At 45.7% G+C, this 62,633-nt stretch overlaps 1 protein-coding gene across 1 annotated transcript; it reads left to right on the top strand.

Moving 5' to 3' along the window:
- The first annotated feature begins 20,558 nt into the window (after positions 1 to 20,558).
- On the top strand, positions 20,559 to 61,873 carry LOC136624521 (zinc finger protein 271-like). The gene is made up of 5 exons (XM_066598505.1): positions 20,559 to 22,916; positions 23,487 to 23,666; positions 23,756 to 23,879; positions 24,245 to 25,119; positions 56,679 to 61,873. The coding sequence occupies exons 1-5, from the start codon at positions 22,839 to 22,841 to the stop codon at positions 57,414 to 57,416; spliced, it is 1,995 nt and encodes a 664-aa protein (XP_066454602.1). The 5' UTR covers positions 20,559 to 22,838; the 3' UTR covers positions 57,417 to 61,873.
- Positions 61,874 to 62,633: the final 760 nt, after the last annotated feature.

Here is a 62,633-nt window from a genome sequence, read left to right as displayed (position 1 = left end):
GGAGGAGCAGAGCCATTTGTGTAGTGTACATGTAGGGGCCGTATGCTACTCCCTACTGATCCTCCTCGATCTCTCCACAGGGCAGATACTAGAGTATCATCTTTTTCGAGTACCTGCCTGCTAGTCAGAAAAGATTCGGGTGCCAGCGGGGTGAGTGGTGGGTTGCGGGAGTGAGCGGGAAGGGGGAGAGAGAGATTTTCCCCCCGCCGGCACCCGAATGCTTTCTGAGGAGCAGGCAGGTACTCGAAAAGGATGATACTCACTCGAGTATCTGCCCTTAACAAGTATGCTCGCTCATCTCTAGTAGGGGGAGATATGTGTGTAATCTACACATGGGGTGGGCGTATGTGTGTGTGTAATGTACACGTAGAGGGCCATATACATGTGTAATGTACACATAGGGGCCGTATATGTGTGTAATGTACATGTAGGGGGCCGTATATGCGTGTAATGTACTCAGAGGTGGACGTATATATGTGTAATGTACATGTAGTGGAACCTATATGTAGTAAAGTACATATAGGAGGCCAGCAGTTGGAAGATACCTGGATTAACAACGCGAGCTACCGCTTGTGGAATCCGACCCGGTCACGTGCATCCGGCCTTAGAAATGTAGTCAAGTATGTAAATGGATGTCAGCAGCACACTTTTAAACACCCGCAAGGGATGGACACACAAATGCAAGAGCCACCTTACAGATCCTGACCTATCGCCTTTACATTTCGCCTTAGAAATGTAGGTCTGTTCTACAGCTGTCTCACTTTCAAACTCTCTAATTCCATATAACTTGTGTTGGAACAAACTGCATTACAACCCCCTCTAGGACAGGATTTGGACAGTTTGCTTTCATAATGGCAATAAAAAAGCAATTCATCCGAGAAGACAAGAAAAAAAGGTCTCATGGAGTAATGAATCAAAATTTGACCTATTTGGTACATCACGCATGGTTTTTGTACACCCTTAAGTACCACAGTATTTTGATACGCATGCAATACCCTCTGGTGTACGCCTAATTGGTCAGGTGTTCATAATACAGCAGGATAGTGATCCAAAACACACTTCTAGGTTACGGCCCTACTTAAGAAAACAAGGAGTAAGCTGTAAAGAATGGAATGGCCCACACAGTCTCAGGACTTAAACCCCAATTGAGCTAGTTTGGGAGGAACTAGATGAAGCAACCTCCAAGTGCAGCACATTTATGGGAACTTTTGCAACAATTTGGCGAAGAAATTTTATGAACAATATCTGAATGCAATTGTAGAAAGAAGGCCTCGATTGGGTAAAGCTGTTAGATCAGCTAGAGGGGGCGACTGTGAAGAGTCAAACATCTAGATTTAATTTGGTGAAACAAAGTTAATCCATTATTTTTATTCATCTTCACTTGTTCTATGCTTAAATGTCAAAGTACATTTGAGACATTAAACTGCAAATATCAATTAAGTGTTTCACTGCGGCAGAGGAATTATTGGGCTTAAATCAGTGCAGAATTCCTATAAATCGTAACTTATTAGTTTTGATAAAATGACCAAATACGGGACAGACACACAAAAACAGGAGAATTTTTAGCAAAATCTTATTCTATCATAGGATACACTCAAAAAGGAGTTAATGGTTAATAGTCCCATACTCCGTTAAAACGTTGGTCTCTGACCTGATAGACTGTTGTGAATGAAGTATCCAGGGAGATATAGTTCTTTGAACGCACCACATAGATACAAGAATATCTGAAAATCATGTGGTGAAATAGTGTCAAGAAGATAATTGGCACTGGATCAGTACAATGGTCCACACTATTGCGCACACAGAGATGTTTTGCTTCGGCTCTATATGATATATGAGGGAGTAGTGCCAGGATATTGATTGGCACTAAATCAAGCAGCATGTAACGTTATGAGAGATGAAAATTAGCTTTAGGCTCGTATGACATGTAGCTCGTTATATAGCTCAACGCGTTTCTGCCGAATAAACGGCTCATCAGGAGCATAAATGGGCCAAATAGTAATAGTGTTGTTTCTCCGCAATTTAAGCAGGTTTAAACTATTACTTAAAGGGGTTGTCCCGCGCCGAAACGGTTTTTTTTTTTTCAATAGCCCCCCGGTTCGGCGCGAGACAAACCCGATGCAGGCATAAAAAAAACAAACCGTCCAGTACTTACCCGAATCCCCGCGCTCCGGCGACTTCTGACTTACCTTGGGAAGATGGCCGCCGGGATCTTCACCCTCGGTGGACCGAGGTCTTCTGTGCGGTCCATTGCCGATTCCAGCCTCCTGATTGGCTGGAATCGACACGTGACGGGGCGGAGCTACGAGGAGCCGCTCTCCGGCACGAGCGGCCCCATTCAGAAAAGAAGACCGGACTGCGCAAGCGCGTCTAATCGGGCGATTAGACGCTGAAAATTAGACGGCACCATGGAGACGAGGACGCTAGCAACGGAACAGGTAAGTGAATAACTTCTGTATGGCTCATAATTAATGCACAATGTACATTACAAAGTGCATTAATATGGCCATACAGAAGTGTATAACCCCACTTTGTTTCGCGGGACAACCCCTTTAAGTGCGCCAAAAATGCTCTAATGGCTAGATAGAGGGAGACCTATTTTCTATTATATGTCTCAATGCTTATACCTGGTTCAACGACAACTTGGGAACAGGGGTACGATATCTCCGCAGGGAGTGATGCACGCATACCAATAGGAACTTAATTCCCACAGTTCACGAGGGACGGCCCTTCGTGGATCGGACTGAATGAATAATAGCCTTCCTCTTCCGGGAATTTAAGCCAAATTAATGGCAATCCCAAGGGAGTACTACCTTGTTTCCCTGAAAAGAAGACATACCCTGAAAATAAGACATAGCATGATTATCCAGAATTTTTGAGGATACTTGAAATATAAGCCCTACTCCAAAATTAATCCCTGCTAACAGTTAATTTAAAAAGTCAATTTAAATAGTGTCCAGGCAGCTATACATGTAAAAAAGTTAAACCTTTTTGAACAAAAATTAATATAAGACACTGTCTTATTTTCAGGGAAACATGGTAGCTATTGAGTTTTTTATCCCAAGAATTCAGCAGGAAACAAGATTCCCCCGGATAATTTTCAGGCCCCCACCTCTCTCTATTGCTCATATAGTAGCATGCCTAGCAGAGTAGAAGAAATTGTTGGTGAGGTTCACCAAAATAATAAAGCAGGAACCAGTCTGGAGGCTATGCTCTTTGGTTCCTGCTTCATTATTTTGGTGAACCTCACCAAGAATTTCTCCTACTCTGCTAGGCATGAAGATCATTTTTTTCTATCAGGTCAGAGACCAACTGTTTAACGGAGTATGGGACTATAAACCATTAACTCCTTTTTTGAGTCTACCCTATGATAGAATAAGATTTTGCTAAAAATCTCTTGTTTTTCTCGTTTTTGTGTCTGTCATGTACCAAGTCATTTTATCGAAACGAATAAATGTTACATTTTGTCAAAAGTGACAGACCTCGTGAACTCACTTTTACGGCCCCCATTATCCATCAACCTGGACCCTAAGGTGGCGCTGTTTGGCCTGCTGGAGGAGGTGTGGCCATACTACACTCGCGTCTTTCTTGAGAGAACACTGTTCCTGGCCCGCAAAGAGATAGCCATAAAATGGATGGCAACAGAGCCCCCCTCAATCCCACAGTGGATCCAAACTGTTAATACTGTAACCTCATATGAAAAAAATCATATACCAAAACAGAGGCTGCCCGACTAAATTCCGAAAAAGTATGGGGAGCCTGGCTAGCTTCTTACTCTACTTTGATCACCTGAAAACTTGTAACTTTCCATCTTCAGGATCCGGAACAAAGAAGAACAGGACCCGAGTTTATTGTTGTTTTCATAAGTTCAAAAGTTTATTGTTACAAACATATAATCAAATACCTTAAGGAATACAGTATCAAAATCCGGGTTAAGTCAAACCAGGACTCTGACTATATTCATATCACTATGTACCGAACATATTTCTTTCTATTCTGTATTTCACAAATTGCCTATCAATAAATAAAACGAATTAAAAAAAAAAAATGGTACATTTTATAGGAATTCTGCAGTGATAGACAAATATCAATTAAAACTGAAAGAATTGAGGTGTGTAAATAAATATATATATATATATATATATATATATGTATGCGTTCGCATGTGTATGTGTGTGTGTGTGTGTGTGTGTGTGTGTGTGTGTGTAATGTACTACATGTAAAGAGTTTTTCTCTCTCCCAACAGGTACGTTCATTTCTGCATCATCCCACTCCAAGCTGAACTCCCTCTGCTATCTCCCTCCGCTTAAATCATCTGTGCTGCTTGCTGGCTGTGAATTGTGTATTTTGCATTTCATCTGTTTGCATCGGTACATTCATTTATGGCTAAATGAAACTTTACTTTTAGTCATTTCTGCCATCCACCTCCCCAAAATGGCATCTTTCACCCATCCTTGTTGAGATGCTTACCTTATCTAAGGAGAGCAATAAATTTCACTCCATCCCCCCCTTTGGTCATTAGGTTTGTAATGCTAAAGTCAGATGGCTAGTCAATTGGAACCGGATTAGCCACTCCCAGCTGTTACCTAGTCGTACTTTAACCTTTCACTATAATATCAGTGTAAGCATGGATGCCACGCCAATATGAGCTGCATTAAGTATGGCTGGATGAAGTATGATGCAGTTTGACTATGGCAGTTCGACAGGGTAGGAGACAGGTAGGCCTCAAACTCTGCCTAAATACCTTACACTTCAAAGCTATCACTAATGCTCTCACCTCTGTTCTCATCCTTGCTCTCAGTTACAGAACTTCTTTCAAGTGCCAACCTCTGGGGCACTCTATTCACATTAGCCCCTCTCTCCTGTCCTCACCTATGCACAGCTCGCATGCACTCTTTACCTTCTTGCTTAGCCTCAAACCCCCTAACGCCACTAACAAACATAACAGTCGTCCTCATAAATCTCCTAACCATCTGCCAACACTCTCTATCCTGCTGCTACTAGCTGCTGGGGATATCTCTCCCAATCCTAGCCCACCTCCTATCTGACTCACTAATAAAATCCCCAAGCCCAACTGCTAGCCCATGCATACTCTCCCCTGACTCCTGTAAATGTGCGCTCTGGAACTGCCAGTCAGCATGTAATAAACTCCCCACCATCCACGACTTTTTTACTGCCAAATCTTTAAATCTGCTCGCTCTCACAAAAAACGTGGATACAGCAGTCTGACATGGCCTCCCCTGCTGCACTGTCTTACAATGGCCTGCAGTTCTCCCATACCCCGAGACCAGATGACAGGCGTGGCGGAGGAGTAGGTGCTCTTCTCTCCACAAAATGTACCTACCAGGTCATCCCCTCTGTACCCTCACTCACTTTGCCATCATTTGAAGTACATATGCTACGGCTTTTGCGTCCGCTGTCCATGCGAGTAGCAGTTATATACCACCCCCCAGGTGCTCTTTGCCTGTTTTTGGACCACTTTGCTGCCTCGCTCCCCCACTTCCTATCCTGCGAAATTCCAACCCTCATCTTAGGGTCATTAGTGGCGATGGTAAAATCACCTATCTCCCCATCTGCCTCTCAGCTTCTTTCGATCACCTCCTCCCTTGGTCTCTCTCAACTCACAGCATCTCCCACTCACAGGAATGGCAACACTTTGATCTGGTCTTCTTCCGTCTCTACTTCCAACTTCACTAACTCCCCTCTCCCGCTCTCAGATCATAGCCTCCTCTCTTTCTCTGTCACGCTCCCTAACGTCTCTCCAGACCCACCTACATACCATACCTATAGAAACCTTAAGGTTATTCACACCCAGGACTTTGCTGAATCCCTACAGTCCTCTCTGTCGCCTATCTCTCTCTCCGCCTGCCCCAACCTGGCTGCCACTCACTACAACACAGCTCTCAAACATGCCCTGGATGAAGTGGCGCCCCCCCATGACTCAAGCCATCCGATGTAGAACGCGGCAACCCTGGCTCACGCCTCAAACACACTTCATCCGGTGGTGCTCTAGAAGTGCTGAACGGCTGTGGAGGAAGTCACAAACGTTTGCAGACTTCCTCCACTACAAATTCATGCTCAGAACCTACAACCTTGCCCTTCACCACTCCAAACAAGTCCATTTCACCTCTCTCGTCTCCTCACTATCGCACAACCCTAAACAGCTCTTTGATACTTTTCACTCCCTTGTCAGCCCTAAACCGCAGCCCCCTGTGATGGATCTCAGTGCTGAAGAGCTGGCTGCTTACTTCAAAAAGAAAATTGATGACATCCGTCAGGAAATAACTTCCCAATCCCAGACTAGCCCTGACCCTAGTCTTGTCAGCACTGCATCTAGCTCCTGCTCATTGTCTGTACTCAGACCAACCGCAGAGAAAGAAGTCTCCAAATTGCTCTTCTCTGCTCGCCACACCTCCTCCGATTCCTCTCCCCAGTGGTCATCTCCCATCTCACCACTATATTCAACCTCTCTCTGACCTCTGGCATCTTTTCCTCTTCTTTCAAACATGCCATCATATCCCCACTGCTAAAGAAGCCGACTCTGGATGCAACTGATGCTGCCAACTACCGACCCATCTCTAATTTCTCCTTCATCTCCAAACTACTAGAATGCCTGGTTTACTCCCACCTTGTAAGCTTTCTATCAGAGCACTCTCTCCTACACCCCCTACAGTCTGGATTCTGACCTCAACATTCGACAGAAACTGCCCTTACAAGGGTATCCAATGACCTGCTGACAGCCAAATCCAGGGGCTATTACTCCCTACTGATCTCCTCGACCTCTCCGCAGCATTTGACACTGCTGACCACAAACTCCTCCTCTGTATACTTCGCTCCATCGGCCTAAAGGACACTGCTCTTTCCTGGTTCTCCTCCTACCTATCTGACCGCTCTTTCAGCGTCTCCTTTGCTGGCTCTACCTCCCCTCCTCTTCCCCTTGCTGTTGGGGTCCCCCAGGGCTCGGTCCTCAGCCTCCTCCTTTTCTCTATCTACACAGCCCCTATTGGACAAACCATCAGGAGATTTGGCCTCCAATACCGCCTGTATGCTGATGACACCCAGCTATATACCTCTTTCCGTGACATCTCTGCACCTTTCCCCTAAAACATCACCGACTTTCTGTCCGCTGTCTCTAACACTATGTCCTCTCTCTACCTAAAACTAAACCTCTCTAAGACTGACTTACTGGTATTTCCGCCCTCCACTAACCGACCTCATCCTGACATCTCCATCTCAGTGTGTGGTGCCACCATAACTCCCAGACAATCAAAACAATGTGGCAGCATCCAACGGTGCAGTAAAGATGAAGTGTTTTTATTTTCCCATAAAAGATACAGCAACGTTTCAACCAGCGGTTTGGTCTTTATCACCGTTGGATGCTGCCAAATTATTTTGATTGCTGAATTGTTGGGACTGGATCCACGTCCTGGTGGCTGCTGCATCATAAGTCTGTCCCACCGCTGCTGGGATACAAGTGCTGCTGGTATACAATATTCTATCTACAGTGGGGAAAAAAGTACTTAGTCAGATACCAATTGTACAAGTTCTCCCACTTAAAAAGATGAGAGAGGCCTGTAATTGACATCATAGGTAGACCTCAACTATGAGAGACAACATGAGAAAACACATCCAGAAAATCACATGGTCTGATTTTTAACGAATTTATATGCAAATTATGGTGGAAAATAAGTATTTGGTCACCTACAAACAAGCAAGATTTCTGGGTCTCACAGACCTGTAACTTCTTCTTTAAGAGGCTCCTCTGTCCTCCACGCATTACCTGTAGTAATGGCACCTGTTTGAACTTGTTATCAGTATAAAAGACACCTGTCCACAACCTCAAGCAGTCACACTCCAAACTCCACTATGGTGAAGACCAAAGAGGTGTCGAAGGACACCAGAAACAAAATTGTAGCCCTGCACCAGACTGGGAAGACTGAATCTGCAATAGGCAAGCAGCTTAATGTGAAGAAATCAACTGTGGGAGCAATAATTAGAAAATGGAAGAGATACAAGACCACTGATAATCTCCCTCAATCTGGGGCTCCACGCTAGATCTCACCCTGTGGGGTGGAAATGATCACAAGAACGGTGTGCAAAAATCCCAGAACCACACGGGGGAACCTAGTAAATGACCTGCAGAGAGCTGGGACCAACGTAACAAGGGCTACCATCAGTAACACACTACGCCACCAGGGACTCAGATCCTGCAGTGCCAGACATGTCGCCCTGCTTAAGCCAGTATATGTCCGGGGCCGACTGAAGTTTGCTAAAAAGCATTTGGATGATCCAGAAGAGTATTGAGAGAATGTCATATGGTCAGATGAAAACAAAGTAGAACTGTTTGGCAGAAACATAACTCGTTGTGTTTGGAGGAGAAAGAATGCTGAGTTGCATCCAAAGAACACCATACCTACTGTGAATCATGGGGGTGGCAACATCATGCTTTGGGGCTGTTTCTCTGCAAAGGGACCAGGATGACTGATCTGTATACATGAAAGAATGAATGGGGCCATGTATCGTGAGATTTTGAGTGCAAACCTCCTTCCATCAGCAAGGGCACTGAAGATGAAATTTGGTTGGGTCTTTCAACATGACAATGATCCCAAGCACACCGCCAGGGCAACGAAGGAGTGGCTTCGTAAGATGCATTTCAAGGTCTTGGAGTGGTCTAGCCAGTCTCCAGATCTCAACCCTATAGAAAACCTTTGGAGGGAGTTGAAAGTCCGTGTTGCCCAGCGACAGCCCCAAAACATCACTGCTCTTGAGGAGGCCTGCATGGAGGAATGGGACAACATACTAGCAACAGTGTGTGCCAACCTTGTGAGGGCTTACAGAAAATGTTTGACCTCTGTCATTGCCAATAAAGGATATATAACAAAGTATTGAGATGAACTTTTGTTATTGACCAAATACTTATTTTCCACCATAATTTGCAAATAAATTCGTTAAAAATCAGACAATGTGATTTTCTGGATGTGTTTTCTCATGTTGTTTCTCATAGTTGAGGTCTACCTATGATGTCAATTACAGGCCTCTCATCTTTTTAAGTGGGAGAACTTGTACAATTGGTATCTGACTAAATACCTTTTTCCCCCACTGTATAACTCCTAGACAACATTGCTGCCTTGAGTCATATTCGACTCTGATCTATCATTTACCCTCTACATCCAATCTCTCGCCCGAACATGTCAGCTGCACCTCAAAAACATCGCAAGTATCCGCTTTTTTCTCACTGTGGACACACTAAAAACGCTCACTGTTGCCCTCATCCACTCCCGGCTCGATTATTGCAACTCGTTGCTGATCGGCCTTCCCTGCACCAGACTCTACCCTCTCCAATCCATCCTGAATGCGGCAGCCAGGCTCATCTTCCTGTCCAGTCGCTACTCGGACGCCTCTGCCCTGTGCCGGTCACTGCACTGGCTGCCCGTCAAATACAGAATACAATTTAAACTCACTACTTTCATCCACAAAGCCCTCCACCCCCCTATATTGCCTCCCTCATCTTAATCCATCACCCAGCCCGGGCTCTCCGCTCTGCTAACGAAACTAGACTGCGCACCCCTCTAATTCGAACTTCTCACTCCCGCCTCCAAGACTTCTTCAGAGCAGTACCAGTCCTCTGGAACGCACTACCAAAGGCTACCCGAGCAATCCAGGACTCGCAGAACTTCAGGCGTGCTCTAAAAACGCACCTCTTCAGGGAGGCATACCGCATTCCCTAAACAAACCCCTCTGTACTCCGCCTGATAACATGCTCCCTGACCTACTGACTGTAATCCCTGCTAGCCATCATAAACTGCTCCTGCAGTCATACCGTTTCTGTCGTCACACGGCCAAATGTCTGACCATTGTCTATATGTATAGAATCCCTCGCTCTCCACCTCGCCATACCGTGTACATCTCCAGCCCCTTTACCTTCTGTATCACCCCATTAATGGAGTATGTAAGCTCGTTGGAGCAGGACCCTCATCCCTATTATTTCCACCAACTGATTACTATATAACCGTGGTTCTGTAATTTTTGTATTTCTGTACTCCCTCTGTCTATGTAAGCGCTGCGAAATATGTTGGCGCTATACAAATAAAGTTTATTATTATTATTATAATATATGTAGTGTGCATGTAGGGAGCTGAATATGTGTGTAATGTACATGTAGCGGGCTGTATATATGTGTGTAATGTACATGTAGCGGGCTGTATATATGTGTGCAATGTACATGTGGGAAGCTACAAACATGTAACTAGCCCGGGTACCAGATACAGAACGCGTGCAATACAAAACGTAACATCTAAAACACAAAATTTGTTTGTTTGTGTTGTATACAAATCCCCACTTCTGGTCCGATTTGAGTAAAATTGTGCATTTTTTTTGTTGCCAATAGCAACCAATCATAGCTCAGCTTTCATTTGTTATTCTGCTGAGCTAAAATGAAAGCTGCACCATCATTGGTTGCTATATATTATACGGCTGAGGTAAAACACAAGCTGTGCTGTGATTGGTTGCTATAGGCAACAGCTTTTAATCCTCTTAGTGCTGAGGTAAAATGAAAGCTGCTCTGTGATTGGTTGCTATGGGCACCAAAAACTGTGTTTTACTGTTTGCTGATTTTGATAAATGAGGCCGGTGTTCATAAAGTTGCTCCTGTATTCCACACGGACATCCAAGGTGGAATTAGGAAGGACAAGATGGGCAAATAAGTGGCGGCTCCAGCAGGGTTAGACGGGGGCTAAAAAGCAGTCCTGAAGCACAAATGTTCAACACTCAGTCTGACTCTTCTAGTGGGAATCACTTGTTGGAAATAACCAGGATTGCTAAATCAATTGGTGAAAGCAAATTTGGGGGTTCCTGCATTAAAATTCAAGGAAAGGCAAAAATATGCAAATAAGGTTGTCAAGACAACAACATTCCAAATTTTTTTAGCCTATAAGCCTTTCTGGGCGAGATTATATTGTGTGAAAAAGGCCATGTCAGCCGGTCATACCGTTTGTGCATGACGCTCCAACAAGCAGACATTGACAAATATATAGAAGATATGCATGTAGGGAGCTGTATATGTGTGTAATGTACACAGAAGGGGCCGTATCTGTGTGTAATGTACACAGAGGGGGCCGTATATGTGTGTAATGTACACAGAAGGGGCCGTATCTGTGTGTAATGTACACGGAGGGGGCCGTATCTGTGTGTAATGTACACAGAAGGGGCCGTATCTGTGTGTAATGTACACAGAAGGGGCCGTATCTGTGTGTAATGTACACAGAGGGGGCCGTATCTGTGTGTAATGTACACAGAAGGGGCCGTATCTGTGTGTAATGTACACAGAAGGGGCCGTATCTGTGTGTAATGTACACAGAAGGGGCCGTATCTGTGTGTAATGTACACAGAGGGGGCTGTATGTGTGTGTAATGTACACGGAGGGGGCCGTATCTGTGTGTAATGTACACGGAGGGGGCCGTATCTGTGTGTAATGTACACGGAGGGGGCCGTATGTGTGTGTGTAATGTACACAGTGATCTAAAGATATGGAGACATCTGAATAAATGGAAAACGGCGGTTGGGAACGCCATCCTGTGTGTGGCATATTACTAAGGGGAAGGGAGCAAATCTGAAAGGGGTGACGTCCAACACAAGTGACTATTCCAAAACCCACCACCTTGGAACCAAGTTGATATTTTAAAATGTGAAGGGATGCAAATTGCCCCATGTATCTGATATAGAGTTTGATGTTGAATCCAAATCTGTGCTTGAATGTAACGTACCTTTATTCCTGCTAAACTTACTATCCGCTTTCTCTTTATTGCAGGCACACATATGGCTGTGAGAGTAATATGTGGGAAAGGACAGAGATGATGCTGATTTCCAGGAGCGCAGCACCCGAGTCACTGCAGCGGAGTTCAAAGATCAGCAACCTAACAGACCAGCCATCCACCAAGGCACAGTTGGAAAATTGCTTACCAAATTTTGCCAAACAGATTCAGTGTTGGATCTGCTGAAAAGTGGACGTACAAAACTGCCAAAGATAAATTGCCAAAGCCCACATCATAGCGCCCGGTGTCTGTAACAAGGGGTGAGTTGAACCACCATTGGGCCTGTACTGGCTACGAGAAGGAAGCAGGATGTGACGACACACAGAGAGCAGCAGCCATCTTTGCAGAGAAAGAACCAAGTGTCTGTGCTGTATTAAGAGTGTGTGGAGATCTTAGAGGACTTTCCTGTGCAGCTAACCTGTGTAATTCAGTCCAGAGGCAGACAGAGTATAAAGAGACAGAATGTTCAGTGCAGCCATGCTGAAAGGACTGTGCCCAGTGGGTAACCAGTAATACTGACATTGTGGCTGTGGACATTGCCACCAAAGTTATAGACTGGCAGTGCTGTTGAGTACCAGACGGTAACTGCAAAACCCTGGCTTATATCACACTGCGGTGTATGGATTCTGCAGGACTGTCAGTGTGCTGAGCTACTTGCTGTTGGATTTCATTGCCTCCATTTTGTTTTCCTGCCTGCTGAGAAGAATCTTATTGCCTCGGATGTTGTGATAACCGTGAGGAGAGGACGCTTCACTATACAAGAAAGGGATGACATTGGGCCCCAACGCGCGCTTCTACACACTGTAAGCAGTCCACCCGGACCACTGGTAAGAGGGGTGCGCACCCAAATGTGAAGTTAGGGTCAGTTAGGGATAGTTTTGGGACTATTGTTCTTTCAGTGTCCGTGCTGTGGAGGTGGACATCGTAAACGTGGAATATATTGTGAAATCTAACTTGAATTGTTCAAACTATACTGTGTATTGTGCTTGTCCTTATTCCTGTTCTTTTACCATTAACTTGCCTTTATTAACCTGTAGTAAATACATTTTTCTTAACTTGACCACCCTGTGTGCGTCCTTTCTGGTTGCGGAGACCAAGCCACCTGCCTTGCTCTCGGTTCACATATGCACAAATGGCACTTGTAGAAGATCCAGTTGCTCCATCATCTTAATGAGAACAATCCCGATCAACATGTTAATATTGAGGAATGGGTATCACAGCAATTGCAATGGGACCCACAATTCAAAGATGGCACGGTTCACTGATGAAGTACATTTCTACATGAATGGGGGAAGTGAATGAATAAAATCTCTGCTACTGGTCCGAGCCAACCCTTCACTGGACAGATCCCTCCAAGAAAGTCATGGCGTGCGGAGTGCGAAGATAGTGGGCCCATTCTTCATCAACGGTAACCTTGCTGTTACCAAGTATCTGCAATTAATATTTCACAAGGTTTTCCAGTCACTGCGCAATAAAGATGGCACACTCCCAGTGCTTCTCTAGTGGGATGTTGCCCCCCAGATTACAGACATGATGTCCGCATGTTTTTGGATCAGCGGTTTCTGGGTAAGTAGATTGGGCATCATGGACTGGTGGAGTGGACCCATGCTCACCGGATCCCGGCGTGGTTCACATGCAATATAATGTGTATAATGTTCATGTAGAGAACTAAAATGGTGTCATTTGCATGTAGAGACCTTGTATACATGTGTGTAATGTACAGTATATGTAGGGAGTCGTATATGTGTGGAATGTCCAGTATATGTAGGGAGCCGTATATGTGTGTAATGTCCAGTATATGTAGGGAGCCGTATATGTGTGTAATGTACGGTATATGTAGGGAGCCGTATATGTGTGTAATGTCCAGTATATGTAGGGAGCCGTATATGTGTGTAATGTCCAGTATATGTAGGGAGCCGTATATGTGTGTAATGTCCAGTATATGTAGGGAGCCGTATATGTGTGTAATGTCCAGTATATGTAGGGAGCCGTATATGTGTGTAATGTCCAGTATATGTAGGGAGCCGTATATGTGTGTAATGTCCAGTATATGTAGGGAGCCGTATATGTGTGTAATGTATGGTATATGTAGGGAGTCGTATATGTGTGTAATATCCAGTATACGTAGGGAGCCGTATATGTGTGTAATGTACAGTATATGTAGGGAGCCGTATATGTGTGTAATGTACGGTATATGTAGGGAGTCGTATATGTGTGTAATATCCAGTATATGTAGGGAGCCGTATATGTGTGTAATGTACAGTATATGTAGGGAGCCGTATATGTGTGTAATGTACAGTATATCTAGGGAGTCGTATATGTGTGTAATATCCAGTATATGTAGGGAGCCGTATATGTGTGTAATGTCCAGTATATGTAGGGAGCCGTATATGTGTGTAATGTCCAGTATATGTAGGGAGCCGTATGTGTGTGTAATGTACATGTAGAGAGCTTTTTATGTGTAATTACATGTAGAATGCTGGATGTGTGTACTATATGTGTAACTAGCCTTATATATGTAATGAATATATAGAGAGCTGAATATATGTATAATGTCTATGTAGGGGGCCGTATATGTGTGTAATTGTCTAGAGAGCGCTGGATATGTGTAATGTATGTGTAAGGAGCTGCATATATGTGTGAAATACATTTAGGGAGCCATATGAGTGTATGATGTATACATTATTATTAGCATATAATTATTCTTTAATTCATTCATTATGCAGATAGCCACCCCCCCACCCCCGTATATATAATTGACTAATTTTACCATGTTGAAAATGTGTCCTCAGTTGCATCATGTGATCTGATGGTGACCCTCCTATGTCTAACCTGTATCTGAATGGGCTCACTACTAGAGCTTCCTGTGGATGGCCTGTACCACACATGCTGCTCTCAGGGGGACAGAAACACATGACAGCTGATGATTAGAGGCTCCGTTCATGATATTTAGAACAATATATTAATTTGATATTGATGTAACCTTACTGACCCACAGAAGGAATTTAACATCATATTTATACGACACGGTGAACACCGTAAAAAATAAGGATAAGAAGCAATGCCAGAACGGCACATTTTGTTCATTGTTCTTCTGGAAAAAAATGGAATAAAAGAGGATCAAAGTGTTATATGTTCCCAAAAATGAAACAAATTAAAGGGGTTGTCCCGCGCCGAAACGGGTTTTTTTTTTTTCAATAAGCCCCCCGTTCGGCGCGAGACAAACCCGATGCAGGGGTAAAAAAAAACAAAACGGATAGTACTTACCCAAATCCCCGCGCTGCGGCGACTTCTTACTTACCTTGCTAAGATGGCCACCGGGATCTTCACCCACGGTGGACCGCAGGTCTTCTCCCATGGTGCACCGTGGGCTCTGTGCGTTCCATTGCCGATTCCAGCCTCCTGATTGGCTGGAATCGGCACACGTGACGGGGCGGAGCTACGAGGAGCAGCTCTCCGGCACGAGCGGCCCCATTCAGAAGGGAGAAGACCGGACTGCGCAAGCGCGTCTAATCAGGCGATTAGACGCTGAAATTAGACGGCACCATGGAGACGGGGACGCTAGCAACGGAACAGGTAGGTGAATAACTTCTGTATGGCTCATAATTAATGCACAATGTACATTACAAACTGCATTAATATGGCCATACAGAAGTGCTGAACCCCACTTGCTTTCGCGGGACAACCCCTTTAAGACTAGAGCTCATCCCGCAAAAATAAGCCTTTAGGCCGCCCTCACACATGAACGCAGCAAACCGCCGCAAACTAAATCTCGGCAGTTTGCTGCACTTTACTTTCACTGCGGCCGACGCCGGCATTAAGCTCACCTCATCATTGACGAGGTGCGCTAAACACCCAAATACAGAACAGACTCAACTCGAAAATCGCCACGATAGAGTGGCTGCCTGAGAGGCTCCATTGAAACAATGGGAACCTCTGACAGCGTTCAGTGCAGCGCTAAACTCTGAAAAACCGTCTGTTTGAGGAAGGCCTTATAGCGCCCTCTTGAGGGAAAAATAAAAAATGTTATGGCTCTTGAAATGCGTCAACACAAAAACAAATCTAAAATCTGTTTTTAGAGTGCAACAATAGCAAAACATAAAAGAACTATATAAACTTGGTATCGCCGGAATCGTGCCGACCGAGAGAAGGTAAAAATAAAATAAAAAAACAACACTAGAATTTATCTTTCCCTATCCCTCCCCCTTCCAAAAGATATTAAAAGTTATACATTATATGTACAAAAAATGATGCCATTAAATATACAACATGTCTAACAAAAAAAAACAAGCCCTCATATAAGGTATGTCAACAAACAAAATCAAAAAGTTATGGCTCTAGGAATGCAATTTTGAAAAAATACTGAATAATTTGTTGGTCTTTAGGGCATAATTTAGGCCCATCACTAAGGGGTTAATTCATTTAAATCTCTGAATATTTAAATAGTGCTCCAATTTTTATATAACAATGCTGGTATCAGATAACAGCCACAGGCAACCAGCATCCAGAGTGAATAGTACAGTGACAGAATCATAAGATATTCAGACTGAATAAAAGGGTTTGCACTGAAGGCACTGGCCCTTTAACAAGTAATGCAGGAGAGATCATAGAAGATGATGGGGGGGGGGGAGGCAAATCTATTAAATAGTTTTTTCTCAAGTATATATACGAGAGAAAAAGAAATGTCACACGAGATGCAGGGGGATACAATGAACCCCTCCCCCTCTCCACCCCCACTAAATATCACTTGCCTAATGCAGGAGGAAGAGCAGAGACGGTTAAAAAAGATTAAAATCGATAAATCGCCGGACCCAGATGAAATACACCCAAGGGTCCTAAGGGGACTAAGTTATGTGATAGACAGACCGCTATTTGTTATATTTAGGGACACTATGGAGACCGAGGTTGAACCACTGGATTGGCGTATTGCCAATGTGGTTCTAATATACAAAAAGGGGTCAAGAAGAGAGCCTGGTAACTACAGGGACTTTCACCTTACGTTGGCTGTATTACCTTCTGGGGCATGAAGGGGTAGTATTACTGTGTAGGTGGCACTGAGAGGGGTGGGGGTAGCAGTAAAATGCAGAGAATGTGCAGAGAGGAGTTGTGCCTGTTAAAGGCATCATGGCGGTCTTTGGTTTAGATAGATACGGCCCCTTCCGTGGACATTACACACAGATACGGCTCCGCTCCCACATCTCACACTCTCGGCTCTGTTCCTCCGTCTCACACAGGCTCGGCTCTGCTTCGCTCCTTTGTCTTTCACACACTGCTCTGCTCCTCCGTCTCACACACGCCCGGCTCCGCTCCCCTATCTCACACACGCTCGGCTCAGCTCCTCCGTCTTACACACGCTCGGCTTTGCTCCTCCGTCTCACACACGCTCGGCTCCGCTCCCCTGTCTCACACACGCTCGGCTCAGCTCCTCCGTCTCACACACGCTCGGCTCAGCTCCTCCGTCTCACACACGCTCGGCTCAGCTCCTCCGTCTCACACACGCTCGGCTCAGCTCCTCCGTCTCACACACGCTCGGCTCAGCTCCTCCGTCTCACACACGCCCGGCTCAGCTCCTCCGTCTCACACACGCCCGGCTCAGCTCCTCCGTCTCACACACGCTCGGCTCCTCCCTCTCACATACACTCGGCTCCGCTCCTTCATCTCACACACGCCCGGCTCAGCTCCTCCGTCTCACACACGCTCGGCTCCTCCCTCTCACATACACTCGGCTCAGCTCCTCCGTCTCACACACGCCCGGCTCCGCTCCTCCGTCTCACACACGCTCGGCTCCTCCCTCTCACATACACTCGGCTCAGCTCCTCCGTCTCACACACGCCCGGCTCCGCTCCTTCATCTCACACACGCTCGGCTCCGCTCCTTCATCTCACACACGCTCGGCTCCGCTCCTCCGTCTCACACGCGCTCGGCTCCGCTCCTCCGTCTCACACACGCTCGGCTCCGCTCCTCCGTCTCACACGCGCTCGGCTCCGCTCCTTCATCTCACACACGCCCGGCTCCGCTCCTCCGTCTCACACACGCCCGGCTCCGCTCCTCCGTCTCACACACGCCCGGCTCCACTCCATCTCACACACGCTCGGCTCCGCTCCCCAGTCTCGCACACGCTCGGCTCCGCTCCCCAGTCTCGCACACGCTCGGCTCCGCTCCTCCATGTCACACACGTCCGACTCTGTTCCCCCGTCTCACACACGCTCGGCTCTGCTCCCCCGTCTCACACACGCTCGGCTCTGCTCCCCCGTCTCACACACGCTCGGCTCTGCTCCCCCGTCTCACACACACTCGGCTCCGCTCCTCCGTCTCCCACTCGCTCGGCTCTGCTCCATCCACTCCCTGAATACATCCTCACACAGCAGAGTCCTGCATCCACTGAGCAGATAGACCTGGTCATGTGACCCCTTGTCTCCTCCCACACACTGATCACATGACGGTGACATCATCACAGGTCCTGTAAGCACAGACCAACCCCACGGCTCCTGTCCGGCTGCAGGTGGAGGTATGTGGTGTCTCCAGCACTGGGGGGCAGGGATCATTAACATGGTATATAAGGCTGAATAAAGCCCCACGTCCATCCAGTTCAGCCTGTTAACCCCCAATGTTCATCCAGAGGAAGACAAAAATACCCCAAAGAGGTCGAAGCTAATTCTCCCAATTTAAGGGAAAAAATTCCTTTCTGACTCCAATCTGGCAATCAGAATAATCCCCGATCATCGACCCAGTTATTCTGCAGTTATTATTACAACATATCGCTCAAGAAAGGTGTCCGGCCCCTCTTGTACTCTTTTATCAAGTTTTCCATCTCCACGTCCTCAGGCAGAGAGTTCCACAGTCTCACTGCTCTTACAATAAAGAACCCCCTTCTATGTCGGTGTGGAAACCTTTCCTCTAAATAACCCCTTCTCTGGGTATTCTTGTCCATTTGAGTTGCCCCCTTTATACCCGCTCAAGCTCTGATATGTCCTTCTTGAGTACTGGTGCCCAGAACTGTCCACAATATTCCATGCGTGATCTGACGGAATCTACTGAAATGTTTAGTGCATTATTGTAAAACCTGAACATTACAAATAAAAATTACAGTTAAAACAGAGATTACCCTCAGGGCTCTTTTCCACGAGTGTAGGCATTTGTACGTGCGTCTGCCGGCGCCGTAAAAATGCGTGAACAGGCGCACAAATCTAACGTTTGTGAGCCCGTTCAGATGGCACTGCTGAGACCACAATGCCGTTGCCTCCCCTTCCCTCCACCTTGCCAGCTTACCTCCTCTCTCCTTCCCTCCGGCTGTTTGCAATGGGAGTGGACGGGGCATAGCTAAGCACCCGCCCCTTGTCCGCAGCTAGCAGTGAGAGAGGCAGAGCTTAGCCCCACCCCCTCCCATTGCAAATAGTCGGAGGGGAGGAGAAGGGGGGGAGGTTAGCAGTCACGCTAAAACTTCAAATTTAACATATTTTGAGGAACAGTTTGTTTTCCGACACCAAGCCAAGATTGCAAAGGCTCATAGGTGTCAGAATGATAGATACCCCACAAATGACCCCATTTTAAAAAGACACCTTAATTTATTCACTGATGGGGGTCAGGAGTATTTTGACCCCACGGTTTTTTTTTCAGGAGTTAATGTAATTTAGAGGAGAAAAAATAAAATTTCAGATTTTTGCAAATATGTAATTTTAAAAACAGGTTTTTTTTTCTATAGTGCCCATGAAAATGAGGACTCTTGTCATTAGGAGGATTTTTTCCAAACCGCATTGGTGCCGCTACACACAGAAGCACATTTTAAATGTCCCACTGTAAACTCCTGTTAGTTCCCGCGGAGATGAGGGGAAGCCCTGAGGGTTCAGTTTATCTTGCCGGGTGTTCGCTTAATCCCTGCGGGGACTAACAGGAGTTTACAGCGGGACACTTAAAATGTGCTTTTGAGCAGCAAGTTTTAAATGTCCCACTGTAAGCAGCAATGAATTCCTCCAACCCTGCTGCTAGGCAATTCCTTCCACCTCTCTCCCCAGCATCAGGTTCTTCAAGGGATTTCCCAATAGGGGGGGAGAGAGGGCTTCCCAAGGACTGGAGCTAGAGGGATCCACCCTCAAGCCCGCCCTCTCTCAACTTGCTATGGGGAATCCCTGTGAGAAGCCATCTAGCACCGACCTCTCTCTGTGCGCTATGGAGATATCTCTCAGGGATTCCCTGTAGTCTTGCCCCTCTCTCTGCACTATGGGGATATCCCTCGGGGATACCCTGTAGCCCCACCCCCTCTCTCTCTGCACTATGTCCTACAGGAATCTCTATAGCAGGGAGAGAGAGGGCAGGGCTATGGGGGATTTCCCCATAGCAGGGTGAGAAAGAGCGGTGCTATGGGTTAATCCCCCATAGCCCCTCTCTCTCTCCCAGCTATGGGGAAATCCCGAAGCCCTGCGAGGCTTCATCTCTAGAGATGAGCGAACGTACTCGGATAGGCACTACTCGTCCGAGTAATGTGCCTTATCCGAGTACCTCCCCGCTCGTGCTGAAAGGTTCGGGTGCCGGCACGGAGCGGGGAGCTGCAGGGGAGAGCGGGGAGGAACGGAGGGGAGATCTTTCTCTCCTTCTCTCCCGCCCGCTCTGCCCCGCTCCCCGCTGCGACTCACCTGTCAGCAGCGGCAGCTCCCGAACCTTTCAGCACGAGCGGGGAGGTACTCGGATAAGGCACATTACTCGGACGAGTAGTGCCTATCCGAGTACGTTCGCTCATCTCTATTCATCTCTCTTTCCTCCTGCAGCAGCTGTGCTTTTTTAAGCAACACTCTGCTTCAGTAAATGCACAATATTTACGTGCATGAAGCTCTGATTTTCTGTGTCTGAAAAATTACCTGAGACTGTACTGCCCTAAAACCACTCCGGTGTAAAACAGCCTTAAATTCCAGGCCCCATTGCTCAATTGTAGAGCCATCAAGCTGCCAAAACGATAGAACCTCCCATCCCTCCACAAATTGAAAACTCGACCCCTTAACAAATTCATCTAGGTGTGTACTGACAATTCTGACCCCACAGTTTTTTGCAAAAATTATAAAGAATGTGAAAAATAAAATGTAATTATTTTTCAGAAATGTCACTTTCATGACAGTTTTCTTTGTTTCAAACAGGAAAAATTGGGGAGATGCATCGCAAATTTTATAGCACTGGTTCTTCTGTGTTCCTCAATACCCCCATTGTAGCCCCAATCTGCTTACTGGACATATGGCTAGGCCTATAATGGAGGGAACACCCATTGGATTTCAGGGCACAACTGAAAAAATTCCAGGCTCCATTGCGCACTTGTGCAGACTCCCTAAAAAAGAATGTCCCACCCCCCCTCCTTTTCCCAAGTAGTAATTATGAAGGCCTGGTTGGGATGGGCACATGGGGCATTAAAACTGGGTATTCCCCCTCCTCCCAAGCTTGCTGCAAACCCGACCCTTTTGTGGGGGGGGGGGATTTTTGAGTTCGGTGTCAGAGATGGGTTGTAAAAATTAGGGCTCTGTGAACCTTTGCACCTCCTAAGACTCATGCACTTGCTGACTTCTCGGTGGTCTCAGACAGAAGGTGCTCAAGAAGCTGCTCCTAGAACTTCAGGAAGGCGAGCGTTCCCGGGGACTTTTTGTAAATTGCGTATTACAGGTAGCGATCTGAATAAATGATTGTGGAACTCGCGCATTCCTATCCAGTCGTGTGAGACCGGCCTAAGGTAGATCACGACCTTTTTATCATATGATCGTGAACCGCTCAACAAGGCCTACAGTCACTGCTCCAGGCTCCCAGCTACCTTTGGCAGCTAGGAGCAAGGAGATTTTTAATTTCTCAGGCCCTCCACGGCTTCTGCTCTTGCGTCCACCATTTAGCCGACGGGCACATGCGAAGAAACCGGGAAAGGTCAGTGGACAAAGATCCCGTCATGGGACAAATCCCTTGCGGATACGATCCGTGAGGTTAAATGAAACTAACTTTTTTTTAACTTTACATGATAGCTGTTACATGATACCGTGCCCCCGGTGACATCTTCATGCTCTCGTCTCTATGTGACAGCCGGGAGCAGAGAGATTTTGAATTTCCAGGCCCCTTTGACCTTCTGTGCATGCGCCCAACATTTTTCCATCTTGTGCGCAATCGCAGAAGATGGCGTCAGGTCCTTGTAGGACCAGATCGCCGCATGACATCGCGGACATCGGAGATGAGTAGTTTCAGCTCTCTCTAGGATCCGATCTATGTAGAGACAGAATCATGGGACTCCTATCGGGCGAATAAATGGGACTCTGGGAAAGCTGGGTTGTAAAGGTGAGCTCAGAGATTGAGTGGCAATAACTGTCATTATAAGCACAAGGAAGCTCTACCTGCCGAGGAGGAGGCAGTCAGAGAGACTTGTGAGGAGGTTGATGAGAATAGTCAATTCGGCCGCTACCTGAATGGTCACTTGATTCTGGAGGAGCCTCGCTGAGCAGCTTGGCAGGTTGGACAGTGAGTAATGTGCATCGCAAGTAGATCTACCGCAACAGCACTACACTGGCTGAGGCTCAGCGACGCAGAGTGACCAGACACCGGTGCAGCCGGGATATCTCTGGAGAGATAAGCAGACATTATTCTGGCTCGTGTAGTTAGATTCATTTCAGCTTGGAGACTGCAGAGACCGTATATATTAGACAACTTTTAAAACCTAATGTACTTGGACCAGCAGCTAAACTCTAGTATACACCGGAATAATACTATCGCCACGTAATACTCGTATACCAGTTCTACACAGTGATAGTGATTACAGTGCAGTTACCTCCAGTGATTTCAGTTGGCATCTCCTCTGATTGGAGTTTTCCATTTTTATTCTTTATCCAGGCCTAGAAAGCATGAAGATTTTTTTTACTTTTATTGTTCTGTTTCTTTTATAAGTAGCATTTACCCCGAATTATGTTCAGTAGTTGCATTTTTTTCAGGAGATTTTACATTCTTGTCTTCTTTCCATTCAGGATCCTCAGCTGATACGTTCTATATCAGGTAATTAACCTGATTAACTTGACAAAGATGGATATAGACAGGGACGAGATGGTGGAGAGTATATTCACCCTCACCCTAGAGATACTCTTCCAGCTTACAGGAGAGGTGAGAGATTATGGGGAGGATGTCACGTTGTTATTCTTATCTTTGTCAGTCTCTGACCACATCAATGTGAGATCAGAGTAATTACTGCAGATTCAATCATACCAGAAAATAATAGAGCCGGTTGTGCTGTTCTGGTAAAATGATGGAAACCCAACAGACCTATTATAAGGCAATTTAGTTTCTTGGGTTCCATTAATGTCAGTCATGTAAAGCAGGGGTCCCCAACTCCAGTCCTCAGGGACCACCAGCAGGTCATGTTTTCAGGATACCCTATGGTAAGAACACCTGTGGCAATGTATGAGGTACCGACAATAATTACATAACCTGTCCAACACTGAGGAAATCCTGAAAATATGACCTGTTGGTGGTCTCTGAGGACTGGAGTTGGGGAACACTGGTGTAAAGGGTCCGGAACTCTGATAGTTTTGCTGTTCTGCTTCTATGACGGAATAGAACAACAGAAATGATGAACACAGATGTGAAGAGAACCTAAATAACAGATAACTGGAGACATGAAGGACTCTGGGAATGTCTGCAGGGATATTTATGGATGTGTCTCCCCATAAACAGGATTACACGGTAGTGAAGAAGACTTCTAGTGATGGCTGTCAGGCCCCGGTGTCTGATGGATGGGGAAGACCCCTGAGCCCAATCACAGGGCCTCCACCTCACCCCCTGATACTGGAGGAGATCAATGAGCAGAAGATCCTAGAACTCACCAACAAGATGATTGAGCTGCTGACTGGAGAGGTGACGCTGCTGGGAATGCTGGGACATTATACAGTAACGCTATGGTGGTATAACGTGTCTGGGTGATGACGGTATCATTGTGTTGTCAGGTTCCTATAAGGTGTCAGGACGTCACTATCTATTTCTCCATGGAGGAGTGGGAGTATTTAGAAAGACACAAGGATCTATACAAGGACATCATGATGGAGGACCACCAGTCCCCCCCATCCCCAGGTAATAGACCGGACTAAATTCACACGGCCTTTATTATTTGTATGTAGAGAATAAATTCAGTGGCTGTGTTTCTACAGGTAGATCCAGTGAAAAAACAGCAGCGGAGAGATGTCCCTGTTCTCTTCTTCATAGATGAAGCTTGTTTACATGCGCTGATCGTCTTTCACTTTTTATGCATGCATAAACTGAACGGCAAATGAATTATTCTTCCTCATTCAGTTGGTGCATGCATTTACACTAAACAATAATTGTTCAGATTCTTGCTGGATCACAGGAATTTGAACGATTATATCTAGAAATGTAATACAATATCGATATACTTGTAAAGTGATATTCAAAAATGTTAAAATCCATTTTATTCTTAGCAGATCATGGAAAGAGGAGTGCAGATGGACATCTGATATCATTAGATTGCAGAACGGAAGATCATGGTATCATACAACATACATATGAAGAGCCTGCCATTATCCCAGATGTACCATCAGCCCTTAACAGTAAAGAACGATCCTCTGATCCTTTTAAACAGGTTCCATCTTCTAATTCATCACAGACTGTTAAGCAAAATAAAATTTACCGAAGGGATGTTATACATCAAAGAGTTCATGCAGGGGAGAAATCATATTCATGCTTAGAATGTGAGAAATTTTTTAGCAGGAAATCACATCTTGTTAGACATCAAAGAATTCACACGGGTGAGAAGCCATTTTCATGTTCAGAATGTGGGAAATTTTTTAATCAGAAAACACTTCTGGTTGTACATCAAAGAATTCACACTGGGGAGAAACCATATTTATGTTTTGAATGTGGAAAAAGTTTCAACCGGAAAGCATACCTTGTAGCACATCAGAGAATCCACACAGGAGAGAAACCATATTCATGTTCAGAATGTGGGAAATTTTTTAGTGATAGATCACATCTTATTATACATAAGAGAATTCACACAGGAGAAAAACTATATTCATGTTCTGAATGTGAGAAAGGTTTTACATCTAAATCGGATCTTGTTAGACATCAGAGAATTCATACAAGAGAGAAGCCATATTCGTGTTCAGAATGTGGGAAAGGTTTCAGTCGGAAAGCATATCTTGTTGCACATCAGAGAATTCATACAGGGGAGAAGCCATATTTATGCACTGAATGTGGGAAATGTTTTAATCAGAAATCATATCTAGTTGCACATCACAGAGTTCACACCGGGGAGAAACCATATTCATGTCAAGAATGTGGGAAATGTTTTAATGTAAAGTCACATCTTCTTACACACCAGAAAATTCATACACGGGAGAAAACATATTCATGTTCAGAATGTGAGAAACATTTTAATCTGAAATCACATCTTGTTAGGCACCAGAGAATTCACACAGGAAGAGAATCACATTCATAATCAAAATGTGGGAAACGTTTTAACAAAAAATTTAAAGATTCACACAAGGTAGAAACAATATTTATTTTCTGAGTTTGGAAATGTATTACTTGGAAATCCAATCTCGTTGACCGTCAAAAGACTCACACAGGGAGGAAGTCATGTTAATGTTTTGAATTTGGGAAATGTTTCACCCACAAATAACGTACTGTTTAACAGCAAATAACTCATCGGGGAAGCTGCCATTTTCTTTTAAATTGATAAACAGTACAAGAAAAAAAATCCAACATTAAAAGTCAAAGCGAAGTCACATGTATTACAAGATGATTAAGAAATATATGCAACTGCCAATTAATGCCTGGTATCTAAAAATTAACTAGAACCCAGATAGCACATCTGTATACCAACCATGTGTATAGAATATTTCACATCAATGTATATAATTAAGTCTCAAAACTTGTTACCAATCACTAATAAATGTGTAAAACCTTACATGCTCGTGTCCTTTAAATGGTAAGCTATCACCTCAGACCTCTGGAGATGAGAGGGAGCTGGTAGGTGTCATGTGTAGAAATAGTGTGGAGAGAACTACACCGAGGATCCCGCACTTTGTGGCACTAGTTGGGACACTTTCTGGTTTTGAATAATCATTTCATAGGAGATAATTAAATCAAACATATTTCTGCACTGAGACAGACTACAGAGTCTCCTCTCCATCTATCTAATTTTTGTAGTTGTGTACGTCCCAATATAAGGGTGTGTTGTTGCCACTACTTTTCATCAAAAGGCCCCAATAGTCATACCCCAGGGGTAGCTGCTAATGAAGGGCGACCACCTCAGAAAGAAGATTGATTAACTCAGTGCAAAAGGCACAAATTCTGGAACAGATCCATTTGACTTGTACAACTTCAACACTATTTTCTGGCATTGATGACATTGTGATGTAGAAACTCTGTTGAGCCTAAACAATCTTACTGGTGTGAAGTAACTGATGAAATGCAGATTTCAATAAGACCCCATAGCACAACATCTTAAATTTACAATCTGAACTGGAAAATAAAAAGAAGGTCCAGTGCATTTTTAATTGTAGCTGATCCAGAGCCTCTTTACTGCTGCAAAGGATGTAATAGAGAACTAATCTTTTCTCTGGAAGATTCTCCTCACTTCTCACACAATGCGAAAGTCAGCAGATGATGCACCTGGTATGAACCTATAGAAGAATCAGCTGGGCTCTGTAGTTCCACCATCAACAGGAAACACATTGAGGTCTCCAGTGCGGATCACCTACCCTGAAGATGTGCAGAACATAGAGGAGTGCTGTGCCGAGTATCGGGGAAAGAGAGGGTAATTATACTACAGAGACCAAACATGAAGCTCATCAGAATAACAACCATGTAGGACATCGGTCTACTGTCTGGCCCTGGGTCTGACCCTGTTGGCTTCTTCTTCAGCATAGGTCAGTGCATTTCCCACTATCGGAGTTCTCTCTCTTATCCAAGCAATACTGTTAGAGTCTGGTTGGCAGCCATCATTGGGCCCTCGTGGTGATTGTGCTAGCACAGCTGCAGTATCACTACTGGTAGTAAATGAAAGTCATGGAGGTTTAAAGGGCACTAAACTATTGATCACCCATTCTCAGCATAGGTTATCAATAGAAAGGTGGAGGTCCATCGCTCATTATCTCTAACGATCAGCTAATTGAAGAGGTCACGGAGCTCCAGCAAGTGCTGCGGCCGCTTCTTAGGCCAGTGAAATCACATTCATTCATCTCGTCGCCTGACAGTAGCTCCATCACATTCAAGTAAATAGGATAGAGCTGTCATACAATGAACAGCGCTGTGCCTGGTATGCACTGACGTGACAGCGGTTGAAGAATGCTGAAACAGTTGCTGCTTGGCTACCTGTGCTCTTTCAAGGATTCTTCCAGATCTCTAAAGCTGCCGGACTGCAGGAACTCTATTCCAAACTCAATGGCTTGAGAGGTTACCTGTCCAGTGTAATTCTCTATGGGGAGCCACTGGGTAAACTTGGTATCATCCTCTCGTCTCCCGCAGCAGATGGTGTGCTCCTCTGTCCCTAGATGTTATGTAGGGAAGCCCCTTTCTCTACCTCTTCAGATCCTTCTCCTGCAGTTGTGGAAGAACCCTTTAGTGGAAGAATACTCTTCGAATTGTTGCACCTGGACTGGAGGTGTTCGGTGCTTTCATCATTAGAGGAATTCAGGTGTATACTAATCTGGGCGGTGCCTAGCATTATCACTGATTGGAGTTGGAGAAGACATGAGCGTCCAGAGTAGAATTATCCTAAGGACTTTAATTTTCCCTTTTCCTTAACCCTACAATAATGAAAAATTTAAGGGGATGGCTATATGTGCATTCAATAGTCAGACCAAGGACCTATATAGTTTTTGCTTCGGGCTTATGGCCTCTGTGCTTTGCCTATGACCTAATAGTCTTATGCCTTTACCATAAGTTTATTCGCCTGTCTTTGTGCTTTATGGTCATTATATTTTGCCATTATGGCTCTGCCTAAAACCTGCTATGTCTTTGCTTATAACTTTACGGCTCTGCCTATAGCCTTCATGGTCTTACATACAACCTTTGTGCATTTGGTTTTTAGCCTAAATGACCTTTTAAGGCTCTGCCTATAGCCTAAATGACTTTATGGCTTTGCCTATAGCCTTTATGACTCTGCGTACAACATGATAGCCTTTATGGCTTTGCCTATAGTATAGTAGCCTTTATAGCTTTAACTATTACCTTATGGCACAGCCCATAGCCTTTATGATTCTACCTATAGCATTATAGTCTTTATGGCTTTACCTATAACCTTACAGCTCTGCCTATAGCCTAATATCCTTTATGGTTTAGCCTTTTTGCCTGTGTGGCTTTTACCTTAAAGTCATAAAGGATATTAGGCTATATCTGTAACCTTTGTGGTTTTAGCCCTATGACCTCCTATGGTTTTTGTCTTATGGCTTAATATATTTTATGAGTTTACTTGTAAATTTATGGCTTTGGAGCTTAGCCTATAGCGGCCTTTGTGGTTTTGGTCTTGTAACCTTTGTGGTTTACCTATGGTCTATAGCCTTTGGGCTTTGCCTATATTCTTTTTGTGTTTCAATTAGAGCCTTTATGCCTGACCTAGGTACTAATGGCAAATGCGCTTGGCCTAGGGCTTGTGGCCCCTTGACTTCACCTACGCATGTTAGCTTGTAGTTCTGGGGCAGCTAAGCCTTGCCTATGGCTCTATGATCTGCCTTTGACTTATAGCCTATAGGCCTTGCCTATGACCTCTGTTTACTTATATCCTCTAAGTTGTGCTGCTGGCCAGTGATCTTCAATGGAAAGACAGAATCCTCTTTTTCCTCACCACACATCTTCAGTTAGGTATCTACAGTAGAAAATATGTTTGGAAATATGAGGTAAGATTGCTTTGATGATTGCTTAAAAATCAGATGACAAATAGATGATACAATTTACCTCTGATGGGGAATTTTATATAAGAATCTATGTTCCTAAAGTTGTATCAGTATGTGGAGTAGTTATAAGATGCATTTATACTTTTGAAGATTTATTTTTATAAACTTTCTTCACGGATCCTACTAACTTTAAAATTGAAAACTCAAGTTAGAATTTTGGCTCAGACCTATCCTAAGGATTCATCCTAAGTACAATATATTGGTGTATTATTGTGTAAATAGTGTGTTCCCTTCTGAGACTCCTACTTCCAAAGAACAATATCAAAGCATGTTCCATAGTCTAGCTGGCACTAACAGAGAAACCAGTACAATGGGGGTGAGTTGGATCCTGGGGTATAAAAAGCTGTTATATATTCTGGAGGGCGTGGGCTAGCTGATGGAGAAGTGAGACATGTTGCTCCTGAGCTCCGTCTTCCCCACAGCAATTTTTTTCTTAAATACATGGCACCTACCCCAGCAGGTCCAATGAGGATGACTCTGGCCCCCTGGACCGATATATCTCTGCCAGCGGTGACTGCCATGTGTAGCATGGGGAGAACAAGATGTCTCCCACATGGCCAACGGAGGAAGAGAGGAGCAGGAGAGCAGCATGGCTGGAGGAGTCAGGAGACTCGGACGCCGGGGACGGTTCCCAGAACAGAGAATTGAGCCCCAAGACCCCGGTACTCGCCAGTGATCGGCCTGCGGACTCGCGTGGAGAGGAGAAGATGGCACCGGAAGAGCACGAGCCTCCAGGTCGCACGCTTAGAGCTCTGGAGGGCCCTCACTCACCACATCCACAGGGGCAGCACTCACCACCAGGAGGGCTTGAGCGCCGCATCGGGGGTGTGGCAGATCAAGAGGACGAAGGAGATGCAGTGACAGCCAGCCACAGTGGAAGCTTGTGCCCCACCGCTATCAGCACCAGCCACTGTACAGGAAGTCCGGACGCACTGCGGTGGGGAGTCACCGGGAGGCATAGCAATTTTCTCTGATGACCCCCAGACATCTCCAGAAAAGATGCAGGTACAGGGAAGGGGAGACAGGCCAACCTCCCTCCCCCTAGGGATGACAGGCCAGGGAAGGGGGTGAGAGGAGGCACAGCAGAGGCCCAGTTCACCCATAGAAACCCTACATAAAAGGGAAGAAGTGTGAGCAGCCTCCCCCGGACCCCCACCCATGCCACAGAGAGGCAAAGAAAGGGGAGGACATGTAGGCCCCCTCACCACATACAAGGGGACACCGACCCATAATGACACCTCTGACTCACCCACACAAATAGAATAACAGAGAGCAACATGTCACAGGGGGAGAGAGGCGCACATGGGAGGTAGTGGAAGCAAACTGCACTCCCACATCTCTGCAGAAAAGCCCTCCCAGGGACAGTAGTGGACGGATAAACGCTACACCACCCTGACACAGCTTCAGCCGGAGGGAAGAGCTGCCGGACTGGCCAATGAAAATGACACAGACGGCTGGGACTGGGAGGAACACCTTGGAGCTATCCCCACCAGGGGAGACCTCAACAGTCTCTTTGCTCAATTTGTCACTTCACAGAAATCTGCACTAGAATCTCTCCAGAAAGAAATCCAACATTTAGAACACCATCTGGTTGAGGCAGAGGAAATGCAAGAACAGGTGTGATCTTGTGCGATCTTGCCAGTCAAATTGCAGAACTCGCCACCCATTTAGATGACCTCAAAAACCGCCACAGGTGAAACAATATGAGAATACAGGGCCTGAGTGAGGAGGTGGAGAATAAACATCTGGAGGTATAAGCTCATAAATATTTTGGTGACCTTCTGAAAAGACCCCCGAACAACCCAATCGAGATAGACAGGATCCACAGATCCCTGGGCCCCAAGTCCATAGATCTGGAACGACCGATAGATGTGGTGTGCAGGATCCATTTCTATAAAGAGAAAGAGTAGATTTCTGCGCCAGATTAGATCTAAAGGTCCAATCAAATATCACGACAGAGACCTACTGGTATTGCTGGATCTCTCCAGGAGGACATTACAACAGCGCAGGGCACTCCGTTCCTTACTGTCGGCCCTGAAGGAGCGGGGAATACCCCTTCCAATTGGTGGCTGGCGGAGGAGAGGAGACCGCAGTCTTCAGGTCCTTGGGAGACCTCCCTAAGTTCTTCACAGCTCTACGATTGCCAATGGTCTCCCTCACAGACTGGCAGAGGCCACAGGCGTCAGCAGTGCTCTCACCAGGAGGACAATGGCAAACAATGAGCTCCGATTACAGACAAGCCAGTAAGGGCGATGGGGCCCAACAGCCGAAAGAATGCATCTACTGAGAGCTGAATGGAACTTCTCGAGACTAGTGCCTCTGAGGGGCAAGGGCGAAGCTTTCGGGGGAGACACAAATTTCCTGGTTCCTGGCTATACCCCTGATCCAGATGGGGCACGACCTATGCACCGATTGGAGATGCAAGGCAGCTCCCAGTTATCACCATCAAAGCATGCACAACCTCCTCGATAATTAGGTTCATTGGACTTGGGGACTCTTCTCATCTACCTCTAAGGTGGAGCGAAGGGGGCAGAGGCCCCGAGGCCAGGACATAGTCACCTGACCACTCTGGTGACTGGGGGGATGATTTACATAGAGGGGGACTCTTTCCACCCTATTTGCTCTTGTTTTGGTGACCGGGTATCTGTCTGCTTCCACCTTTTGCTCCTGACCTTACGCATTCTAACAGTCTGCTTTGCCTCTGCCCCTCGCTTGCTTTCGCATTCACTTCAACCATAACCCGTTTACATTTTCAGCCATGCTGGGCCTTACCTCCAAATATTATGCCTGCTTGGATGTCAAACATAATTCTTGCCAGATGCCGAGGGGAAGCGGGCCGGAGGCCTGGACCCGACCTAGCTATTTTTCCCACTAGGGACTGCAGCAATTCACAGCTGCGAAGTCATTTGTCGATTGATAGCTAACTACCCGTTGTGGAGTTAATGATTGCATTGTTGTTAGATGTTACTGTGGACGTATGTTACCTCTGTTTTCCCTTCCCCATTTACCCTCTCATCCCTTCCCTTCCCCCCATTCCTCCAGGTTACACTCCGGGGGCCAAGATTGCCCTGTGACACTGGTCCACCAAATGCGCAATACACCAAACCGGCGGTATGGCTCAAATGACCATATGATCCTTTAACGCACAGGGGCTCGATAGCCCTAACAAACAAAACCAAGTGCTATATAGGCTCCACAAAAAAGTGTCATGATTACCATGTTCCAGGACACACATTTCCAACGTTCCGGATACCCAGACTATGGAAGGAATAAGTTCTACCCTTTGTGATTCCATTACACCCATCCAGAGAATAAAACTTGTGGAGTCTCTGTAGCATTTCACAAATCAGTGGTCCCCACAGTCTTGGCACAGAAAAGTGTTGAGGTTGGGCGGTACATCTTTTAAAAAATCTCTATCGCTAACAAGATATACACTGTTGCTAATATGTATTTTCCTAACCAGGGAAAGGTATGCTTTGCTTCCAGGGCTCTCCGAGGACTGTCAGACTTCGCAGAGGGGACATTGATCATACTGGGGGAAGACTTCAATATGCGTATGGATCCTCATCTAGACTCATCAACGGGATGTTTTTCACTCCCAGAGATGGCCATCCACTGGGTTCAAAAGATGTTAGTATGGACCTGACTGACCTGTGGCACATCCTCCACACAGGTAAGCATGATTAGTTTCCATTCCATGGCGCATAATTCCTATGGTAGGATTAACTATCTTTTTGTTTCCCCCCGTTTACTTGACGGGGCCCCTCAGTGTTCCTTAGACGTATTCTTGTGGTCAGATCAATCTCCGGTCTTTGCATCCTTGGGCTTGGGGGACAAGAGGCATCGGGCACCCTCGTCTACTTAGGGACTCCGCCTGTATGAGCGACGTCACTAGAACTATAGAAAATTTTAATTGGATCATAGTGTGGACTGCACAAGTGCACCGATAAAATTGAAGGCTCTGAAGTGCGTTCTGCGGAGAGTATTTATTTCACATGGAGCTAGGCTTAAAAAAGAACACGCACTATAGCTCACTCAGTTACTAAGGGAGCTTAGTGATAAAGAAATTACAAACAAATCTCGACCAGCTGTCGCTCTCAGAACTTCGACGCACACAAAATTTTTGAAGTTCTGGATCAAAAAGCTCTCTGTTTAGAACTGGCTCTTATGAATATGGCGATAAGAGTTGGCAGGTGGTTAGCCAGGGCACTTCACCCTAGGATAGCTCACCCTCACATACAGTACATAAACACCTTTGGGGGTAGACAGGCCCACTCCCCGCAGGAGATCCTGGAAGAGTTTTGTTCATTCTATTCCAAACTCTACAATATACTAGGGCCCTGGGGTTCGCCGGTTATCCAGAGTCAACGAGCCATAGCGGAATACTTGGACCACAATACTCTGGGACTTCTCTCACAGGAGGAGGCCCAAGTTCTAGACCAGGATTTCAATGCAGAGGAGTTTGCACAGGTTCTACGGGGAATCAAGGTGGGAAAAAGCCCGGGTCCGGATGAGTATTTCCCCAGATTTTATAAGACATGGGGAATCTGGTCTTGGACTTGCTCCTACAGGCTTTCAATGCCATCTCACGGGGCTGCCTCTTCCCTCCTCCGGCTCTCCAGGTACATATTGTTCTGATACCAAAGCCAGGCAGTGACCCCCTGTCATGTGGCAATTTCACTCACTAATTGTGATCTTAAAATATTTTCAAAAATATTAACAAATAGATTGAACCTCTTCATACATGGGGATCAGGTGGACGGGCTTCGCCCCAGGCAGGGAGGCACGGTATAACACTCTTAAGACCTTATTTCTGATAGCACGGGCATGCAGAGGAAAACATCCCCTATGTCTGCTGTCTGTTGACGCAGTAAAAAAGCATTTGATAGAATCAGCTGGAGATTCCTTGAGGCAACCCTCTTGAAACTGGGCCTAGGGTCCAGGGTGCTCTCCTGGATTATGGCATTGTATCGCGGCCCCTCTGCACAAGTCAGGGTTAATGGCAGATTTTCACTCCCTTTGGGATTAAGAATGGCACACGACAGGGGTGTCCTTTGTCGCTAACTCTGTACATTTTAGTGATGGAGGCATTGGCTAACGCCAGGGTGCCAGGGTACCCGGGTTGGAGAGATGGAGCACAAAATCTCACTTTTTGTGGACAACCTCCTGATCTATATCTCGAACCCCCGAGTGGTCCTCCCCAATATCATGCAAGAGTTTGCCATTTTTGGCGAGCTCAGCAGTTATAAAGTGAATGCACAAAAATCAGTGATACTCAATATCTCAATCCCACAGAGGGATGTGTCAGATATGGCAGCAGCCTTTCCATTTCTTTGGGAACGTAATCAAATACCTAGGGGTTCAGATCCCAGCGGACCCAACCCAGATATATGATCTAAACTACAAACTGCTTTTGTTGTCTCTCGGAAAGGACCTGGAGGGCTGGGCGGGGATCCCTATGTCATGGTTTGGCAGGATGTGTGCCATTAAGATGAATATACTTCCGAAGTTGTTATATATTTTCCAGACTGCACTATGCTATCCACCAGGAGTCTTTTGATAGATTGCAGGGCCTGACAATCAAATTTATTTTGAAGGAGGGATCTAGGAGGCTTATCTATAAGAGTCTGACCAAGCAGAAGGAATGGGGCGGAGTGGGTCAGACAAATTATGGGTGTCCATAGAAAGAGAACAGCCTCTTTGAGATACGCAGGGCTTTTTGGATCCTGGGAAGGGTCAACTGGGAGAGGTTAGGGGTATCAGCCGTGATGGTCAGTCTACTCAGATCCTGGCGAGGGAGATGTAGGATCTCTGTCCCGGGGCCTCTAACTCCTTTAGTTGGGAATCCACAGCTCCCGTCTACATTGGGCTTACTCAGGCTGGGATTTATGCCAGGAGGGGCGGAGGCCAGAGTGGCAGAGCTGATGGGATTGGGGGGCTTGCGACCTCTGACGGACCTGTGTGGAGCGTGGGAGATGCCCCCGAGCTCTTGGATGCAATATCTCCAGATACGCAGTTATTTGGGGAAAATAAGACCTGAACAGGGATCGAACATGAGGCTCACCCCCTTCGAGAAGCTGTGCATCGGAGGCGCCCAGACACACGGTCTTATTGCTCTACAACCAACTGCAAGAGGAATATCTGGATAGTCACTCTCCCAGGTGGATAGGGGCGTGGGAGGAGGCATTGGACAGGTCCTTCCACAGAGAGCTCTGGGACAGAGCTTTCCAGTTAAAACACAAGATGTCTATATCTAGCAAGCGTCAAGGGCTAAATTTCAAAATTATCTCATGATGGTACATGACTCCGGAGAGGCTACATAGTTTTTCCTGTCAGCCTCGGATATCTGCTGGTGTTGCCGGGCTGGAGTGGGTTTGATGCTTCACATTTAGTGGGAGTGCTCCATGGTAGCACCCATATGGCAAGATGTGAGGCGACTATTTGCGAAAGTGAGCAGAGAGCCACTGGTCCTGGCACCAGAACTGGTATTATTATCTATCTATTTCGGCAATGCCTTATCACTCAAAACGGGATTAGTGAAATTCTTTATCATTGCAACGAGGCAGGTAATACCCAGGTTCTGGAAGCAGAGTGTACATATACCCAGGGGTGCATGGGTGGAGGCGATGGACGAGATTAAGGGCATGGAGGGGCTTAGACTTGCAGACAATGAGGCGGGTTATGAGGGCTTCTACCGCACGTGGGCAGTTTGGACAGGTATCTGGAATACCCCCATATTCACCAGATGGGTACAAGATGGCAACTGTGAGTAAATTGATCAAACATCATACAGAGGTGGCTGCTCAGGAGTCGCTACCTGGATTTCCCCCTCCCACACCCTTTTTTTTCCTGCCCCAGTCTTTCCCTACACATGTATCCCGTCTCTAATAACAGGCTGGGTATGAAGAACAGAGTTGTCCAGCTCTGTTCTCCATACGTGACATGGAGCGCTTGGCTGTATAACAGACAGGCGCTTGAAGCGGGGAACAGCTGTATGCAGAAGACAAGCTGCTCTCTCCGTAGCTCTGGACCGGCCACCGATACAGTCTCTGAACTCTAACACATTTCCCCGGCATCTGCACTGTGTGTACAGGACCTGCAGTCACATAATAGAAGCAGCTACACAAGTCCACTTGCAACTATATGCCCACACACAAACACACACAGACACACAAACACACACAAACAAACACACACATACACACAAACACACACATACACACATACACACATCTTCAACACATGAGGGAAGTTTTAATTAGTATGAGAAATTATTTATCCTATATTAGTGACCAAAGCGGACAGAAGGGTGTTCATTACACACATATAGCGTCACCTACGTGTACATTCCCTGCACGTATACGGCCCCTAGCTCTGCTCCTCCGTATCTCACACACTCGGTTCTGCCCCCCCCGCCCCGTCTCCCACGCGCTCGGCTCCGCCCCCCCCCGTCTCCCACGCGCTCGGCTCTGCCCCCCCGTCTCCCACGCGCTCGGCTCTGCCCCCCCGTCTCCCACGCGCTCGGCTCTGCCCCCCCGTCTCCCACGCACTCGGCTCTGCCCCCCCGTCTCCCACGCGCTCGGCTCTGCCCCCCCGTCTCCCACGCGCTCGCCTAGGCCCCCCCGTCTCCCACGCGCTCGCCTACGCCCCCCCGTCTCCCACGCGCTCGCCTCCCCTCCCCCGTCTCCCACGCGCTCGCCTACGCCCCCCGTCTCCCACGCGCTCGCCTCCCCTCCCCCGTCTCCCACGCGCTCGCCTCCGCCCCCCGTCTCCCACGCGCTCGCCTCCCCTCCCCCGTCTCCCACGCGCTCGCCTCCGCCCCCCGTCTCCCACGCGCTCGCCTCCCCTCCCCCGTCTCCCACGCGCTCGCCTCCCCTCCCCCGTCTCCCACGCGCTCGCCTCCCCCGTCTCCCACGCGCTCGCCTCCCCTCCTCCGTCTCCCACGCGCTCGCCTCCCCCCCCCCCCGTCTCCCACGCGCTTGCCTCCCCCCCGTCTCCCACGCGCTCGCCTCCCCTCCCCCGTCTTCCACGCGCTCGCCTCCCCTCCCCCGTCTCGCACGCGCTCCGCTCCCCTCCCCCGTCTCGCACGCGCTCCGCTCTTCTCTTCTGTCTCGCACACGCTCGGCTCCGCTCCTCCGTCTCGCACACGCTCGGCTCCGCTCCTCCGTCTCGCACACGCTCGCCTCCGCTCCTCCGTCTCGCACACGCTCGGCTCCGCTCCTCCGTCTCACACACGCTCGGCTCTGCTGCATACACTGTGAATACATCCTCACACAGCAGAGTCCTGCATCCACTGAGCGGAGAGACCTGGTCATGTGACCCCTTGTCTCCTCCCACACACTGATCACATGATGGTGACATCATCACAGGTCCCGTAAGCACAGAACAACCCCGCGGCTCCTGTCCGGCTGCAGGTGGAGGTATGTGGGGTCACCAGCACTGGGGGGTGGGGCAGATTTATGGAAGCCCATAGCAACCAATCACAGTGCAGCTCTCATGAAAAGCAGTTAGTACTATAAGCTGCACTGTGATTGGTTGCTGTGGGCGAAGGGGACAGATTTTCTTTTAGGCCGCTTGCACAGGTATGGGTCAGATTCCACGAGCGGATTTCCGCCACAGAAGACCTGTGATTTATAGTGGAAGCCAATTGTGATTGTTTGCGGATGATCGCAGATGTACAGCGTATCCTCCGTGCTGAGAAAAGATCGCATGCAGGTAATGACAGCAGCAAGATGCCCAACCCCCGGAAACCCCTTCTATACAAAGGGTTAATGCCCAGATGACATCCGCCACGGTGAGAGCCTTCAGAATGGCAGCCTGCTCTCTTGGCTTGGGAGAGCAGTAAGGCTGCCCATATCGATGACCCGGCTGCTGCAGTGGACAGAGGGGGGTCTTCTCTGAAAAGCTCTTCCTGCACTCTTTTATTCCCTTTGTTATGTGGTCTCCTAGCAACCTGCGAAGTCTCCGCCTACAAATCTACGCCCGTCCGCAATGTAATTGTGCATGCACTGCGATGCAATCACTCCCATAGAGATCAATGTCACCCGTCCGCACGGAATCTGCGCAAAAATACAGCATGCCGCGATTTCTTTTTCTTCTGCCCACTTGCATCCGCATGTCTGCTTAAAGCTGCGGAACTTAATACCTTCCAATGGGCATATACTACAAGAGGACGTCCGCGCAGGTGCCGATGGCGGGTTACACACTTCAAATCCGTTTGTGTGCAGGCGGCGTTACACAGTGTCATATATTAGTGACCAGCTGATATATCCGGCTTCACCAGAGTTACTTTGGTTCAGGTGTTTACCTGTTGTTCACACAGAAAATATTATAGAGCCATAGTTACATATAGAGGAACTAAGGAATAGAATATGTATACATATAGAGGAGCGTTAGATTTTCTCCGAGCTGCAAAATTTTCCACCCCCCACTCCCCCAACTTTTTACCCGGTATATGCAGACAGAGGAGAAGTACATTCTCCTCAGTATATACACACAGAGGTGAGGTATATTCTCCTCAGTATATACACACAGAGGTGAGGTAGATTCTCCTCAGTATATACACCCAGAGGTGCGGTAGATTCTCCTCAGTATATACACAGAGGTGAGGTTGATTCTCCTCAGTATATACACATAGAGGTGAGGTAGATTCTCCTCAGTATATACACCCAGAGGTGAGGTAGATTCTCCTCAGTATATACACCCAGAGGTGAGGTAGATTCTCAGTATATACACCCAGAGGTGAGGTAGATTCTCCTCAGTATATACACCCAGAGGTGAGGTAGATTCTCCTCAGTATATACACACAGAGGTGAGGTAGGTTCTCCTCAGTATATACACATAGAGGTGAGGTAGGTTCTCCTCAGTATATACACAGAGAGGGGAGGTAGATTCTCCTCAGTATATACACACAGAGGTGAGGTAGATTCTCCTCATTATATACACACAGAGAGGTGAGGTAAGTTCTCCTCAGTATATACACAGAGAGGGGAGGGAGATTCTCCTCAGTATATACACACAGAGGGGAGGGAGATTCTCCTCAGTATATACACCCAGAGGTGAGGGAGATTCTCCTCAGTATATACACCCAGAGGTGAGGGAGATTCTCCTCAGTATATACACCCAGAGGTGAGGGAGATTCTCCTCAGTATATACACATAGAGGTGAGGTAGATTCTCCTCAGTATATACACACACAGAGGTGAGGTAGATTCTCCTCAGTATATACACACAGAGGTGAGGTAGGTTCTCCTCAGTATATACACAGAGAGGGGAGGTAGATTCTCCTCAGTATATACACACAGAGGTGAGGGAGATTCTCCTCAGTATATACACACAGAGGTGAGGTAGATTCTCCTCAGTATATACACACAGAGGTGAGGTAGATTCTCCTCAGTATATACACACAGAGGTGAGGTAGATTCTCCTCAGTATATACACACAGAGGTGAGGTAGATTCTCCTCAGTATATACACACAGAGGTGAGGTAGATTCTCCTCAGTATATACACACAGAGGTGAGGTAGATTCTCCTCAGTATATACACACAGAGGTGAGGTAGATTCTCCTCAGTATATACACACAGAGGTGAGGTAGGTTCTCCTCAGTATATACACAGAGAGGGGAGGTAGATTCTCCTCAGTATATACACACAGAGGTGAGGGAGATTCTCCTCAGTATATACACAGAGGTGAGGTAGATTCTCCTCAGTATATACACACAGAGGTGAGGTAGATTCTCCTCAGTATATACACACAGAGGTGAGGTAGATTCTCCTCAGTATATACACACAGAGGTGAGGTAGATTCTCCTCAGTATATACACACAGAGGTGAGGTAGATTCTCCTTAGTATATACACACAGAGGTGAGGTAGATTCTCCTCAGTATATACACACAGAGGTGAGGTAGATTCTCCTCAGTATATACACACAGAGGTGAGGTAGATTCTCCTCAGTATATACACACAGAGGTGAGGTAGATTCTCCTCAGTATATACACACAGAGGTGAGGTAGATTCTCCTCAGTATATACACACAGAGGCGAGGTAGATTCTCCTCAGTATATACACACAGAGGGCTGGGAAGACACCCAAAATGGATACACTTAAAACACACAGCATAGGAATGTGACTTTTACTCTTAGAGACTGGAGAAGAGCTGTACATTAGGCTAAAGTTATAAAACACACATCTTTCACCATGCCATTGTCCAGCAATTACCATAATGAAATTATGCAGCCATTAGCCTCTACAGAGTTTAATCACTACAGCTGCGTAATACATTTAGTTTATTACAAATCAATAGACATTTTACGCTGACTAATCATCATGTCTACTACAGTCTGGGACAGTAAAAGCATTCATTAAAGCTTCTCTTTTCTCGCACTCCATAAATTACTTTTCTTCTTTTTGTGGTAGCAGGAGAACCGTTACTCAATGACTCAGCCTCATGCTGGTACATCCACCTCCACCGACTACATTCTCCCAACTCTCAACAACCTTCTCTCCTAAATTCCACCTTCTTTTCTAAACAACACTTACAACCAATGTCACTCATGCACTTAAAGGGGCACATACACACAATTTACTCTTAACGGTCATTTACATTCATTAACAATACAACTTCAGGCCACGACAGAGGAGAACAGCTCAACTCCTCTACCGAGCTTCTCTTGCTGCAGACTTACCTCCCGGCACCAGAAACTGTCCTCTTATAGCAGCTGGTCACAACAGCCTCATGTAGGTCCTTCACCTGCATACACAAGCGCTGAATCAGCTCCCCGTGGCTCCAGGATTAGCGATCAGATGTCCTTCTCACGGGGATTCAGTTCAGTTTAAACAGTAATGATTTACCCATCGAACTCGCCTTTAACAAGGACAGGAGGCTGACTCCTTACACACCCCGGTGACACTTATACCTTCTGTGCCCAGTTCTGTTACCTTCTCACCCATTGCCATACCCCTGTGCCTCCCCTATTCCTCCTCACCTTTTCTCTCTCCCTCCTGTGCTGCGGACCCCTGTGACTCCTTTCTAACCTTCAGTGACACAATGTTCTCCTGCCCCCTGAGGCTCCTCACCTCTTCTGTCTGCACCTCCAAACTGCAGTAGAGACATTTACTTGACTTTCATCAATTGCAGCCAAAAGGCCAACGTAGGAACAAGGCCAGCGACTCAACGTTGAAACTATGAAAACAGGCATTTGAGTGCAGAAAAATGGCAGCAGGTGTTCTGGACTGATGAGTCAAAATTTTAAATATTTGGCTATAACTGAATGCAGTTTGTTCGGACTGACAGGACTGCCACACAGTTTGTTTGCACAATTTATGCCAGAAACAGGTCAGACCTGGCATATATTTCTGAGAAGGCGCACGTAGGAGCTGGATTGCGCTGAATACCTGGAGAGGCATAGTGCCAGAAATGCCGGGGTAAGTAAATTTCCTACAGTGTGTCCAAAGCTGGGGAGCAGTCGGGTGATGGTAATGTAAACAGCGCGGGCTGTGCGGCAGTCCTGTCAATCAAGAAGGCGGAAGATGACTAATAATGGTATTCGTAAACCAAGATGAGAAGTAGAGGCCTCAAAAATCAGAAGTTGCAGCAGCACCCCTCAAGAACCTGTTGTCAGGGGTGGAGATGCGAAAGCAATGGTGCCGTGCACGCTGAGCCCGAGCCCAGACTTTTCAATGGGCTCAGTGGAATATAAACATAAGAGAAACAAATAGACCAGCAGCACTTGCAGAAAAATACTTGATGAGGGAGGAGATCCACCACGAAGTAGAAGAGTAAAAAAAGCGTACCTTTATTGAATATCCCAGATAGTAAACGGACAGCAACGTTTCGGCTATAAAATTGCCTTTGTCAAGTGGAGGCCTAGCAGTGGTGTATGGAGAGGGTTGGGTGGCGGCTGTTGCAGCCGTTCGGAGGTTCTCATCTTGCTTTCAGGCCAGACCAGGATTTAGCAGTATTCCTACCTCTCCTGGTGCTGAACGGTGTGGTGGTTGCAAGAGTAATGTCAGTCCTCACCTGGTGCTGAGTAGGTCTGCTCCTATTTAAGCAGTGCTAGTATTGACTCCTGTGCTGGTCAATGCTTCAGTTGCCGCTGGACAGCTGCTGAGGAACACATCCTGGCTGAAGCTCCTCCGTGCTAGCTAAGTTCCTATTTCTGCTTTGTTTGGTTTTCCGTTTCCCTTTCTTTTGTTCTGGGGTTCCCTGATAGGGACTTGTCAGTGGCCCAGGTACGCGTGCGGGTCCGCACCTATCGGAGCGATTGGCCCACCGAGTAGGCAGGGCCCCTTCCCGGGTTAGGGGTTTATAGGGAGAGGATTTCTGGTAGTTTTATGTTTCCTTTGCACAGTTGTGCCTTTTCCTTTGTTTTGGATATTGCATGTCCGGTTGGACGCAACAGATTGACCAGCCCTTACCTACTCAGGGAGATTCGGTGTGGTCATTATGAATCCCCTTGAGGTTTTGTCGCACCAGCTGGGCAGGCTGGCTGCTTAGGTCGCAGAGATAAAACAGCGACAACTTGCGCTGCAGGTTCCCAGCAAGGAACCCAAAATTGAGCTTCCTGACCATTTTTCTGGTGATAGGCAGAAATTCGGATCCTTTTGGGATGCCTGTAAGCTCTATTTCAGACTGCGTGCTAGCTCTTCGGGGGACGACGCCCAGAGGGTGGGCATTGTAATGTGCAGACTGCAGAGGGCGCCACAGGCATTGGCTTTTTCATTGCCCCCGACGTCTGAGGCCCTGGCCTCAGTGGATAACTTTTTTGCTGCATTGGGTCTTATCTATGATGACTCAGATAAGATATCGGTGGCTGAGGGAAATATCAGACGTTTGCGACAGAGAGACTCCACTGTTGAAGATTATTGTGCTAAGTTTCGATGTTGGGCAGCAAAAACTCAGTGGAACGACGGTGCCTTAAAGAGCCAGTTCCATTGTGGCCTGTCCAATGAGATCAAGGACGTACTGGTAGGATATCCAGTACCCCGCTGTCTAGATGAGGCCATGTCTCTGGCTATTAAAGTTGGGAGACGGGTCAGGGAGAGGCATCAAGAGCTGTCTATGGATCCCGGCCTCCTACCTGCAGGTATGGAAGAGCCCATGCAGCTGGGGTCTCTGGCTGGCGGGGTTAGGAGGAGAAGGACGGTACAGTTTAATGGCCGATGCTTTGTCTGTAATCGTACAGGTCATATGGCTCAGTTTTGCCCACGTCGTAATGCTCAGTCGGAAAACTAGATGGCCTGGAGGTTAGAGGGAAGGTTCCTCTAGGCCATCAGATTGCTTGGATATCCTTTTTCAGGCTGGTACTTCCCGCTGAAATTCGTTGTGGCAGTGTTGACAGTCCTATACGAGTCTTTCTGGATTATGGAGCTAGTATTAATTTAATACATCAGGAGACGGTCAAACGTTTAGGCTTAGAGATGAATGCTTTGGATTTTCCCATCCCTGTGTCCGCCATTGATGCTGCTCCACTATCTCAGAAAAGTCTGAGTTTTTGTGTTCCTAATGTCCATTTAAGGATTGGGCTGTTCCACACGGAGATCATAACACTATATATCATGGAATCCCTCACTATGCAAGTAGTCTTGGGGTTGCCTTGGCTAAGCTTACACAACCCAGTAGTGGACTGGGAAAAGGGGAACATTGTTAAATGGAGCCCTGGTTGTCTGTCCGGTTGCATTTCTGTTGATATAGCTTCTATTCAGGCAGAGGAGTTGCCTGAATTTATCGCTGACTTCTCTGATGTGTTTTCCCAGGAGGGGGCAGACAAATTACCACCGCACAGACAGGGGGATTGTGCTATTGAACGTCTCCCTGACTGCAAGTTTTCCAAGAGTCACATGTACAACATATCGGCCCCTGAGAGACTGGCGCTCAGAATTATATCCAGGACAGCCTAAGAAGGAATCATATACGGCCATCTAATTCCCCACTAGCAGCTGGTTGTTTTTTTGTAAAGAAAAAGATGGTGGGTTACGTCCCTGTGTTGACTTTAGGAAATCGAACAAAATCACAAAACGCAATCCATACCCTCTCCCCCTTATCCCGGATCTGTTTTCGCAGTTAAATGACTCCAACTGGTTTTCTAAACTAGACTTGCGCGGGGCATATAATTTAATCCGGATTAAGGAGGGGGACGAGTGGAAGACTGCGTTTAATACCCCAGAGGGGCATTATGGGAGTCTGGTGATGCCTTTTGGTCTCACTAATGCCCCTGCAGTATTTCAGTCCTTGATCAATGAGGTTTTCTATCAGTTTGTGGGCAGATTGTATTAGTATACTTGGATGATATTTTGATCTTTTCCCCGGATTTTAAGTCTCATGTTTCCCATGTTCACCAGGTCCTCCAAGTTTTGTGCAAGGATTGTTTGTTCGCCAAAAGAGAAAAGTGTGTGTTTGCTGTACAAGAGATCACATTTTTGGGGCATATAATTACCCAAGAAGGTTTCAAGATGGATCCTGAGAAGGTTCGAGCAGTGCAGGATTGGGTCCTACCAGAGAATGTGAAAACCCTTCAAAGGTTCGCCCACTATTACCGTAGCTTCATTATAAATTTTTCAGTGATTGTTAATCCTCTCACGGATATGACTAAGAAGGGGTGCTTTCCTACTAAATGGTCGGCGGAAATAACACAGTCATTTCAGAGATTGAGGAAGTGTTTTGCTACTGCTCCGGTTCTGGCGCAGCCAGATTCTTCTAGGCCTTTTATTGTTGAGGTCGATGCTTCAGAGGTGGGGGTTGGAGCAGTTCTATCTCAGGGAACGGAGACATTGCAAGATCTCCGCCCGTGTGCATTCTTCTCATAAATTTTCGTCTTCGGAACGAAATTATGACATTGGGGACAGGGAATTGCTGGCGATTAAAGGGGCATTCGAGGAGTGGCATCATTTTCTAGAGGGGGCGCTACACAAAGTAACGGTTTTCACGGATCACAAAAGCCTCATATATCTGGAATCTGCCAAGAGACTTAACTCCAGACAGGCACGCTGGTCGCTTTTCTTTTCCCTTTTCAATTTTTTAGTTACATATCGTCCAGGTTGGAAGAATGTGAAGGCCGATGCTCTTTCCAGAAGTTTTCTTCCAGTAGTTTCTGAGGAACCTCCTGCCCCTATCCTGTCTGAAGGGGTGGTGGTGTCGGCACTGTCATTTAGAGTTAGAGGAGCAAGTCCGTAGAGCACAAATTCTGGCCCCGTCAAAGCTTCCGGCTGGGAAACTTTTTGTTCCAGTTCATCTAAGGTTACAGGTGCTGGCCGAGATTCACAGTTCGGTGTTGGCCGGGCATCCGGGAATTAATAATACCCGTAGGCTACTCTCTAGAACGCTTTGGTGGCCGTCATTACGACGGGATACGTTCAGTTTTGTTTCGCCATGTGAGGTGTGTGCCAGAACCAAGTCATCCCGCAGTCGGCCAGCCGGTATGTTATTGCCGCTGCCTATTCCTATGAGACCATGGACTCATTTGTCCATGGACTTCATTACGGATTTACCACCTTCCGATGGCAACACAGTTGTGTGGGTGGTAGTGGATCGGTTTAGTAAAATGTGCCATTTTGTGGCACTCCCCGGTTTACCTAATGCGAAGGCGTTGGCTAGTTTGTTCATTTGCCACATCGTTAAACTACATGGTTTGCCAGAGAATGTAGTCTCCGGTCGTGGCGTACAATTTGTTTCCAGCTTTTGGTGAATAGTCTGCTCTGGTTTGGGTGTCCAACTTTCGTTTTCCTCGGCATATCATCCTGAGACCAATGGGCAAACTGAGAGGTGTAATCAGAACCTGGAGTAATATTTATGTTGTTATGTCTCGGAAAACCAGGAGGACTGGTCGAAGTTCTTACCACTAGCCGAGTTTACTCTAAACAATAGACTGCTGGAGGGTACGGGGACATCACCGTTCTTTTGTAACTACGGATTTCACCCATGTTTTGGCTCTCTTTCCAAGAAGGTTTTGGAGGTACCAGGAGCAAATGAGTTTTGCTCTGATATTGAGGCCAGGTGGGCGGAGGTCCAGAAAAATTTACTGTTCGGCGGAGCAAGCGAGTTGCAGACAGTCACTGTTCTGAGGGGGCGGGATTCTGTGTTGGAGACTTGGTTTGGTTGTCTACCAGAAATATAAAACTCAAACAACCATCCGCTAAACTGGGCCCGCGATTTATCGGTCCATTTAAAATAATTGAGAAGATTAACGCGGTTGCTTTCCGGTTAGAAATTCCCAGTGCGATGAAGATTAACAATGTTTTCCATAAATCTCTGCTCAAAAGATTCATCGATTCTGGGAATGACTCAGCACCCCCGGCTCCTGTGCTAGTGGATGGGGAGGAGCAGTTTGTAATAAGTTGCATTTTGGACTCCCGTCGAGTTAGGAATTCCTTGCAGTACCTTGTACATTGGCGCGGTTATGGCCCAGAAGAGAGGTCATGGGTTCCTGCAGCGGATATTCATGCGGATCGTCTGGTGAAAATTTTTCACAGATCAAACCCTGGTCGTCCTGGTCCTAAGGGTCCTGGGGCCCCTCCTATAAGGGGAGGTACTGTTGCAGCCGTTCAGAGGTTCCCACCATACTTTCAGGCCAGACCAGGATTTAGCAGTATTCCTACCTCTCCTGGAGCTGAGGGGTGTGGTGGTTGCAAGAGTAATGTCAGTCCTCACCTGGTGCTGAGTAGGTCTGCTCCTATTTAAGCAGTGCTAGTATTGACTCCTGTGCTGGTCAATGCTTCAGTTGCCGTTGGACACCTGCTGAGGAACACATCCTGGCTGAAGCTCCTCCGTGCTAGCTAAGTTCCTATTTCTGCTTTGTTTGGTTTTCTGTTTCCCTTTCTTTTGTTCTAGGGCTCCCTGATAGGGACTTGTCAGTGGCCCAGGCACGCGTGCGGGTCCGCACCTATCGGAGCGATTGGCCCGCCGAGTAGGCAGGGCCCCCTCCCAGGTTAGGGGTTTATAGGGAGAGGATTTCCCGTAGTTTTATGCTTCCTTTGCACAGTTGTGCCTTTTCGTTTGTTTTGGATATTGCATGTCCGGTTTGACGCAACAGTGGCCCAGCGATGGAGTACAGGGGGTAGGATAAAATCAGGGACTGTCCTGCTGAATCTGGAACATTTTTAAGGCATGACAAAGTCATTACCACTTCCATACTGGTCCACTTTCTTATAAGAACAGAGTAATAAAATGAGCAGCATTTATCCTTTATTTTTTTAGCCTTTTTTGTTTTTAATTGGGATTTTGAATGATTTTACTTTGTCTTATCTCTCCATTCAGGATCCTCAGCTGATATCTTCTATGTCAGATAATATTCCTGATTGACCCGATAAGGATGGATAGGAAGAGGGACAAGATGGCGGAGAGTATATTCAACCTCACCCTAGAGATACTCTTCCAGCTTACAGGAGAGGTGAGAGATTCTGAGGATAACATCATGTTCCACCATTCTTATCCATGTCAGTCTCTGTTCACATCTACGGCAGAGGATTTACTGCCGATTCATAAAAAATGCCAGGAAAAATATTGCAGCCGGATGTGCTGTGTTTCTGTTAAAATAACAGAAACCCAACAGACCTATTGAAAGGTAATGGGGTTTTTGGGTGCCACTGATGTCTGTCATAAAATGGATCTAGAACTCTAATAATTTTGTTGTTTTGCCTCTAAAACAATGGAATAGATGAACACAGATGTGAACAGAACCTTAATTGTTGGACATAACTGGAGACAGGAAGGACTCTAGAAATGTCTGCAGTGATATTTATGGATGGATCTCCCCATAAACAGGATTACACGGTAGTGAAGAAGACTTCTAGTGATGGCTGTCAGGCCCCGGTGTGTGATGGATGGGGAAGACCCCTGAGCCTAATCACAGGGCCTCCACCTCACCGCATGATACTGGAGGAGATCAATGAGCAGAAGATCCTAGAACTTACCAACAAGATGATTGAGCTGCTGACTGGAGAGGTGACGCTGCTGGGAATGCTAGGACATTATACAGTAATGCTATGGCAGTATAACATGTCTGGGTGATGACGGTATCATTGTGTTGTCAGGTTCCTATAAGGTGTCAGGACGTCACTGTCTATTTCTCCATGGAGGAGTGGGAGTATTTAGAAGGACACAAGGATCTGTACAAGGACGTCATGATTGAGGACCAGCAGCCCCCGCCATCACCAGGTAATAGACAGGACTAAATCCACACGGCCTTTATTATTTGCATGTAGAGAATGAATTCAGTGGCTGTCTGTGTTTTCTGCAGGTAGATCTAGTGAAAGAACAGCAGCGGAGAGATGTTCCCGTCCTCTTCTTCCACAGGATGATCAGGTAGATGGAGAGAAGGTCTCATGAAATCTTCCCTCTGGTCTGTAGGACGGCTGGGAAGGTCTTGTGTTCAGTCTTATTATATGATTGATACTTGTGTAATGAGAAAGCTGGAGATGGCAGGATTACAGCCGACCGCAGACATTAGATCTCCGCATCTTATCACTATTTTCTGGTATGGAGACTTCTAGTTGGAATAAAGAAGCAACAGGTTGGAGTTATACAGGAGACCTGCAGCTATTTGGCCCAGATCACTACTGCTGTCATGTCATTCCGGCTCCTCATACTAATTAATGACCTTTTCTGGCCATATAAAACCTTCCACACGACTTCTCCAACTGTGTGATGACTTTTACAATATTTATTTCACAGTTGGTGAAACTGGAGGAAGATCCGATCCATATTGATGCTACAGAGACACATGTGAGGAGGAATCAGCCATGTAAAGAGGAGATTCCTACAGATGACCCCCCAGGTGAGACTACATGTAGGGAAGAGTCTGTGTTGTCAGGTTTTTCTGCTGTATATTCCCTTTTTCAGCCAATTACATATAAATGCAACGTTTATTTAATGTTTTTATGTAAAGATAGAGAAGAAACCGGAAAGTCACTCTCTAGTTTTGCCATGGTAGGGTTGGCATATTGTGGTGCCATTTTACTGCCCATGGCTGTTCCAGTGAATTGCATGAATATCTTTTTGCCAAAGGAGAAATAATTGTGTGTGAGAATGAATCTTGTGAGCTGTAACAGTGATTCAGAGGCAACGCCATTGGCCTCAAGGTGTGCCTGGCAGGTGATCAGTCCATCTTCATGTGGGATGCTGAAATATAAGGATTCCACATCCATAGTGGCCCGGATGGTGCCATCAGGGAGGAGACCTATTGTTGATAGTTTGTTCAGTAAGTTTGGTGTCTTGCAAGTAGCTGGTTGTTTTTCTCACCAGTGGTTTGAGGACATCTTCTATCCATCCTGAGTGAGGGTTCCCACACCTGAGATAATTGGCCTCCCTCGGTTGCCAGCTTTGTGCAGTTTTGGAACCATGTAGAAAGCTCCAACCCTGGGGTTCTCCGGTATCAAGTCCAAAAGTTTTGTGTAAGCTCACAGATAGGCTTCTGCCGACCCTTCACAGGGAACTTTATAGTCAGGATTGCATTGTCCACACAAAAATGAACTTATCCCTGCAATGTAAGGAGCTGTAAGACCTGCTCATACATACCGATCGCGGACAGGAAACAAATCCCCAACACACAACGAGACTATAAGATCCAGGGGACATTCACATGTTCCATGTTTGATGTTGTGTACCTGATCCTGTGTAGTAAATGTCCTGTTGGGGGCCTTTATGTTGGAGAAACTGGACAAAAACTTTAAAGAGAGGATGAGGTCTCATCGCCACACGATTAAACAGAAAAAGACAGAATTATCAATGGCCAAGCATTTCTCTAGTCACAGATACGACATAGAAGATATGAAAGTTATGATACTGAAAGTCAATTTCAAGTCACAAAGCCATAGAAGATTTGGGGAATATAAACTCATAACAACTTTTGACACTTTTAATAGAGGGTTAAATTATTCACGAGGATTTATGCATGAGTGGGAAGTATAAGAAATCTATAGCACAGATAACCCTGCTGGCCTGGTAACCCACCCCACGCCCCAACACTAAATCAAGGACCATAAAACCTTCACTCCCTTGTCAGTGACAATTCTTCTAAGTGCAAATTATTCCCGTCCATGTATGTGCCTTGTCATAAGTATGTGTGTATAAATATGCATGCCTCTTTAGATCAATTTCATCTTGCTTTGATGAAGGACCCTGTGAGGTCCGAAAGCTTGCATTAACATCATGTATTTTTGTTAGCCATCAAAAGGTATCATATCTACAAGATTACTTGGTTTCTCTACTGGCTAACACGGTAACAAACTTTTTATAATACCTCATGGAGTCTGTAACAGTTTGGTCAGTAGTCCACTGGAGAACATTTTATAGGGCTCAGGTAGTTCTCTCATAAAAGAGCAGATGCAGAAAAAATGTTGTCTAGCAGCACACAATTAATCAAAGCAGGTAGTTAGCCGAGGCCATTCCACATATGCCAAAGGACGGCACTGAGAAGCCAGAACCAGCGCTTCCAATACTTGTAAAATGATCAAAAGTAGAGAGGAGCGAGCACTCTCGGATAAAGCCGTTACTCAAGCGAGCATTGCTCTTCTCGAGTAACTGCTTACTGGTCCAAGCAGGCTTGGGGGGGGGGCGGCGGGGGTGATCGGGGGGAGAGAGATCTCTCTCACTATACCACCGCCCCCCCCCCCCCCCCGAGTCTGCTCGGACCAGTAAACAGTTACTCGAAAAGAGTGATGCTCGCTCAAGTAACTGCTTTATCCGAGCATGCTCGCTCATCTCTAATCAAAAGAAGAGTGACAGCATCCTTAGGTGCAAAGAAGTATAAAAGTCTTTGTCAAGTCTTCAGCATTGTCAAGCTTAAAGCATAATCACAGCATGACACATATATACATCCATGAAAACACCCACAACCGATGCATCTCATTAATCTATAATCATGAAGCAACAGTTAACATACTTGTGTTTAACATATGCAGGTAGAAGGTCCAGGTGCCCGATCCATCCACTGGCCACATATGGTTAAGGACATAAGCCGCATCCTAATGCAAACAATGCGCAAGCGCAAGATTTTACAACCATCTCGCATTACTCAAGTTCTTTGATCTGATCATGCATTCACGAGAATTAAACCACAGGATGCAAAGTTATGTTGGCATCACCAATATCAGTATCCTATCAACCCCATTTACGCATGTGCTAACCACGTGAGATACTCCACCGGCAGCATCTGCATGAATGTCTTCTCATTGCACATGTGCGGGATACAACAGTAGTTGTGCGTCAACAGTAGTCATGGGTCGTGCGTAGTAGTTCTGGTCCAGCCATACATTTACTCCAGAGCCTTAACTTTTTCATACATGACTATACTGCCTCCTCTTTGCTGCTCAGTAGTAAAGTGCATAGAGATGGACCCCACCGAATAGCAATGACTTACAGGTCCCTTTATGATTCTCCACTTAGTGTTTCACTATAAAGGTGATGACAGGTACACCGATACATGAGCCTAAGAAGGTCAATGAAATAACCTAGTGGTCTAACATCATTATCTACTATGTCACGTCCAAACAGAACGCGCTGGATCTGTAACCTAGAAATACTCACACAAGTTCACACAAAATGGCGATGGTAAACAATAAAGGAACCAACACAAGGAAAACCCTGTCCCTAAAGACCTTATACCCAGGGAAGAGACCTGTCTATACTCAGATAACCCACCCTGAGAAGGGCGAACCTGACCATGTACCTGGGCCACTAGCTGACCCTACGAGGGATAGGGTAATACCACAGAAAACAAAATGTAAAGGGTAACAATCGCAGTACTTAGCTTTAAGAAGACTCAGGCAAACAGGAGATCCACCACCATACTCTCATTCCAATCACAGTCAGAGGAAGACTGAAATCAAACAGCCCTTGAGCAAAGCACAAGGTCAGGCTAAATAGTCCAGACAAATTACCCACAGGTGAGACCAAGCATGTCTCTCCTAACACCGCTCTCACCACAGCCACGGAACTAACAGTGCTGCCATTGCAGAGTGCCTATCAAGCCATACCTGTGACATTGCTTGTTAGAGTGCAGTATAATGTAATGCTATGGTATTACATCATACTGCAGGAGAGATCAAGCCATCACAAGCTCTTGTTCCCTATGGGTACTAAAAAGAAATGTAAAAATTAGTTTGAAAAAAGTTTCAATAATTATTAAAATAAATAAAAAAATAAAAGGTTAAAAAAAGTAAAATAATAATAATAAACTTTATTTGTATAGCGCCAACATATTCCGCAGCACTTACATAGACAGGGGGGATACAGAAAGACAAAAGTACAAACATTACAGAACCACGGTTACATGGGGGTGAGGGTCCTGCTCCAACGAGCTTACATACTACGCATAGTGGGCTGATACAGAAGGTAAAGGGGCTGGAGATGTGCACGGTATGGCGAGGTGGAGAGTGAGCAATGTTATACACATAGACAATGGTCAGACATTTAGCCGTGTGACGGCAGAATCGGTATGACTGCAGGAGCGGTATATGGTGGCTAGCAGGGATTGCAGTCAGTAGGTCAGGGAGCATGTTATCAGGTGGCGTACAGAGGGGTTTGTTTAGGGAATGCAGTATGCCTCCCTGAAGAGGTGCGTTTTTAGAGCACGCCTGAAGTTCTGCGAGTCCTGGATTGCTCGGGTAGCCTTTGGTAGTGCGTTCCAGAGGATCGGTGCTGCTCTGGAGAAGGCTTGGAGGCGGGAATGAGAAGTTCGAATTAATGGGGCGCTCAGTTTGGTTTCGTTAGCAGAGCGGAGAGCCCGGGCTGGTTGATGGATTGAGATGAGGGAGGCGATATAGGGGGGCGCTGCGCTGTGGAGGGCTTTGTGGATGAAGGTAGCGAGTTTAAATTGAATTCTGCATTTAATGGGCAGCCAGTGCAGTGACTGGCACAGGGCAGAGGCGTCCAAGTAGCGGCTGGACAGGAAGATGAGCCTGGCTGCCGCATTTAGGATGGATTGGAGAGGGTAGAGTCTGGTGCAGGGGAGGCCGATCAGCAACGAATTGCAATAGTCGAGCCAGGAGTGAATGAGGGCAACAGTAAGCGTTTTTAACGTGTCCACGGTGAGAAAAGAGCGGATTCTTACGATGTTCTTGAGGTGCAGCTGACATGTTCGGGCCAGAGATTGGATGTAGGGGGTAAAAGAGCGATCAGAATCAAATATGACCCCAAGGAAGCGGGCATGTTGTCTAGGAGTTATGGTAGCGCCACACACTGAGATGGAGATGTCAGGATGTGGTCGGTTAGTGGAGGGTGGAAATACCAGTAAGTCAGTTTTAGAGAGGTTTAGTTTTAGATAGAGAGAGGACATGGTGTTAGAGACAGCAGACAGACAGTTGATGATGTTTTGGAGGAAAGGTGCAGAGATATCACTGGAAGAGGTGTATAGCTGGGTGTCGTCAGCATACAGGTGGTATTGGAGGCCAAATCTCCTGATGGTTTGTCCAATAGGGGCTGTGTAGATAGAGAAAAGGAGGGGGCCGAGGACCGAGCCCTGGGAGACCCCAACAGCAAGGGGAAGAGGAGGGGAGGTAGAGCCAGCAAAGGAGACACTGAAAGAGTGGTCAGATAGGTAGGAGGAGAACCAGGAGAGGGCAGTGTCCTTTAGGCCAATGGAGCGTAGCATACTGAGGAGGAGTTTATGGTCAACAGTGTCAAATGCTGCGGAGAGGTCGAGGAGGATCAGTAGGGAGTAATCGCCCCTCGATTTGGCTGTCAGTAGGTCATTGGATAACCTTGTAAGGGCAGTTTCTGTCGAGTGTTGAGGTCAAAAGCCAGACTGTAGGGGGTCTAGGAGAGAGTGCTCTGATAGGTAGCTTACAAGGCGGGAGTAAACCAGGCGTTCTAGTAGTTTGGAGATGAAGGGGAGGTTTGAGATGGGTCGGTAGTTGGCAGCATCAGTCGCGTCCAGAGTCGGCTTCTTTAGCAGTGGGGATATGATGGAGTGTTTGAAGGAAGAGGGAAAGATGCCAGAGGTCAGAGAGAGGTTGAATATAGTGGTGAGATGGGAGATGACCACTGGGGAGAAGGAACGGAGGAGGTGAGAGGGGAGGGGGTCGCTAGCGCAGGTGGTGGGGCGAGCAGAGAAGAGCAATTTGGAGACTTCTTCCTCTGTCGCTGGTCTGAGTACAGACAGTGAGCAGGAGCTAGATGCAGTGCTGACAAGACTAGGGTCAGGGCTAGTCTGGGATTGGGAAGTTATTTCCTGACGGATGTCATCAATTTTCTTTTTGAAGTAAGCAGCCAGCTCTTCGGCACTGAGATCTGTCACCGGGGGCTCCGGTTTAGGGCTGAGAAGGGAGTGAAAAGTATCAAAGAGCCGTTTAGGGTTGTGCAATAGTGAGGAGACTAGAGAGGTGAAATAGACTTGTTTGGCATGGTGGAAGGCGAGGTTGTAGGTTCTGAGCATGAATTTGTAGTGGAGGAAGTCTGCGGACGTTTGCGATTTCCTCCACAGCCATTCAGCACTTCTAGAGCACCGCCGGATGAAGCGCGTTTGAGGCGTGAGCCAGGGTTGCCGCTTTCTACATCGGATGGCTCGGGTCTTGGGGGGCGCCGCTTCATCCAGGGCATGTTTGAGAGCGGTGTTGTAGTGAGCGGCAGCCAGGTTGGGGCAGGCGAGGAGAGAGATGGGGGACAGAGAGGACTGTAGGGTTTCAGCAAAGTTCTGGGTGTGAATGGCCTTAAAAGTTCCTGTAGGTACTGTAGATAGGTGGGTCTGGAGAGATGTTAGGGAGCGTGACTGAGAAAGAGAGGAGGTTATGATCCGAGAGCGGGAGAGGGAAGTTAGTGAAGTTGGAAGCAGAGCAGAGACGGAGGAAGACCAGATCAAGAGTATTGCCATCCCTGTGAGTGGGAGAGGCTGTGAGTTGAGAGAGACCAAGGGAGGAGGTGAGCGAAAGAAGCTTAGAGGCAGATGGGGAGATAGGGTCATTATTGGAGATGTTAAAATCACCTAAGATGAGGGTTGGGATTTCACAGGATAGGAAGTGGGGGAGCCAGGCAGCAATGTGGCCCAAAAACAGGCAAGCAGCACCTGAGGGCGATAGATAACTGCTACTCGCATGGACAGCGGGCGGAAAAGCCGTAGCATATGTACCTCAAATGATGGAAAAGTGAGTGAGGGTACAGGGGGGATGACCTGGTAGGTACATTTTGGGGAGAGAAGAGCACCTACTCCTCCACCACGCCTGTCATCTGGTCTTGGGGTATGGGAGAACTGCAGGCCATTGTAAGACAGTGCAGCTGGGGAGGTGGTGTCAGACTGCTGTATCCACGTCTCTGTTAGAGCTAGCAGCATTAAATATTTAGCAGTAAAAACGTTGTGGATGGTGGGGAGTTTATTACATGCTGACTGGCAGTTCCAGAGCGCACATTTAAAGGAGTCAGGGGAGGGTATGCATGGGCTAGCAGTTGGGCTTGTCGATTTTATTAGTGAGCCCGGTAGGGGGTAATACCTAGGAGCAGTGGAGGGTGGGCCAGGATTGGGAGAGATATCCCCAGCAGCTAGTAACAGCAGAATAGTGAGGGTTAGCAGATGGTTAGGAGATTTATGAGGATGACTGTTATTTTTGTTAGTGACATGAGGGGGTTTGAGGCTAAGCAAGAAGGTAAAGAGTGCATGCGAGCTGTGCATAGGTGAGGACAGTAGAGAGGGGCTAATGTGAATAGAGTGCCCCAGAGGTTGGCACTTGAAAGAAGTTCTGAAACTAAGAGCAAGGATGAGAACAGAGGTGACAGCATTAGCAATAGCTTTGAAGTGTAAAGTATTTAGGCAGAGTTTGTGGCCTACCTGTCTCCTACCATGTTGAACAGCCATGGTCAAACTGTATCATACTTTCTCCAGCCCATACTTTAATACAGCTCATAATCGCGTGGCAGCCACCCGCTTGGCATGCATGCTTACACTGATATTATAGTGAAAGTATAAAAAAAAACACTTTTGCCATATTTATGATAAAAGAATCTAAATAATAAAGCCCAAAACATATTTGGTATCACTGCATCCGTAAAACCCAAACCTATCAAAGTAATGCAGTATTTATCCCGCATGATGAACTTTTTTAAAAAAGAAAAAATAACGCTAGAAATGCAGTTTTTTTAAAATCCCCCTGTCTCACAGAAAAAATGTAATAAAAAGCGATCAAAAAGTTGTATTTACTCCAACGTGGTACCAATAGAAACAACAGGACGCTCCACAAAAAAATGAGCCCTCGCACAACTATGTGGACGGAAAAATAAAAAAAGTTATGGCTGTCAGAAGATCGCAGCAAAAAATAATTTTAAAAAATTAAATATGTTTGGAAAAAAATAAGTACTACAGCAAAATAAAATAAGTAATAAAGTTATCATCTAATTTTTTTGCAATGCGTATGCAGTAGAAACTACCCCCCAAGAGATGGCGGAATTTCATTTTTTTTCTAGTGTGCCTAGAATTTTTAAAGTTTTTTTTCAGTACATTATATGGTAGATGATATAGTACCATTGGAAAATACAACTCATGCTGCAAAAAAAAAAACAAGCCCTTAGACATCTACGTCGATGGATAAATAAGAGTTATAATTTTTTTAAAGGGTGGGAGGTAAAAAACAAAAATGGGAAAAAAAGGCTGTGTCCTTTATGAGGTTTTTTATTTGAATTTTGATACATGTCTAACAAGGAACATTTTATAGGTACTAAACTATCAGTATAATTGTAATGGTATATTGAAAAATATTATAATCCATTTTATTCTTGGCAGACGACGACCCCAGGAGATCAGAGGGACATCTGATAACAACAGGTTGTAAAGTGGAAGATCATGGTATCATACAATATACATATGAAGAGCCTGCCATTGTCCGAGATATACCCTCAGCCCTTTACAGCAAACATCTGTCATCTGGCCCTTTTATACAGGTTGCATCTTCTGATTCATTACGGACTGTTAAACAAAATAAAATCTATAGAGATATTCTTACAGGGGAAAAACGAGTTTCATGTTCAGAATGTGGAAAGCATTTTAAATATAAATCACAGCTTGCTAGACATCAGAGAACTCACACAGGGGAGAAGCCATTTTCATGTTCAGAATGTGGAAAATGCTTTAATCGGAAATCACGTCTTGGTACACATCAGAGGATTCACACTGGAGAGAAGCCATATTCATGTTTAGAATGTGGGAAATGCTTTAACCAGAAAGCAGTTCTTGTTACACATCAAAGAATTCACACAGGGGAGAAGCCATTTTCATGTTCAGAATGTGGGAAATGTTTTACAGATTCATCCGTTCTTTTTAATCATCAGAGAATTCACACAGGGGAGAAACCATTTTCATGTTCAGAATGTGATAAATCCTTTATCCAGAAATCACATCTTGTTAGTCATCAGAGAATTCACACAGGGGAAAAACTATTCTCATGTACAGAATGTGGGAAATGTTTTACTGAGCAATGTCATTTAATTAGGCATCAGAGAATTCACACAGGGGAGAAGCCATATTTATGTTCTGAATGTGGGAAATGTTTTAATCGGAAATCAGATCTAAATGCACATCAGAGAATTCACACAGGGGAGAAACCGTATTCATGTGCAGAATGTGGAAAATGCTTTAATCAAAAATCACATCTTATTACACATCAGAAAATTCATACAGAGGACAAAGTGTATCCTTGTTCAGAATGTGGGAAATGTTTTAATCAGAAATCATATCTAAATAGACATCAGAGAATTCACACAGGGAAAAAGCCAGGTTAATGCTTTGAATTTGGGAAATGCTTCAGCCACAAATCATTTTCTTAAACATCAAATATCTCGTCAAATCTGTCATTTTCTTTCCTTTTCTTGTTTTTATTTTTTAATTGGTAAATAGTAAAATAAATCTAACATACTTTCCTGACACGCACTGTAAATGCAGAAGCTGATCCCCTCATTACCAGAGTGGGATCCCAGCCGTAAGTGACAGACATGATCCTGCTGCAGCTGTCGATATTGAGCCTAGCTTCTGTCCTGGCAATATAAATGCAGCTGTCTGTGCAGACAGTGGAATCTAAGAGGTTTGGATATGGAGGGGGCTGCCTCCTGAAATACATTGGGGCTCTGCAATCAGATCATAGAATACCGATGGTTGCCATAGCAGCTACAGTTCAAATAATGGCCTCCGGACAACTATGTACAGTTTCTCCACTGACAGTTACATGCTTTACTCTCAGTGAAGAAAGTGACAGTTTGAGATAACATACAGTGCAGTGTATTATCTAAGCTGGTGTTTCCCAATTCCAGTCCTCAGGGCTCCCCAACATGTCAGGTTTTCAGGATTTCCTCAGTATTGCACAGGTGATGTAATTATTGTCAGTTTATGCCCACATATGGGATATTTCTGTACTTCGGGCAAACTAGGTACCAGATTTTGTGGTGCTTTTTCTCACATGGCTGATCATGAAAATAACAAAACTGAGGCTAAATTTTATTGTTTTAATTGAAAAAAAACACCTTTTTTTAACGGCCCAATGTTATTATCTAACATCAAACATCTGTGGAGACAAAACGCTCAAAATAGGAGTCACTTTTGGGGTAGGAACTCTTCTGGGTCTTACAAATGTTACATGGCCTCAAAAAATCTGTGCTCCAAAAGACTAATCATTTTCCTTCCTTTCTTGCCCAAATAACCGTTTACATTCAGATGTGCGCCATTTCTGTTTGGGAGAAATTGTACATACATTTTGTGTGATGGTTTCTTTTTCCTATTGCCCAATGCAAAATTAAAACATTTCTGGCCAAACTCACTTGAAAAATATGTCATTATTAATTTTCAAAGCCCAATTCTAAAACACCTGTGGGGTCAAAACAATCCATATACCCATTCAGAAATATGTTAAGCAGTATAGTATCCAAGCTAGAGTCTTTTGAGGTGTGTCTCCTACGTTTTGACACCTCAAAGCCTCTGCAGGCTGAAATTGTGCCTGGAAATGTCCCAATAAAAGGAAGACCAAAAATCCACAAGGTGCTCTCTGAGTTCTGGAGTCCGAGTTTGAGTTATGTTGCACACTAGGGCCACATGGGATATTTATGAAAACCGCTGACTCAGGGTATTAAGTATTGAGTTTTATTAGCTCATTCCTGCTGTGTTACAGGGAAAAAAATTATATTAAAATAGAAAATCTGCAAGAAAAATGAAAATTTCTAAAGAGTTATCAGACTTTGTAAATGCTGTTGTGAAAACTTTGAGGATTGTAGTTTTTAAGAAGGAGTGATTTGTGGTGGTCTCTAAAATATAAGACTCTCGGAGTCTCTTCAGAACTAAATTGGTCCCTTAAAAACAGGTTTTGGATATTTCCTTCAAAATTAGAAAAAAAATTGTCCCTATTCTTATAAACTATCTAAAGTCCCAAATAAATAAAATGATACTTACAGAATGATGCCAACATACAGCAGACATATGGTGAATTATATTTATTAACTTTTCTATAAGTATCTGTCTTACAAGCAGAAAATTTCAAAATTTGAAAATTGCTGATTTTTGAACGTTTCCTTAAAGTTTAGAATTTTAAGAAGAGCTGGTTGACATTTTATGTATAAACAGTGAGGAGAGAATTACACCAAAAGTCACGGACTTTGTATAATTATTTGGGACTTTTTTGGAAAAGATCATTACATAGGAGATAAGCTAACCAAACATATAACAGCATTGAGGGAGTCCGCTATCAATCCATCTCATAATGTTATCACTGCTCCTCATCAAGAAGACCCAACAGTCGTATCCCAGGGGTAGATGGTATTGAAAGTCACCTCGAAGGATTATCTCAGTTCAAAAAGTAGAAGTTCTGTGGCCATTTGAGTAACATACGTTAATCGGCCATCTTCTGGCATAGATGACATTGCGATGTAGGAACTTCATCAAATTTAAAATGTTTACAGGTGTGAAATAACTGATCAAGTGCAGATTTCAATAAGTCCCCATAACACATCTCCTTACAATTATAGTCTGAAGCAAGGAATAAAAAGGGTCCAGTGCTCCTCCAAGTATAACCAATCCAGAGTCACTTTACTGCTGGCAACTTTGAGGCAGCATCGATGCATAATGTATAATTGGATAAATATATTGTTATGTCTTATTCACGTGGACATATTTTCGGCCTGTGTGCTGTCCATGTGTATAACTGACTGCACACGGACCCAGTGAAGTCAACTGGCTTATTTACACACACTTTTTTTTCACTGAGGTCTATGTTCATGGTCCAGAATCGCCCATTCAAGTAAATGGAAGAAAATAAAGCACCCGTGGAGATGACATTGTGTGTGCGCCGTTTGTCACTGATCATTGCTAAGCAATTCTACACAAACAAACAATTGGGTCTTCTTTCGGGTTTTTTTTTTGGATGCAAGAAAAAAAAAAGGATGTGTTGCATTGTTCTCCTGGAACCTGTAGTACTAGGTACTTCCAGGACACACTGTTGCAGGCTGTAGTTGATTTGGTTGGCTAAGGTGTGGATTTCACCATGCATCTGTATATAGAAATAGCAGCCCCTCTTGATAGAAAGTGCTGGTAATTCATTCCCTCTCAGATCACTGGTGTTTGCAGTCATGCATGCTGTAAGACTAGTTTGTGTCGTTCTCCCAGACATTCTCTGAAGATGGTCTGGACACCTCATTTCCCTGTTTGCATGTTCTTGGGCTCCTGCTCCCTTACCCTTGTCGGGTGTGGTTCCAGACATCGGATATCCTTTATGCTGTCAGATGGGTGCTGACACATTAGTCCCTTCTCCATCAGACGGATGATGTCTGACGCTCTGCCACTTACATAGGTGGGTGTGAACAAGCACAACAAGAAGCTATGTCTGCTTCTGTGTATATATACATGCATGAGATTTGGGGTGGTCTGTAGGTGTGCAGACATCTGGTGTGATTGTTCAGGCCTGAGTAGGTTCAAAATCTCGCTATAACATCATGTATTTTTGTTAGCTCTTAAAAGGTATCATATCTACAAGATTACTTAGTTTCTCTTACTGAAAACAATCACATTTTGCTCTACTGCCTAACACGATACTAAACTTTTTTAGTTTGACATCTGGTGTGTATTATGTCCTATGTTGGTGTTCCGTGGTAGGAACGCCTATTATATGTTCTTGTATGGTGTTCCTGCGTATTGTTATCTAAGTCCCTAGGTTCCAGCATGTCTTTATTGGGATGATCGCCTCACTTGTCGGCAGGTTTCCCTTTTGTGCGTTTAGTGGTCTTGTTAGTGTAGGAACTCAGACGATAGCGAGGACCCTTGACGTGGGCTTGTGAGCTTATGTACTTTGTCCAAAATAGCAATTAATACCCCATATTTATTTATATTTCCTTTTGCATTGGCGTTTAGTTACTTTGGTATTAAAGCACATGGTGTAGTGTCTATATCCCTGTATTCCTTTTCTTGTGTGCATGTTCGGTTTGTTTGGTGTGAACAGTGTCCGATCTTGTGTGAATATCATTTCCTTCCAGTTTTAAATAAATTACTTCCATGCAGGCAAGGTAAATAGGATGTAAAGGGATGACCCACAGATCGGAGATGGACATAAAAAGTGGAAACACGCAATGCATACGGTTGTCACATAAACTTTCACGCACATTAAAATTTGGTCAATTTTTCACGCCCCGAAATTAGACTCGCTTGTCTAAATAAGGCATTAGTGCGAGTTCACACAAGAAACACATTCTCTGCAAGAAAATCTGCACATGACCTTGTTGCGGATTTTAGTGCAGATTTCACTCAATGAATTGCAATAAGCGAAATCGGCTGAGAAAATCCATTATTATTCCACAACAGGTTTTAAAAATCTGCACTACAGCTGTTTTCCAAGGTGCATTTCTTCCGCTGTGAGTGAATGGAGAGTAAAACAACGTTCACTTATGTCCACTGTAGTTCTGCAACAAAGTATAGTACAATCTGCAGCCAAAATTCCTCAACCGTCCCGCTATGCGTGAAAATCGCCACTAAATGGAAGGTGTTATCAGAAAATGACCTATTATTTAAATCAAGTTTTTATGTAAAATATATTTTTTTCATCATGTTTTAACTTTATTTTATCTAACAAGTCACAGATCAAGGACCGTGTATAATAAAATATTGTAACAGACAAGTGCTTGTCATTTCACTTTTTGAGTAACAGTAAGTTTGACAAAGATATTGAAGTTCCTGTAAATGCTGAGTATTCTTGAGAAAGCTAATAAACCTTTAAATAAGCAAACCTATTCGCTTACATGTGATTCTATGTCTCCATGGAAAGATGGAAGGATCACAAAGTGAAGACAAATTTTCCCTGCGCTACTGGATGTGCTTAGAAATGCAGTAAAAAATGTGGAACGTACTTCACAGAGAGGACTTGGATGTTGCCAGGTCCCTCCAATCCGGGTTAGCAGAATAGAAGTCACTTCAGGATGTTTAAGGGTGATTTCCAGCCACTTAATAAATCAAATTACCAAGGGGGGCTTGGCAACGCATTTCAGGGAGTCCTTTATCGAGTATTTGATTTATTAAATGGCTGGAAATCACCCTTAAATATCCCGAAGAGACTTCTATTCTGCTAACCCGGATTGGAGGGACCTGGTAACATCCAAGTCCTCTCTGTGAAGTAAGTTCCACATTTTTTACTGCATTTCTGAGCACATCCAGTAGTGCAGGGAAATGTTATTTTCACTTTGTGGTCCTGTGCATTTCTATGACAGATGTCGTATGACCCTGGGTTTTCCCATTGCTGCTCTCCCTGCTTATTGACATCTGCCGGGATCACATGCTTTTGATGGCTTTCTGTAGGCTTACTTGGACCATAGATGTGGGGACTAAAGATGAGCGAGCACCAAAATGCTCGGGTGCTCGTTACTCGAGTCGAACTTCCCGCGATGCTCGAGGGTTTTTTTCGAGTAACGAACCCCATTGAAGTCAATGGGTGACCCGAGCATTTTTGTATATCGCCGATGCTCCGCTAAGGTTTT

The sequence above is a fragment of the Eleutherodactylus coqui genome, chromosome 4 (assembly GCF_035609145.1).
Source record: "Eleutherodactylus coqui strain aEleCoq1 chromosome 4, aEleCoq1.hap1, whole genome shotgun sequence".
Lineage (NCBI taxonomy): Eukaryota > Metazoa > Chordata > Amphibia > Anura > Eleutherodactylidae > Eleutherodactylus > Eleutherodactylus coqui.
This window is presented reverse-complemented; position numbering and strand designations above follow the sequence as displayed.

What these genes read in the sequence shown, in the direction of transcription:
- LOC136624521 (XM_066598505.1), top strand. Translation starts at nt 22,839, where the DNA reads ATGGATATAGACAGGGACGAGATGGTGGAGAGTATATTCACCCTCACC. An exon ending in TCTTCCAGCTTACAGGAGAG is followed by an intron (nt 22,917 to 23,486) that starts GTGAGAGATTAT and finishes CCCCATAAACAG; the next exon opens with GATTACACGGTAGTGAAGAA. An exon ending in AATGTGGGAAATGTTTTAAT is followed by an intron (nt 25,120 to 56,678) that starts GTAAAGTCACAT and finishes GAATGTGGAAAG; the next exon opens with CATTTTAAATATAAATCACA.